The 72,089-nt window shown below is 36.2% G+C and overlaps 1 protein-coding gene across 9 annotated transcripts; it reads right to left on the minus strand.

The window, feature by feature from the left end:
- Window positions 1-33,062: 33,062 nt before the first annotated feature.
- LOC105033953 (U11/U12 small nuclear ribonucleoprotein 48 kDa protein) lies at window positions 33,063-59,053 on the minus strand. 9 transcript variants are annotated; one of them, XR_012134479.1, is made up of 7 exons: window positions 57,680-59,053; window positions 56,012-56,126; window positions 47,138-47,245; window positions 45,729-46,519; window positions 45,578-45,616; window positions 37,264-37,326; window positions 33,063-33,212 (listed from the first exon to the last, which is right to left on the minus strand). XR_012134479.1 is itself a non-coding variant. In XM_010908939.4 (5 exons), exons 1-4 carry the CDS (start codon window positions 58,987-58,989, stop codon window positions 45,749-45,751), a joined length of 2,304 nt encoding a protein of 767 aa, XP_010907241.1. In that variant the 5' UTR covers window positions 58,990-59,053; the 3' UTR covers window positions 33,063-33,212; window positions 45,729-45,748. The 9 variants fall into 9 exon arrangements, 2 of the variants coding, with proteins under 2 accessions (XP_010907241.1, XP_029117288.1); XR_012134478.1 differs by having other exon boundaries at window positions 45,566-45,616; XR_012134476.1 differs by having other exon boundaries at window positions 33,063-37,326.
- Between the last annotated feature and the right edge of the window lie 13,036 nt (window positions 59,054-72,089).

Below are 72,089 nucleotides of genomic sequence, written 5' to 3' on the forward strand. Positions count from 1 at the left end.
TAATGAAGTAGAGAAACAAACTGAAAAGAGTATTAAAACTCTTCATTTCGATCGAGGAGGAGAATACCTCTCTAGTGAGTTTCTGACATACTTAGAAGAGAATAGGATTCTCTCACAATGGATCCCTCCTAGAACACTATAGCATAATGGTGTATCGAAAAGGAGGAATCGAATCCTGTTAGACATGGTTCAGTCCATGATGGGCTTTGCCAGTCTGTTAATTTTTTTTGAAGATATGCACTCGAGTCGACTTATTATATTTTAAATAAAGTTTTGAGTAAGTCTGTGAGAAAAACATCACATGAGATATGGATGAGACGTAAGCCAACACTCTCTCACTGGAGGGTTTGGGGATGTCCAGCTTATGTCAAATGTTTGAAAACTGACAAGCTTGGACCTAGATCTGACAAATGTCTATTTGTAGGGTATCCAAAAGAGACCAAAGGATATTACTTCTATCTTGCTGATGAATAGAAGGTGTTCATTAGCAATAAGGTATCTTTTTAGAAAAAAAGTTCTTTGGTGAAGGAACTAATGCCTCAAAGATTGAACTTGATGAAGTTCGATCGGTAGAAAAACTGACACAATCTAGTAAATCTATAGAGTCGAACTTGATTAGATCAAATCTGAAATCTATTATAAAAATATCTTTAAGGAGATCTGATAGAGTACCGCATCAACCAGATAGATACTATGATTTCTTAATCCAGAATAAAGATCCAGTTGAACTCGATGAGAACAATGAGGATCCGATCACCTATATGGATACAATGCAAAGGTTTGACTCTGATAAGTGACTGGAAGCCATGAAATTCGAAATGGAGTTTACAAAAATCAATAATGTATGAACATTGGTTGACCCACCTGAAGGGATAAAATCCATAGGGTGTAAGTGGATCTTCAAAAAGAAGAGGGGTGCAGACGGAAAGGTGGAGATCTATAAAGTCCATCTGGTGACAATACTCAAGTCTATTTGGATTATGCTTGTGATAGCAGCACATCTAGACTCTGAAATATGGCAAATGGATGTGAAAACAGTCTTTCTACATGGAGAGCTAGAAGAAGAGGTGTATATGATACAACCTGAAAATTTCACATCCACAGATGAGTCTAAGGTGTGCAAGCTTCAAAGGTCCATCTATAGACTTAAGCAGGCATCTCAAAGTTGGAACATGCATTTTGATAAAGTGATCAGAACATGTGGCTTCATTAAGAATGAAGAGGAACCCTGTATATACAAATGGGTTAATAACTCTATGGTAGTATTTCTAGTTTTATATGTTGGTGACATTCTTTTAATCAGAAATGACATCCCTACATTACAGGGAGTAAAAGTTTGGTTGTCATTACAGTTCTCCATGAAAGACTTGGGAGAAGTATCTTTCATCCTTGGGATGAAGATCTATAGAGATAGATCTAAAAGGTTGCTTGGATTATCCCAGTCGACGTACATTGATACTGTGCTGAAAAGATTCAGTATGGAGAATTTCAAGAAAGGCTATCTTTCGATAGGCCAAAGAATTTCTTTCTTGAAGAGTGATTGTCCGACAACTCCTCAAGAGAGAGAGCGTATGAGTAAAATTTCATATGCTTCGGTAGTGAAATCTATTATGTACACTGTTGCCCAGCTATGCAACCCAAGAGGGGGGGTGAATTGGGTTTCTAAAAATTTTAAGCCCAACAGATAACTTATGAAGAACAAAACAATGGCTTTAAATCAATATTAATTAACTAAAGCAGTATTGCAAGGATATAATAAAGAAATAAAATAAAGCGATAAAGCACACCACAAACACAAGGATTTATAGTGGTTCGGTGCTAACCTTGCACCTACGTCCACTCCCCAAGATCCCACTTGGGAATTTTAATCCACTATCCTTTGTATTCAATCCGAATACAAAACGTCGGAAACTCCGACACTAGCTATCCCAAGCTAGAATACAAGACGTCGGAAACTCCGACCCTAGCTATCCCAAGCTAGAACACTTGTTTCCCGGGTACAAGCAAACCCAAAACACTCCGATTTCAGGTTCGGATCAACCTTTCCTTGTTTTGGAAATCCTCCAAAAACAAGAGCAAAAACTCACAAAGAGTAAGAATATTTAGAGCACAGATGAATACAATAACAGCTCCTTAAATGAGCAAATATAACAATAAAAGCTTTACTCAAATGAAGAACCCCTTTTTCAGATTTTCTCAAGATGAATGAACGGTTGAACGCTTGAGAAGAGGTTGATTGTTGATTGAAGATCTCTTGAAAGCTTTGAACGATCTCTAGATCAAGGTTGAAAACAATCGACTTGAAAGATTCTCTCTTTGAATGCTCTTGCTTTTCTTTTTCACAAACTCTCTTGAATATTGTGGATCCTCTCTCTTCTTCTTGAATATTTCGTTGATCTCAGATTTAGGATCCTCTCTTCTCTTTTGATCTCACGTTTGATCTCCCGATTTCCACACATTTTCTTTGCACTTTGATCTGCTATTTAATCTGCAATTTCCTTTCACCATTTTAAGCATTTTATGGCATTAGTAGCAAGAGAAAACAATTTAGGCAGATAAAGAGCCGTTAGAGGATTTTTAGGAAGCATAAATGGCAATTAAAATGGGAAAAAAAAATAGCCGTTGCTGACATTTCCCATCGCAGGGGTCGACTCATGAGTCGACTCATGCATCAGGAGTCGACTCATGAGTCGACTTCTGTTGCAAAGACCAGAAACTTGGATTTCTGGATTTTTTGGCCCAAATCAGCAGAGGTCGACTCATGAGTCGACTCATGCCTTGTGGGTCGACTCATGAGTCGACTCACAGGTCGTGCCAAGCCAAAAATCCAGCGTGCCATGGAAATTTTTTGCGTGCCATTCAGCTCATAGTGCCATGAGTTGACTCATGAGTCGACTCATGCACTTCAAACCTTCATAACTTCAAAAATATAAGTCCAAACACAATAAAATTTTTACCAATAGATTTCAAATCATTTGTTCTACCAAATGGTACTATCAAATCAGGATTTTAGTAAAATTACGATTTTGCCCTTGAAGAGCATAAGGACTTTTTCAATTGTTTGTATCCCTTCAATCTGCTTTGTAATCATCAAAATCAATCTAGGAGCAACAATCTCCCCCTTTTTGATGATGACAAAACATATGAACAAAAATATTTATGTTAATGCATTAATTTCAAAAGAATCCATTATGGGTATATATGCTTGAAAAGAGTATGATTCTTTTGGCATGTAATATAAATGAAAAAATAGTTTGTCCATTTTCTTAAAGATTTGAAAAGGGTATTAGATCATTTTGAGTTCAAGATATTTCAGAGCAAGAGAAGATAAATAACTTTTTCTATGTATCAGAGCAAAAATAATTTTTACAATGATATCAGAAAAGATTTTATAATGTATCAGAGCAAGAAAATTTTTAATGTATCAGAGAAAATTTCATACAGTATCCGAGCAAATGTTATAATATTTTAGAGAAACTTTCACACTTTATCGGATCAAATATTATCATGTATCAGATCAAGTTGAAAGAAATTGTAGGATGTATCAGAGTAAAACAAATTTCTTATTGATGTCTCAAGGTGAGTAAAATTTCAAAAGCAAGTTTGAATATCAGAGCATATATATAAAAAATACTTATTTGCATTGTACTCATGATTTTGCTTTTGATGGATTAAAGTTCTGTCTGATACCAAATTTCTCTGTCTGATACCAAATTTCGATACCAAAATTTCTCAAAGTTTTGTTTAATCTTTCAATCCTTGTTTTTGTCTAATTTCTCCAATATTTGTTTAATTTCTTCAATATTTGTTTTAATTTAATTTCTCCCCCTTTTTCTCATAATTTAGGGTTTTGCTTTTTGTCTAATTTCAATTTTTGTTTAATTTTAATTTCTCCCCCTTTTTGACATCATCAAACATAGTTAACTCTTTCTTTTCCTTTTCTGAAAATATTCTTTAATTTCTTCCTCTTTAGAGTTTTTCACAGATGTTTGCTCCCCCTTAATATAGCAATTATCAATAGCAAACAACAATAAGGAGAAGATAATATTTCAACAGATGTATCGGAGATTGAAATATAACCAAAATATAATCATTACAAAGAGGTAGAAAGATGATTCCATTAATATCATAATTGTTTCAAAACATAAAATTCAACCAGCTAAATGGCCCCAAGGTATAGATCTTAGAACAAGATACTAACTCCTAAGATCTAGATAAGTCAATGATCAGAGTCATCAGATATAGTATGAGAAGATGATGGATCAGAAGTGCGTCCTCTACCCCGTCTGCCTCTGCCACGAGCAGGAGAACGAGATGAACTGAGAGGCTGAGAACGCTGAGATACTAGGGCTGATATCATGAGTCTGATAGAATCAAGTACGTTCAGTGCTCTGGAAATAGATTGAAGTAGAGCAGTGAACTGGGTGGTAGCATGCTCACTCGATCCTCTGATCTCTTTCCTCAGTAGCTCATATCCACCTTCTAGTGCTCCTCTGAGCCTGCCAGCCTCTGCAGTGAGGTCTGTGACCTCAATGGTAGACTCCTGTGGCTGGGGATGGGCCAATGCAAGGACTTGCCCCTGCAAGTCAAGAACTCTGCCAGTAAGTCTCCGGACTGTATCCTCAAGCTGCTGTATCCTGACGGACTGATCTGAAATCATCTGAAATATAGTGGAGATGTGGGGAGTAATGGTCTGATCAGAAGAAGTAGCTCCAGGTGCAAAAGAAGTACTACTCCACTGGCTAGACAACAAAGAAGCCACACGCTGAGATATATGCTCGATCTGATCGTCAGCCAGTCTGAACTCTGAATGAGGTGCTCTGCTCTCTGGCTGATACACTGGTGTGGGCATCCTAGTAAACTCAGAAGGGCCAGCCTCAGTATCATGAATGAACTGGGTATCTGGTGAAGCTGCCCTGAAATCATGTACAGGAGAAGATGGACCTTCTTCTTCTACTCTGCCTTCAGTTCTGTCTTCAGCTCTTTCCTCAGCTCTCTCCTCAGCTCTTTCTTCAGAGCCCTTGATCCAACCACCAACAGTCTTTGTAATTCCCATTCGGTGTAGGCTGTGTTGGTTGAAAGTGTCCACATGTGAGAGCTTGGTAGGTGTCTCCCCCTCACAGCTAACTCCAAACCTCCTAAAAACTCTAGTAAGGGCCATACCATAAGGCAAGTGTGCCTTGGATCTGTTCAAAGTTTCTCTCATGGCCTCTATCATAAGTGTAGGGAGGTTTAGGGGGGTCTGAGTGATGATATGAAACATGACACATACATCTCTGCCAGATAGTAAGTCATGTCTACCACTCCTAGGAAAGAATAGTTTTGTCACAATCTGATGCAGGACCCTCATCTCAATGGACAGTAGCTTTGCTTCCAATTTGTTTAAACTTCCTGAAAAATCTTCTCCTAAGATAATTCTGATCCCTTCTTCTTTAATTGGGAGTTCCATATATGAGTATCCTTCACTAGGCAACTGAAGTATCTCTCCCAATATCCTAGAATCCAAACAGATGTCAATCTCCTTTACAGTTGAAGTCACAGACCCGTTTCCATAATTTAGGTTCTGGTAGAACTCTCTGACTAGATCAACATAGGTGACTTCCTTAAGAGAGCAATAAAGTTCCCATCCTTGATTTTTGATCTTGGTAGCAAAAGTAAAGCCTTCTTTCTCAAAGAACCGAAAATCTATATTTTTCCCGGTTTCTACTTTTCTATCAGAAAGAAGATTTACACTGGGGCTTATGGAGGGTTGAGAGGGACCTTGAGCAGGTACTGAAACTAGATTGGGAACAGTGGAAGACTGAGCATGCCTTTTCTTTCGGACAATTTCCTCAGGCTCTCGGATTGATTTCCTTCTTTGGGGAAGTTTCATCTTTGGAGCCATATCCAATAAGGTAGCAGACAAGAAGACTTGAATTCAGTGGAGGAGGGATCACAAAAGAGTAAAGAAGAATTTTGGTGGAGAAAAGAAGTGGATTTTGAATGAACGGTGAAGTTCTAGGGCACGTTCCACCCGCGCCTAACACTGCGAGAAAGCACAGAAAAATCCTTTTCAAGGAGGCGATTTTTGGTGGAGAGGAGGAGAGAGAATTGCCTCAGAATTGATCCTTGGATTTGGAGCAAAAAGAGTTGGAGAGGACGGCTTTCGGAAGGAAGACGACGAGAAGATGAGTCGTCTCATAAACAAGGTTTCCCGTTTTAAAAACAATGAACCCGATGGAAGATGGTGGGATTTACAAGTTTGCCATTGAGTCGACTCATGGGGGTCGACTCATGAAGTTCAGAAAATCAGGAAAAATGCAAATAATTTTCAGAAAAATTCAAAATTTTGGGAGAAAGAATTTTGCTCAATGATAAGTTTTTAGAGTGATAAAACTGAGCTTTTGGAACCAGGATAGTTGTTGGAAATTGAGCTCTAAGAATATTTGATAATAATTAAGAGAAGTTTAGGCAAATGGATCTAGAATTCCTAGATTTCTCCTAATTTCACAGAATCTATCCTCACTAAGGGTCTTTGTAAAGATATCGGCTAATTGATTTTCAGTGCAAACATATTCAAGAATTATATTTTTGTTTTGAACATGTTCTCTTATGAAATGATGTCTTATCTCAATATGTTTAGATCTTGAGTGTTGTATTGGATTTTTAGATAGATTTATAGCACTTGTATTATCACATTTTATTGGTGTTTCATTAAGTTTGATTCCAAAATCTTCGAGTTGTTGCTTAATCCACAAGATTTGAGCACAACAACTTCCGGCTGCAATGTATTCGGCCTCAGCCGTAGACAGTGCCACCGAATTTTGTTTCTTGCTAAACCATGAGATTAGGTTAACTCCAAGAAATTGGCAAGTTTCACTTATGCTTTTTCTATCTAATTTACATCCAGCAAAATTAGCATCAGAATATCCTAACAAATTAATTTGTGAGTCCTTAGAGTACCATAACCCTATAGTTTGTGTACTATTTAAGTATCTAAGGATTCTTTTAACAGCATTCAAATGAGATTCCTTAGGATTAGATTGATATCTTGCACATAAGCAAACACTAAACATGATATCAGGCCTACTTGCAGTTAAATATAATAATGAGCCAATCATACCTCTATAGTATTTTAAGTCTACGCTTTTACCTTCATCATCCTTGTCAAGCTTACATGAGGGACTCATTGGTGTGCCAATTGGTTTGCAGTTCTCCATTCCAAATCTTTTGAGTAGTTCCTTGGTGTACTTGCTTTGGGTGATGGAGATTCCCTCTTTTGATTGTTTGATTTGGAGTCCGAGGAAGAAGGTGAGTTCTCCCATCATGCTCATCTCGAACTCTCCCTGCATAAGCTTAGCAAAGTCTTGACAAAGGGATTCATTAGTAGACCCAAAAATTATGTCATCAACATAAATTTGTATAATTAGCATATCATTTTGGTTTCTTTTAATAAATAGAGTTGTATCCACATTGCCTCTTGAGAAACCATTATTTAGTAGAAATTTGCTTAGCCTTTCATACCATGCTCTAGGTGCTTGTTTTAGACCATATAAAGCTTTATTTAATCTAAAGACATGATTGGGAAAAGCATGATTTTCAAATTCAGGGGGTTGTTCTACATATACTTCTTCAGAAATATATCCATTTAAAAATGCACTTTTAACATCCATTTGAAATAGTTTGAATTTCATAAAGCAAGCATAAGCAAGTAGAAGTCTAATGGCTTCTAATCTAGCAACAGGTGCAAAGGTTTCATCAAAATCAATTCCTTCTTCTTGATTATATCCCTTAGCAACCAGTCTTGCTTTATTTCTAATTACATTTCCATGCTCATCTAATTTGTTTCTAAAGACCCATTTTGTGCCAATTATTGAATAATCTTTAGGTCTTTTCACTAAGGTCCAAACATTATTTCTTTCAAATTGACTGAGTTCTTCTTGCATAGCATTAATCCAGTTATGATCATTTTCAGCTTCTTCAAAAGTTTTAGGTTCAAGTTGAGATACAAAAGCACAATGATTAAGTACATCTCTAAGTGAAGAACGTGTTTTTACCCCATGCATAGGATCACCGATAATTAATTCCTTAGGGTGGTTGTGAACATACCTCCATTCCTTGGGTAAGTCATTTGTACCTTGAGGTTGTTCTTGAATTTCTTCACCTTTCTCATTTTGTTCATCTTCTTGATCCTTGTCTTCTGGAGTTGCTGAATCTTTTAGAGTGATCTCCTTCATACCTTCTATTAGTGGATCTGCATCATCAACACCCTCATTCTTCCTTGAAGGAAGATCGTTAGATTCATCAAAGACAACATGTATGGACTCCTCAACTACTAAGGTTTGCTTTACTAGTGGAGGAGTAACCTAGAAGGATTGCTTCATCTGATTTTGCATCAAATTTACCAAGTTTTTCTTTGCCATTATTTAATACAAAACATCGACAACCAAAAACATGAAAATAGGCAATATTTGGTTTTCTTCCTTTCCAAAGTTCATAGGGGGTTTTCTTTAAAAATTGTCTTATTAAAGCACGATTTAAAATGTAACATGCTGTGTTAATAGCTTCCGCCCAAAAATATTTTGGAAGGTTGCTTTCACAGAGCATGGTACGGGCCATTTCTTCTAAGGTTCTATTTTTCCTTTCAACTACCCCATTCTGTTGGGGTGTCCTAGGAGCAGAGAAGTTGTGGCCAATTCCATTTTCATCACAAAAATTTTCAAAGTCATGATTTTCAAATTCTGTTCCATGATCACTTCTAATATTTTGAATTGAAAACCCTTTTTCATTAGTGACTTTTCGATGAAATTTCGTGAAAATTTGAAAAGTTTCATTTTTGTGAGCTAAAAAGAAAATCCAAGTAAAACGAGAGTAATCATCAATTAATACAAATCCATATCGTTTTCCTCCTAGACTAGTGGTTTTAGTTGGTCCAAATAAATCCATATGTAAGAGCTCTAAAGGTCTAAAAGTTGAAATAGTGTTTTTGGATTTAAATGATACTCTAGTTTGTTTACCTAATTGGCATGCATCACAAATTCTATCCTTTTCAAAATTCAATTTTGGCAAACCGAGAACTAAATCCTTTTTGATTAATTTTGAAAGAGAATGCATGCTAATATGTGCAAGTCTACGATGCCACAGCCAACTAGTCTCATTTATTTTAGCATTTAAGGAAACTAGGCATTGCATGTCTAATTTAGTTAAATCATTCAAGTCTACCATATAAATATTGCCATGCCTATGTCCTATAAATTTAATGTCATCGTTAATAGGACTCGTCACAATGCATACAGATGATTCAAAACTTACTTTATACCCTTTATCACAGAATTGACTAATGCTAAGTAAGTTATGCTTTAAACCTTTAACAAGTAAAACATTCTCAATGTATTTGGAGGGAGTGATACCAATGTTACCTATCCCGATGATCTTTCCTTTGCCATTATCTCCAAAGGTGACCATCCCTCCATCCTTAGCATCAAGCGTGATGAATTATGATTCATCACCAGTCATGTGTCTCGAGCATCCGCTGTCAAGATACCATTTCCTGTTTCCTTCTTGGGATGCTAGACACACCTGCAAGCACAGATCAAGTTTCTGTCTTAGGTACCCAAGCTTTCTTGGGTCCTTTCAGGTTAGTCAGAATGGTTCCTTTTGGAACCCATATTTTCTTTGTGTTTGCATATTTGTTAATAAGACATGTGTATGATTTATGTCCTATTCTTCCACATTTAAAACAAGTAATATTTGTAGGCTTTTTGCTTGAATAATTTGCATAAATATCCTTCAAAAATTTTTGTTTCTTCAGGAGTTTATAACCAAGTCCAGCCTTATCATATATAGCTTTCTGATTATCAAGGATCATATTTAGCTTGTTTGAACTTAAGGTGAACTTATCTACTATAGATTTCAGCCTGTTAATTTCATCCTTAAAGTTTTGATTTTCTTGAATCAATGTGAATTTTTCAATTGAAAGAATTTCAGCTTGTTTCACTAAGGACTGATTTTTCAATTTCAGCTCTTTGTTTTTCTTCCCTAGTTTCTTTAATTCATCAATTGAATCATAGAAAGCTTCATGCAATTCTTCAAAAGTAAATTCACTAGTGGATTCAGAAGTTACCTCATTTTCATGTGCCATCAGGCACAGATTGGCTTGTTCGGTTGAGGTTTCCTCGTCGGAGCTTGAGTCATCACTCGCACTCCAGGTCGCCATCATTGCCTTCTTTTTAAATTTCTTTGGACCTTTCTTCAATTGAGGACATTCGGATCTGAAATGTCCTGGCTTCTTGCACTCGTAGCATATAGGGGTTTGATCTTTCTCCTTTTCTATGCTTTGATCCCCTTTTGTAAATTTCTTTCTTATCCCCTGTTTCCTTTTTCTTAGAAATTTCTTGAATTTTCGGGTGATGAGAGCCATCTCCTCATCCTGATCTTCATCTTCAGAGTCATCTGTTTCATAATCAGGTGAAGTTATGGATTTGAGGGCAATGGTTCTTTTCTTTTTGATTTCATCCTCTTGATGTTGCATCATGCTAAGTTCATGAGTCATCAAGGATCCAAGAAGCTCTTCTAGAGGTAGAGTGTTCAAGTCCTTTGCTTCTTGGATGGCAGTCACCTTGGCTTCCCAAGTTCTTGGCAGTGACCTGAGAATCTTCCTTACAAGTTCACTGTTAGTATAAGATTTGCCAAGACTCTTTAAACCATTGATTATATCAGTAAAACGAGTAAACATAGCAGTTATGGACTCATCATGCTCTATTTTGAACAATTCATATTTATGTACAAGCATGTTTATTTTAGACTCTTTTACTTGATTTGTTCCCTCATGGGTGACTTCTAACCTATTCCATATTTCTTTAGCAGATGCACAAGTAGAAATGCGATTAAATTCACTAGCATCTAGTGCACAATAAAGAACATTCATAGCTTTGGCATTTAATTGTGCCAATTTCTTGTCAACCTCATCCCATTCTTTCTCGGATTTGGTTGACTCCTCACCATCTATAATCTTGGTGGGTGTGTGAGGACCATTCACTATGATACTCCACATATCATAGTCGAGTGCTTGTATGAAAATCTTCATCCGAGCTTTCCAATAGGTGTAATTAGACCCATTGAAAAGTGGAGGTCGGTTTGTTGATTGCCCCTCAGCTAGAGAAGTTCCAACATGGGTTGCCATAGATCTTTGGCTCTTTGATTGTTAGATCAAAGAAGGGCTAGAGCACTGGCTCTGATACCACTTGTTGCCCAGCTATGCAACCCAAGAGGGGGGGTGAATTGGGTTTCTAAAAATTTTAAGCCCAACAGATAACTTATGAAGAACAAAACAATGGCTTTAAATCAATATTAATTAACTAAAGCAGTATTGCAAGGATATAATAAAGAAATAAGATAAAGCGATAAAGCACACCACAAACACAAAGATTTATAGTGGTTCGGTGCTAACCTTGCACCTACGTCCACTCCCCAAGATCCCACTTGGGAATTTTAATCCACTATCCTTTGTATTCAACCCGAATACAAAACGTCGGAAACTCCGACACTAGCTATCCCAAGCTAGAATACAAGACGTCGGAAACTCCGACCCTAGCTATCCCAAGCTAGAACACTTGTTTCCCGGGTACAAGCAAACCCAAAACACTCCGATTTCAGGTTCGGATCAACCTTTCCTTGTTTTGGAAATCCTCCAAAAACAAGAGCAAAAACTCACAAAGAGTAAGAATATTTAGAGCACAGATGAATACAATAACAGCTCCTTAAATGAGCAAATATAACAATAAAAGCTTTACTCAAATGAAGAACCCCTTTTTCAGATTTTCTCAAGATGAATGAACGGTTGAACGCTTGAGAAGAGGTTGATTGTTGATTGAAGATCTCTTGAAAGCTTTGAACGATCTCTAGATCAAGGTTGAAAACAATCGACTTGAAAGATTCTCTCTTTGAATGCTCTTGCTTTTCTTTTTCACAAACTCTCTTGAATATTGTGGATCCTCTCTCTTCTTCTTGAATATTTCGTTGATCTCAGATTTAGGATCCTCTCTTCTCTTTTGATCTCACGTTTGATCTCCCGATTTTCACACATTTTCTTTGCACTTTGATCTGCTATTTAATCTGCAATTTCCTTTCACCATTTTAAGCATTTTATGGCATTAGTAGCAAGAGAAAACAATTTAGGCAGATAAAGAGCCGTTAGAGGATTTTTAGGAAGCATAAATGACAATTAAAATGGGCAAAAAAATAGCCGTTGCTGACATTTCCCATCGCAGGGGTCGACTCATGAGTCGACTCATGCATCAGGAGTCGACTCATGAGTCGACTTCTGTTGCAAAGACCAGAAACTTGGATTTCTGGATTTTTTGGCCCAAATCAGCAGAGGTCGACTCATGAGTCGACTCATGCCTTGTGGGTCGACTCATGAGTCGACTCACAGGTCGTGCCAAGCCAAAAATCCAGCGTGCCATGGGAATTTTTTGCGTGCCATTCAGCTCATAGTGCCATGAGTTGACTCATGAGTCGACTCATGCACTTCAAACCTTCATAACTTCAAAAATATAAGTCCAAACACAATGAAATTTTCACCAATAGATTTCAAATCATTTGTTCTACCAAATGGTACTATCAAATCAGGATTTTAGTGAAATTACGATTTTGCCCTTGAAGAGCATAAGGACTTTTTCAATTGTTTGTATCCCTTCAATCTGCTTTGTAATCATCAAAATCAATCTAGGAGCAACATACACCATGACATATATGCGATCGGATGTGACATACTCATTAGGAGTAGTGAGCAGATACCAGTCCAATCTAGGTGAGAATCACTGGAAGGTCGTAAAGACCATCCTTAAGTATTTGAGAAATACTAAGGATCAATACTTATCTATGGAGAATCTGACCTAAAACTTGTGGGGTTTATAGACTCTAATTTTTAGTCAGATCATGATGACAGCAAAAGCATGTCGGGATATATTTATACCCTGAACGGTGGAGCAATCTGTTGAAAAAATTTTAAGCAGCACACTGTGGCCGACTCTACTTGTGAGGCAGAATATATTGCGACATCTGATGCTGCAAAGGAAGCTGTGTGGCTACAAAAGTTCATCAACGAGCTCAGAGTGGCACCCTCCCTTGATGGCCCCATCCTGTTGTACTGGGATAGTACTGGTGCCATTGCTCAAGCAAAGAAATCAAAGTCACATTAGCGAACCAAGCATATTTTGCACTGCTACCATTTGATCTGAAAGATCATAGATCGAGGTAATGTCGAGCTTCAGAAGATTGATAGAAAGGAGAACCTGACCGACCCATTTACTAAAGCCCTCGACATCAAAGAGTTCGAAGACTACAAATCAAAGATGGGTATACGATACTGCACCGATTGGCTTTAGTCCAAGTGAAAGTTTTTAAAAATTATGTCCCAAAGTCAATCGTCAGGCTGTTGATAGTTATGCTTATCATTGTAATTGTGTATGAATTATTAAATTAATAAATATTATTTAATTTTTTTTTATCACTGTGTATATCTCATTTTTGAACTCCTGTTATGTGATGAAGTCTTTAGGACTATTTGATTCGATATAGGAGGATATATCGTTTAGTCCTTAAATGAGTTTGCGACCAAATAATATGCTATTACTAGGATGATAGACATATAAGTATAGGTCATTGTGTGCCATATAGGTTGGTTATCCTCTTAATCAAGGAGCGTAGAGACGCTGGTATGACATACAGGTGAAATATAAGAGTACATTTCACTGAACGTGACCAACTCCGGAGCACTCTACTGTCAAGAGTTACTCTGAAGGGATATAGATATAAGTGCCCCTCCGATCTGAGATCACCATGGTGACTTGCAAGTAACTCACTATGCTTTAATGCTGGACTATTTGAATTTTTAATTCAATGATGAAAAATTTCTGGGCATAGTCAAGTACTTGTAAAGTCAGTATGTGAGTCAAGATGAAATTGACCCCTCCGAATAAGTAGGAGTTAATGTATCAGTGTGTTTCAATTTAGTAAAATCTTGGTCGGGATAATCTATGTGATGGATTTTAAAAATTGAAATACAATGTGAATGACCATATCAGGGTTGGCAATTAAACCCTAGGTCACCTTGAGCATTTGGGTCAAAAGGATGAATTATACGGTAACTATATTCAAATAGATTCTTGAGTGTTGCTTAGCATACATTCGGCCTATCCGGACGTCAGGTACCATTGCTAGATGGTTACTTCGATTGGTACAGGAATCAGTTCCTGTGCTATTGGCTTAGGTTCGAACCTATGGAGTCATACACATTAGAAGTTTTTCTCCAATCACATGGCTAATCTAAAGAGTTTCAGTCAATAGGGACTCTGGTGAAGAGTCCCACTTGATGGAGACTCTGCTGAAGAGTCCCATTAGACGGAGACTCTACTGAAGAGTTCCACTAGATTTGGATTCTATCATTAATGAAGGATTAATTAGTAATTAGATTACTAATTAGCTCAATTTGATTGAGCATTAAAGTCTGGATCAAGTCTGATTGAATTTGATTCAATCAGGTCAAGTCTGATTAGGTTATAAGATGACCTATTCGGTAAAAAAAAAATGATCCTGATTTGATCGGATCTATGGATCAATTAACTTATTGATTTGATCAAATTTAATTGAGATTATAAGAGCCTAATTAGATTAGGTTCACCATATTTTATTTGGATCTAATTGGATTGGGTTTGAAAAAAATTTAATTGGTTAAATCTTAGAGTCCCAAATGAGTATGACTCTATCCTTTACACCACCTAAATTATCTCACGCCTTTTCTCACTACACAAAATCAGTTTGTATGTGAGAAAACCAAAAAATAATCCTTCTTTTGTCGCTTTTGAAGGGGTCTATTGTGTATGAGATAAGGAGGTCTTTCCAACTGATTTTCATGCTTAATTTTCTCTAATAAGTCCCTCTTTAAGTCAGATAAGGATGAGAAAAAGTTGGAGTTGAATTAAAATTCAAAAAAATTTGAATTGCAACAAACTCCAGCCTTTATCCTATTTTATCAAGTTTGTGCGACAACCATAAAAAGACCATAATTTCATGGCCAAAAGAGGAGAGCTCTTTACCACAAGATATTAAAGAGAAAGAGGGTCAAAAATACTTCTTTGGGATATGAGGATTGGGTGGGTTTCCTTTCTCTTTAGCATGAACAAAAGAGGAGACCGTTCTCCTCTTAGGTGAGAGACCTAGAACTATTCAAAATTTTTGGGTTAGAAAAAAATCAAAAAGAAGAGAGTCTTCATCTGATTTTCTCTACCATCCAGCATCCTTCTCTGATCCATCTTCGACATTGAAAAGATTCAAGGTGATTGAAGAAGGATATCAAATAAGATCTGCCATCAGAAGCCGACTGCACGAGCTAGCACTCCCATGGAGAGCTGATCGATCTGAGGGGCTTCGTGTAGACCATCCGTAGAGGTTGGATGCTTGTGTGGCTACTCGATATCAATGAGAGCTTCATATCACACTTATCAGTAGTGGAGATCATCAACCCATGAAAAGGTGATGAGTTCTGAACTCTATCAACATAATCTAAAGGTTAGATCAAATTCAGGACATCAATGTGATTGATGCAGTTTTTTATTTTATTTCAGATTTTATATGTAAATTTTTTATGTCACATATCCTTAAAGATAGTTTAGATCTAATTTAAGGCATATTTAGAAGATTAAAATATTTAATCTTTTATTATTTTATGATAAAATTTTAAAAATATATGCTTTGAACTATCTATTTTTCTTTCAAGATTATCTTCTCGGGCCATTGATTTTCGAGTCTTATCTAATTTGTAAGTCCTATCTTCAAGAAAAAATAGCTAAGCAGTCCTTTATGAGATAAGGAGAAAGGGCCATTGAGATATTAGCTCTAGTACACACTGACATATATGGTCTATTCGATGTACAAGCTAGGGGTGGCTATATCTACTTCATAATTTTTATCGATGATTATTCATGGCATGATTTTGTATATTTGATGCATCGAAAGTCTAAAATCTTTAAAAAAATTGATTGAGTTCATACATGAAGTAGAAAAATAAATCAAAAAATCTATAAAGATTGTTCGATCAGATCTAAGAGGAGAATATCTTAGTGAAGAATTTCAGGCCTATCTCAAAGATAATAGTATAGTCTCATAGTGGACACCTCTAGAAATATCTCAGCTTAATGGAGTATCCGAAAAGAGAAATCGAATTCTATTAGATATGGTTTGATCTATGATGAGCTTCACAGATCTTTTTGTATTTCTTTGAGGATAAGCATTACTTTCTAAAATTCATATTTTGAATCGGGTTATCTCTAAATCCATTCCTACCACTCTATACGAGTTATGGCATAGTAAGAAGCCAGCTTTTGGATATCTCAAGATTTGGAGATATCCGATCTATGTCAAGCGACAGTGGACGAACAAGTTAGAGGCTAAGTCTTCTAGGACTCATTTTATTGAGTATCCTAAGAAAATCATAGGATACTACTTCTATCTTTCTGAGGATCACAATATGATTATGAACCATCATATCATCTTCTTAGAAAAAATATTTATCCAAAATGGAGACAGTGGAAGGAAGATTGAGCTCGAAAAGAAGGTCTCTGAAGAGCATCGAGTCTAAGAATCTGAACTCAATGGTGAGTTAGTAGATGTGGTACCTCCATCTCATAGATCAAATAGGATCTTTTATCTTTCTAAAAGATACTTAGGTATTCTTACAGAGGATTTAGAGGAAGCATTCCTTATGGGAGATAGGGACATTAGGAATGATCTCAAGACCTACGATGAGATAATATTAGATTTTGACTCTAAAAAATAGATGGAAGCGATGAAGTCAGAAATTGACTCCATGCAATCCAATCAGATTTGATTCTTAATAGATCCACCTGAAGGTATTGTATCTATTAGATGTAAATAAATTTATAAAAGAAAAATTGGATCAGATGGTAAGGTAGAGACCTATAAGATAAAGCTAGTTGTGAAAGATTACACTCAACACGAAGGTATTGACTATAATGAAATCTTTTCATCTGTGACCATGCTGAAGTTCATCCACACTCTGTTTGCGATAACAGCTTTTCATGATTATGAAATTTGACAGATAGATGTGAAAACTGCCTTTCTAAATGGATATCTTGAGGAAGATATCTATATAGAGCAGTCTTTGGGTTTTACATCCAGTGATAGTGATCATAAGGTCTGCAAGCTGCAAAGATCCATATATAGACTCAAGCAAGCATCTTGGAGTTGGAATACTCATTTTAATAATATAATTAAAATATTTAATTTCATCAAAAATGAAGAGGAGCCGTGTGTGTACAAAAAGGTCAGTGGGAGCGCTGTTACATTCCTCATATTGTACATGGATGATATCCTCCTAATTGAAAATAATATTTTCATGCTGACATCAGTCAAAGTATGGTTGTCAAAAGAATTCATCATGAAAGATCTAAGAGAAGATTCCTATATTCTTAGTAGATAGATCTAAGAGAATGATAGGACTCTCACAGTGAATGTACATAGAGGAGGTGCTAAAGAGATTCAGTATGAAAAACTCCAAGAGAGATCTCTTATCCTTAGACATGGCATTCATCTCTCTAAAAAAATATGCTTTAATACACCTGAGGAGATCCAATGAAGAGCAAGATGCTTTATGCTTTCACAATAGAGAGTCTCATGTATGCCATGTTATGTACATGATCTGATATAGCCCTTATCGTAAGTGTCATGAGCAGATATCAGGTGAATCCAAATGAAAAATACTAGATTGCTATGAAAAATATTCTTAAGTACTTAAGAAGGACTAAGAATTTATTCTTGATCTTTGGTGGAGGATCGGAGCTGAAAGTGGAGGGATACATCGATTCAGACTTCATACTGATGTCGATGATAGAAAGTCTACATCAGGGTATATTTTCTTGTGTAATGATGATGCGGTTAGCTAAAAGAGTTTCAAGCAGTCAATCATTGTAGATTCGATCATAGAAACCAAATACATCACTGCCTCTGAAGCTACTAAGGAAGTTTTTTTATTCAAGAAGTTCATTGCGAAATTGGATGTGATGCCATCAGATGTCATAGCACTGCACTACAACAATAATGGTGCTATAGCTCTTGCTAAGGAGTCCAGATCTCATCAGAAGTCTAAACATATAGAGCAACAGTTTTACATCATATGGAAATATCTCAAGAAGAAGTTCATTGAGGTACAGAGAATCGACTCCATGCAAACCCGCTGATCAAGCTTCTCAGTAGCAGAAGATAGAAGTTCACCTTGAGAAGATAGGTCTTAGATATATGGCCAATTAGCTTTAGATCAAGTGAGAGTTTGTTAGATGAGTGCCCTAGAAGCTAATTATTGGCTGATATATTTTATATTTTTAAGATTTAATTTTTATATTTATAATATTTTTATATTAATAAAGGACTTTCTTTTTCTAATCATATTCGTGTATCCATGATTTATCTTAAAAATTAATAAAGATTATTTTTGTATATTCTCAAGGTGTTGAAAATTTGAGACATACATTAATTAGTGGTTAGTTTTTAAATGCACCCGATCAAAAGATCGTCATGGAGGAAAGTGATCGATCCATTTAAGATCTATGTACGGTTTACCTTTCTCATAGGCAGATGAGTCTCAGGTCTGCAGTGTAGGAACACTAAAATGAGAGTGCAGGTGGTTGTTAGAGAATAACTTATACTGAGCGTGATCAACAGAAAAAACTACTTGGATGTCTACTCACTCATCAGTGGTTATCTCGATGCTGCTGTACTGTGAATAGTCCTTTGACCTATGGTATCATCAACTATTCACAGCGAGGCTATTGAGTTTAACTACATGTTCTCTTGATCCCTAGCCATTCGATTTCTTGCTGTGTATGTTGACTACAGTAGGTTCAGATTCGCTATTAGGAATAAGATGCATCTAGAAGGAATTATCGACCTTGATAGAAAAGGAGAAGTTCTATACGATTTACAAGACTAAGTTTAGAAAATTTTTGACTAAAGCAAGTGTGAATACTAGATAAGAGTTTTCACAGGATTCATAAGTAAACTCAAGTTAAGCCAATCTAGCATATAACTGACGATGGGATCTGATGAGTTTTTCATGACCTTTATCAAGTTAGAACTCATGATAAAAAGACTGAATCATACAATAATTGCACTTAGAGATTCACACTTTTATTCTATTGGATTGTCACTATATACTACTAGATATCACTGATAGATTGTGGGATTCATCAGACGTCATCTTGATGATCGATGATCCTCGAAAGATAGAGCTAGAATTATTTCAAGCCATCGAAAGAAGTTTCGATGATATTATAATGAAGATCATAATATATCTCATTACCAGATAGAATGGAACCTATGGGGTCACACATTAGGAGATTTAATCTTGAATTAACAAATTGAGCTTATGAAGTTCTAATTGGACTATGATTTAGTGAAATCCTATTGGGTTTAAGAGAACCATGCTAGTATATGGTTAAACATAATTTTTCTCTGGTCTTAGATTCCTTATTAGATAAGGATTGGATTAAATTCATAGTTTTGAACCTAATCTAAATTTATTTTAATTTGGATTTAGTGAGGCACCTATTTAAGGGTCCAAAAAGATTGAATTAAGTCAATGAGTTGGCAAACTAATCTCCTTATTTTTTCTCTTATTTTTTCTTTTATGGCGAGGATTAATTAGAAAGAAGAGTTGGTGCCCCAACTACTTGCCTTAAATATCAAGTGGCGCTCTCTCATCTTGCCTTATAAGATGAGGGTGCCACATCCATTTAAATTTTGAGGTAAGGGTCTTTTCAATTAGATCTGATTTTTTTGAAAAAAAAATTAAATTAAAAGATAAGAGACCTTATGAGATAAGATCTAACTTTTTTAGCCTGATTGGATAATGATTTGAAATAAAAAAAAAAAAGACCTATTTAAAGAGATGGTCTCCTAGGGTTTGATAAAAAAATTAGAATTTTTAAGATTCAAAACCTCCTCCTCTCCTTCTCCATGCCACCCCTTCTTCCTCTTTTTCCTACGCCCAAGTGTTGGGCATCCCATCCTCCCACACACTAAGATGAAGGATGTTTTCTTTTATATCAAGTAAAAGGGAAAAAGACTGCAGTTCAAGTGTTGACATCGCATTCAGAGATCAATGTATGATCAAAGGTTCAAAAGGCTAATATTCTACTTAGAGAAGAAGGATCTACAATGAGAAGAAAGGTTCAAGATTGATCTCGTTGGATACCTGTAGAGGTCAAATACATGTGCGGCTTAAGAATCTTCAGATCTAAGATCATCGATTGCGATGTATTTCAATCAATGCAAAGTATTGAGATCTGATCTTAATTTTTATTTTTTATTTTTTAAATTATATGCATATCTTAGATCCAAAGCTCAGATAGATATAGATTAGATCTATTGCATGCGGGGTTAAAGGGTTTAACCTAGATCATTTTTCACTGCTACTTTAAAAAGGTTTCGAAATCTATACATGCAACCCTACTCGATCTTCTAATAAAAAGATGATGGTGTTGTTACTTTTGGAGATAATGATAAAAAAAAATTGTTGGTCTTCGTAATATCAAGATCACTTCTATTACTTACATTAAAAATATATTACTTATAGATATTTTAACATATAATCTTCTGAGCATTAGTCAATTATGCGATAAAATTTTTAATATTTTCTTTAAATCATATCATTGCATTGCAACTAATTCAAATGAAGGTGAAATTAAGTTCATAGGAATGAGATATGAAAATATTTATTTCATAAATCTGGATGATCTTAGCTAGCAAGAATAATGTTGAATATCTAGTTGCTGTGAATGCTAAAATAAACGAAGCTAGTTAGATTTGCATAGTAGATTAGGACATGTAAGCATGGCTTCTATTGTTAGATTAATTAAAGAGATTTGATTAGAGGCTTATCCAAAATTAATTTTAAAAAGAATAAAATTTGTAATGCATGTCAATTAGACAAGCAAATTTGATTTTTATTCAAATCTAAAATCTGATTTCAACTACTAGGCCATTAGAACTTTTTCATATAAATTTGTTTGGACCTATCAAGATAACTAGTATTGGAGGTAAGCATTTTGGATTTATGATAATTAATAATTTTTCTAGATATATATGGGTTTTGTTTCTTGCTCACAAAGATAAAGCTTTTGAATTATTTTTTAAACTATTCAAAAAGATAACTACTAAAAAAGATTGTAATATTTTGAAAATCAGAAGTGATCATGGTACTAAATTTAAAAATTATGATTTTAAAAAATTTTACCCTGAAATGATATTGATCATAATTTTTTAGCTCCTAGGATATCTTAATAAAATAGGATAGTAGAAAGAAAAAATAGAACTTTATAAGAAATAGCATGAACTATACTTTGTGAAAGTAATTTACTAAAATATTTTTGGATAGAAGCTATAAACACAGCATGCGATGTATTTAATATAACCTTAATTAGACCTATTTTAAAGAAAATTCTATATAAACTTTATAAATGAAAGAAGCCAAATATCTCTTACTTTAAAATTTTTAGTTGCTGAAATTTTAGTTTGATAAATGGGAAAGAAAAGTAGAAAAATTTGATGCAAAATCTGATGAAGGTATTTTTCTAAGATATTCATTATCTAATAAAGCATATAGAGTAGTTAATAGAAGAATATTAGTTACAGAAGAATTCATTCATGTTGTTTTTAATGAAACTAATATTTTTAAATCAAATGAAGTAGATCTAAATGATGATACAGGTTCTCTTGAAAAGGATATAAAAGACATGTCTTTGAAAAGTCCTCCTTTACAAATGGAAGAAGATAAGGAAAAAAATGAAGAAAATGAAGCTGAAAAGATGGAAGAGCTTCCTTCATTGAATAAATAAGATACTCATCATTTGCCCAGAGAATGGAGGAATACTCATAGTCATCCAAAAGAGCTTATAATAGGTAATCCATCTCAAGATATTAAGACCAAAGCTTTATTTAGAAATGCATTAAATCATTTTGCATTTATATCTCATTTTGAACCTAAAATAATTTATAAAGCTAAACATGATTCAAATTGGATAAACTTGATCAATTTGAAAGAAATCATGTATGGAACTTAGTAGAAAAACCTAAAAATCACCATGTAATTAGAATTAAATAGGTTTTCAAAAATAAATTAGATGACAAAGGTAATAAATAAGGCAATAAATAAGAAATAAAGCTAGATTGATGGTACAAGATTCTAATCCAAAAGAAGAAATTGCTTTTCATGAAATTTTTGCACCAGTTGCTAGGCTTGAAGCTACTAGATTATTTTTAGCATTTGTATATTTCATGGATTTCAAGCTATTTCAAATAAATATAAAAAGTATATTTTTAAATAGTTATATTACAAAGAAAGTTTACATGGAACAATCTTTAAGTTTTGAAAATCATAAATTTTTAAATCATGTATTTAAATTAAGTCAGATATTATATAGATTAAAACAAGCACCAAAAGTTTGGTGTGAGAGGCTAAGTAAATTTTTACTTAAAATTAATTTTTTAAAAAAATATGGATACATCTCTCTTTATTTAAAAAAAAATCAAATGATCTTTTAATTATTCAAATTTATATAGATGATATAATATTTGGTACTACTAATGAATTTTTATGTGAAAAATTTGCTAAGTCAATATAGAGGGAGTTCAAAATGAACATGTTGGGTGAACTAACCTCCTTTCTTGGACTCCAAATCAAGCAAACAAATAAGAAAATCTTCATTAACTAAAGAAAATATGCAAAAAAAAGTTTAAAAATTTGGTATGAAGAATGTCAAAGGAATTAGCACCCTTATGAGCTCAAATTGCAAGCTTCATCAAAATTCAAAGGTTAAAGCTATAGATCCTAAGCTATATTGAGGTATAATTAGATCTCTTCTCTACTTAAGTACTAGTAGAGCAACTATTATGTTTAGTATTTGTATGTGTGCTTGTTATCAATAAAATCTTAAATGATCATATATAATAGCTATTAAAAAAATCTTTAAATATCCAATTGATACTCAAAATACTAGTCTATGGTATTCAAAATAATCTTCTCTAGACTTAATTAGATATATAGATGCTAATTTTGTTAGATATAAGTTAGATAGAAAAAGTATAAGTTGTACATATCAATTTTTAGATGTTACTTTGATCTCATAGTTCAGCAAAAAAATTAAATTCAGTGGCATTATCTACAGCTAAAGCTGAATACAATGTGGTTGGAAGTTGTTGTGCATAATTTGTATAGATCAAACAATAACTAGAAGACTATGGTATGACTCATAGTAAGATTCCAATAAAATGTGACAATACAAGTACCATAAATCTATCTAAAAATTTAATTCAGCATTCAAGATCTAAGCATATAAAAATTAGATATCATTTTATTAGAGATCATATTTAAAATAATGATGTTTCTCTTGAATTTATTTCTACTAATAATCAAATTAGTGATATTTTTATAAAATCTTTAAGTAAAGATCGATTTTGTTCAATAAAAAAAGAATTAGAAATTTATGATCCATATAGTTGAATTATCTTAAATGGTTCATTTGTAATGATTTACTTTTGATTGAATTTTATGAATAATTTAATTGCTTTGGTTACTTATGATGTACATTGAATGGATTTTGAAATAAACCATATTTGACATAATTGATTGCATCATTCCTTGAAAAATCAAAAATTCAAAAAAATCTTGAAACACCCCATGTGCCAGACTGAATCAACTCATTTTTAGTTGGAGTCAACCCTTATCTAAGCTGACTCACCAAAAATTTGAGTCGACTCGAAGGTCAGGACCTAGTCTTTTTAATCGATGCCTTAATCATTCATTTTCATGGTTTCTTTTTCATTTTTGTCATCCTATTTCCAAAAGCTCTGTACCCCACAAAAAATAGTCCATCCTTTGCCCATTTTTTAGAAGTTTGTGGTCAAGTTGACATTCGATGGCTTTAAAGAAGCAAGTGGCTTACCAAATCAAAAGATGCTGCCAACATCATTCATCAGGAAGCGAAACAACTAAAATTCAAGAGGAAAGAGGGATCAAGCACTGGATGGATCCAACAGTTAGGAGAGAAGCATCTGTATCTCAGCTTTCTAAATCTCAATGAGTTTCTCCAATCAGTGTGAGAAGACCATCTCCATCTCCTCCTCAACAGGCATCCCCCTGTCCTCTATCTCCTGATAAAATCATTCCATTATCTTCAAGATCTGTAACAACTAGAAGGAACATTAATTTTAGATTCTTAGAAGTAGAAGGATTTAAAATTGGATGAAGAATTGAGAGCCTAGGTTGGCAGTTTATGTTAGATGTATGTCCTAGAAGCCAATCTAACTGATACATTTATTCTTTTTAGGACATAGTATTGTACTTGATCTTATTATTTATTAATAAAATTAAATAATTTATTTTCATTAATATTGTGTATGTGTCTATAAATCATCCAAAAAATTAATAAGATGATGATACATATTCTCAAGAGTTGAGAATTTGAGATATGTATCATTGGTGATTAATTTTTAAATTGCTCCTAATCGATAAATCATCATGAAGATGATAATTGATCTAGTAAGATTGGTACACAGATCACTTTTCTTTGGATAGACAAATCTCATGTCTATATTGTGAGGACACCAGAGCGAGCATATAGATGGTTGTTAAAGAATAAAAATATCGAATATGACTAATACAAGAAGTCACTTGGATATCTACTCACTCATCAGTGACTTTCTTAAGACCGTAGTGGTGTGACTGATTCTTTGACCTGTGATGCTTCGGTTATTCACAATGAGATTGCTATACTTTGACTATACATACACTTGGTTCTTAGCCATATAGATTCTTGTAGTATATATTGACTGCAGTAGGTTGGTTGTAAGAATATCATGCATACGTAGATGGAATCTATTGATCTTGGTAGATAAAGAACAATCCTATATAATTTATAAGACTAAGTTCTGAAGACCATGACCATGGCAGTATAAATAATGAAAAAAATTTTCATAAGATTTCACAGTATAAACTCAAGTTCAATAAATCTCACATATGACAGATGATGAGATTTGATGAGTTTTCTATAACCTTTATCTTATCATGACTCACGATAAAAGAACTGTATCATACTGTAACTACACCTAGAGGTTCATTCCTTCTATTCTGCTAGATTGTCATTACATGCTGCTAGGCGTCACTAGTAGATTGTGAGATCAACAAAAATTATTTTGATAGTCAATAATTCTTATTGGGTGTGTTGAAACTATTTCAATCTATTAAAATAAATTTCAATAATAGCCACACTTCGAGTTAGAGAGAGAAAGTCTTCTTTAGTGAGATCATAATATATCTCACTATCAAACAGAATACAACCTATGGGGTCATACACATAAGAGGTTCTGATTAATCGGATAGATGAATTATGATTTCGAATCATTCTAGGATCCGATTATCAATATAATTGATGATTAGATAAATTTGTAACAGTTATAAGAAAGGACTTGCTAACAGTTAGTGAGTTAAAGAAAAACTTATCGATAATTATTGCTATATCATTTGATTTGATCAAATAATTAGAGTTGAATCCTAGTCAAATTAAATTAGGATTTAATTTGATTAGATTTGATTGAGTTTAAGTCAAATTGGATTTCATAGGTCTAAAAGAATTTAAACTCAATAAGTATTTGACTTATTATGAACTCAAATTAGATTGGATTTGGCTCAACCCTTGGACCAAGTATTTGACTTAGTCCAAAGCTATCACTCATCCCTAGCCATATCACCAGCCCCATCCCCTCTCCCTCTCCCTTGGCCACTCCCTTGGTCACTTCTCTACCAAACGCCAAGCATTCTCTATTATATTCATCTTGCAAGTGAACCCATTCACCTTCGCGGTTGCCTCTCCTCCCCTTCCCCTCTGAAGAACCTCATTGTAAAACTGAAAAAAAAAAAAAAAAAAAAAAAAAGGTGAAACAGAGGGAGAAAAAGAGAACGTGTGAGCCAAATATATTTCTTATTACTAAAATCTGAAAAATAAAAAAAATCTATTTCTAGATTTTTTTTTAAAAAAAATAACAATAATGCCAAATGCAACGTTAGCTGGTGCAATATCCTCTAATTTGGCAAAAAGCTCAATGAATATAAATATGGATATGTAGATTACTGGATGCTAAGATTTCATATGCATATATAGATATACCCACATATGAAGTGGATGGCATCAAATGGTCTTTGTTCAAAGAGCCATTCTTGGAGACTTGATAATGGTGGGAAAAAAAAGATATTTTAATATTATTATTTTAAAATACTATAATAGTACTATATCATAATATTATTATGGTATAATAATGCCATCTATTGTAATGTGATTATTCCAATAGAATAATAATGATGATAATTATTATATTTTGTTGTATTGTATTGTTTTATATCTTATTGTATTATATATTATATTGTTGTGTTTGTATTATGTTGTATTGTTTTGTGTTGTGCCATGCCGTGTCGTATTATATTGTATTGTTGTGTATTGTGTCATGTTGCATTGTATTGCATTGGATTGCATTATGTTATATCATACCATCAAAATGTAATTGAATTAATTTTCAATATCATATTGGATTGTGTGAATGGAATTACATTGTATAATACCACAAAAACCGTTATTATAAAGTATTATTAACTTATAAAAAAATTTTAAATTAATTTTTTAGAAAAATGTTGTCAAAACTTTAGAGCAGGTCTTAAAAAAAAAAAAGGCCCCCCAACAAATCTTCAGCAGATAATTTTCCAAAAGCTAAAAACATTGATTTTTCCTGGTACATCTTTTTCGGCCTGTGGAGAAGCTAGAAATCAATTTCAGAATTTTAACCAAACACATTGAAGTCATCTAAAAGAGCTTCTAGCCATCCAAAAGCAATGCCCAACAAAGCCTTAATCTTATCCTAATTTGACTTTAAAAAAAATTTCATTGTACATCACAGACGATGTAAAAAATTCGATGTGAAATACATCACTTTATGTGATTGATTCATATAACCATCACTTTTCAATGTATATTTAATATTTGTATTCTATTTTTTTAAAAAAAAATTTATAGGATGAAAATATTTCTACTCTTTGAAAAAAATTATAACATCCTCTGACATATTATGACTTCCTGCATACAAAATATCATAATATGACTTAAAAAATTATGACATCCTGCATCAAATTATAACTTCTTGCATGCAAAATATCATAATACGGATCGAAGATGTCATAATATGGATAAGAATATCACAATATAAAAAGAGTATTTTTGTCTAACCACTTTCCAACATGCATTTATTGCTTGCAGTTTCACTTTTTCGTTTAAAATTTTGAATTACAAAAATATCTTTATTCTTTGAAAAAAATTATGACATCCTGCGACATATAATAATGTCTTGCATCAAAATTATGATTTTCTATATGCAGGATGTCATAATATGGACATAATATTTTATAATTTTTTAAAAAAATTGAGATATTTTTATCATTCAAAATTTTCAAATGAAAAAAATAAAATTATAAATATTAAATATATATTAAAAGATGATGACTATATAGATCAATCACATAAAATAATAAGCTTCATGTCAGATGTTCTACACTGCCCGTGGTGCACAAAAAATTTCTAACTAAAAAGGATGGACTAAGTAGGACAACACGAGAACTTGACCCATCTCTATTCTATAAATAGATAGAGGGGCATCCAAGCTAATAAAGAAAGATAAATAACCTTTCTTTTAAATTATTTCTTCTTTTCTTGCAGGTTCACGTGGCAGCAGAGAGCTTGGAGAAATTCTCTCCAGGTTTCCCTAGCAAGCAAAGTGGATTCGAGCAGGAATCAATACATTGTACAATGATTTCGAATTCGTCATCTATCAGTAGTGCAACTATGAAAATGCATCCATCTGTTTGCAAGATTCACCTGTCTAAGACAAATTTTCAACCTTCGCATAATTTATTAAGATAAAAAATTTTACATATATCATATTGATTCCAAGGATGGTAGATTTCTTTCTACCTATTTTTTCTGTATACATGCTTTCAGCACAAAGTTGGGATAAGTGAGCCCTATGATGAGTAGATGAGAAGGCGAAAAATAGTAGTACCACGCATAATCAGTTTATCCAAGCCCTGCAAACCCAGAATCTAATAAAACCTGAAATAGGGCAATTGTTGTAGATGTCTAAGGAAATAAAGAGGGAATGGACTCAAAACTCCTGGGTGGATGAATTATGATTTCGAATCGTTATAAATTCGATTGTCAATATAATTGATATTGGATAAATTTGTAACAGTTATAAAAAAAAGACTTGCTAATAATTAGTGAGTTAAAGAAAAATTTATCTGTAATTATTGCTATATCATTTTATTTGATCAAATAATAGGATTGAATCCTAATCAAATTAAATTAGGATTTAATTTGATTGGACTTGATTGAGTTTAAGTCAAATTGGATTTCATAGGTCTAAAGAATTTAAACTCAATAAGTATTTAACTTATTATGAACTCAAACTAGATTGGATTTGGCTCAACCCTTGGACCAAGTATTTGACTTAGTCCAAAGCTATCACTCATCCCTAGCCATATCACCAGCCCCATCCCTTCTCCCTCTCCCTTTGCCACTCCCTTGGTCACTTCTCTACCAAACGCCAAGCATTCTCTATTATATTCACCTTGCAAGTGAACCCATTCACCTTCACGGTTGCCTCTCCTCCTCTTCCCCTCTGAGGAACCTCATTGTAAAACAAAAAAAAAAAAAAAAGGTGAAACAAAGGGAGAACAAGAGAACTCGTGTGAGCCAAATATATTTCTTGTTACTAGAAATCTGAAAAATAAAAAAAATCTATTTTTAGATTTTTTTTAAAAATTTTTTTTTTTTTTTTTTAGATTTTTTTAAAAATTCTATTTCTAGATTTTTTTATAAAAAATAACAATGATGCCAAATGCAACGTTAGCTGGTGCAATATCCTCTAATTTGGCAAAAAGCTCAATGATATAAATATGGATATGTAGATTACTGGATGCTAAGATTTCATATGCATATATAGATATACCCACATATGAAGTGGATGGCATCAAATGGTCTTTTGTTCAAAGAGCCATTCTTGGAGACTTGATAATGGTGGAAAAAAATGATATTTTAATATTATTATTTTAATATACTATAATAGTACTATATCATAATATTATTATGGTATAATAATGCCATTTATTGTAATGTGATTATTCCAATAGAATAATAATGATGATAATTATTATATTTTGTTGTATTGTATTGTTTTATATCTATTGTATTATATATTATATTGTTGTGTTTGTATTATGTTGTATTGTTTTGTATTGTGCCATGCCGTATCGTATTATATTGTATTGTTGTGTATTGTGTCATGTTGCATTGTATTGCATTGTGTTATATCATACCATCAAAATGTAATTGAATTAATTTTCAATATCATATTGGATTGTGTGAATGGAATTACATTGCATAATACCACAAAAACCATTATTATAAAGTATTATTAACTTATAAAAAAATTTTAAATTATTTTTTAGAAAAATTTGTCAAAACTTTAAAGCAGGTCTTAAAAAAAAAAAAAAAAAAAGCCCCCCAACAAATCTTTGGCAGATAATTTTTCAAAAGCTAAAAACATTGATTCTTCCTAGTATATCTTTTTCGGCTTGTGGAGAAGCTAGAAATCAATTTCAAAATTTTGACCAAATACTTTGAAGTCATCTAAAAGAGCTTCTGGCCATCCAAAAGCAATGCCCAGCAAAGCCTTAATCTTATCCTAATTTGAATTAAAAAAAAAAATTTATACATCGATGTAAAAAATTCAATATGAAATATATCACTTTATGTGATTGATTCACTTTTCAACGCATATTTAATGTTTGCATTCTATTTTTTTTAATTATATGATGAAAATATTTTTATTTTTTAAAAAAATTATAACATCCTGTGATATATTATGACTTTCTACATGCAAAATATCATAATATAACTTAAAAAATTATGACATCCTGCATCAAATTATAACTTCTTACGTATAAAATATCATAATACGGATCGAAGATGTCATAATGTAGATAAAAATATTACAATATAAAAAAAATATTTTTGTCTGACCACTTTCTAACACGCATCTATTGCTTGCAGTTTCACTTTTTCATTTGAAAATTTTGAATGACAAAAATACCCTTATTCTTTGAAAAAATTATGACATCCAGTGATATATAATAACGTCCTGCATCAAAATTATGATTTTCTATATGCAGGATGTTATAATATGAATATAATATTTTATAATTCTTTTAAAAAAATAAAAATTTTTATTATTCAAAATTTTAAATGAAAAAAATAAAATATAAATATTAAATATATATTAAAAAATAATGACTACATAGATCAATCACATAAAATAATAAACTTCATATCGGATTTTCTATGCTACCCATGGTGCACAAAAAATTTCTGACTAAAAAAAAAAAAAAAAAAAAAAGACTAAGTAGGACAACACAAGAACTTGACCCATCTCTATTCTATAAATAGACAGGGGCATCCAAGCTAACGAAGAAAGATAAATAACCTTTCTTTTAAATTATTTTTTCTTTTCTTGCAGGTTCATGTGGCAGCAGAGGGCTTGGAGAAATTCTCTCCAGGTTTTCCTAGCAAGCAAAGTGGATTCGAGCAGGAATCAGTACATTGTACCATGATTTCGAATTCGTCATCTATCACGAGTGCAACTATGAAAATGCATCCATCTGATTTGCAAGATTCACCTGTATAAGACAAATTTTCAACCTTCGCATAATTTATTAAGATAAAAAATTTTACATATATCATATTGATTCCAAGGATGGTAGATTTCTTTCTACCGCATTTTTTCTGTATACATGCTTTCAGCACAAAGTTAGGATAAGTGAGCCCTATGATGAGTAGATGGGAAGGCGAAAAACGGTAGTACCACGCATAATCAGTTTATCCAAGCCCTGCAAACCCAGAATCTAATAAGACCTGAAATAGGGCAATTGTTGCAGATGTCAAAGGAAATAAAGAGGGAATGGACTCAAAACTCCTGGGTGGAGTCCAGCAGCTTGAAGAAACCAATCTCTACAAAATTTCAGCGAACTATAGTAGCATTCAAGGAGTTCTCAGTGAGCATAAGCTAACAGTAATCTGTTTTGGAGTCTGCAGTAGCAGAAAGAAAATTAAAAGATAAAGGCAATAACTGTGCTTTATGCCAGCAGATCAAGCCCCCCTATTCATTAAGAGTCATCCAATGAATTTACAAGAAATCTACAGTTTGGAGGATCCTTATGTTATTCTTTGAATTCACAAAAGCTATGCATCCCAACTGTTATAGAAAGAAAATAAAGCCTAATTACATTAGAAGTAAGATTTATGATTTTCACATAAACCCGAGCTATATCCATGAGAAGAGCAAGAAATCAACAGAAATAAGACCTAAACCTGTGTTACATCCATGAGAGGAGCAAGAGACCCACCATGCAAGATAATTGCATGAATGAATATGCCTTAATATAACAAAAGACAATCTCCTAACATGCCCTACTAAATTCCAGTATGACTGACATGCACCATGTGCACTGGTCACCCTGCAAGACTCTCGACCGACAGCACATCCCCTTCCGTAAGAGAGAGCACTCCCACTCTCCAGGTTTCCTCTCTTAACTGTTTGCGGTCACCCACAGTCATCTTCTAGTGGTGCATGTTTCGCAATACAGAGGACAATGCATGCTCAGATAGCCATCATGTCGCTTATCTCAAAAACCAAGGGCCCTCACTCATCTTAGAAATGGAGAGCATTGTGTTGGGATGCCAAACATGTGAGATAAAGAGATGAGCAAGAGCCCTCTATCCAAGATGAGCGACAACTAACAAAGCATGCACCCACAAAGGATCCCGCATCATCATGCAAGGCCTGAACTCAAAACTCCGGAAGGGACCCCAACTCTGTCACTTGTGGGGGCAATCAAAGGTGTCAACCAACGATTATCAATGAACGCAGTATTGATTACCAAAGATTATGTCAATCCCAATGAAAATCTGAAATCTATTTAATATAAACTTCCCTAGAAGTTCATTCACTTGGACGTTATCGTGTCATTTGCAATGTTGAATGATGCAAGAACATTCCGCATACACACACACACACACAGACAGAGCATACATACATATACACAAACACACATGGGGAGAATATATGTACATACCCACAGATACAAATAATAATAATAATAATAATAATAATCAGATTTACACTTCTGAAAACTCTCGCCCACTGTCATTGCAGCTCCACAATCCCAGCCAACACTAAGATTTTGATTATGCTTCAATCAAACAAGATATAAATAGAACTATAAATCTATGATAATTTACTATATACAGAGGGCTATTATGACAATAGTCATTTTAAGTTTGAAAATTATTAACTTTAAACTAGTTGACTCACTAAAATCGTGTGCTGAACTTGCATTTAGATGCAAGTTTGAAATTCGGTCTCATTCCCAAGCCCAGACTTCCTAGCAGAACCTAGATGTATTGGAGAAAACCATATCATAGAGCAAGAGAAGCTTAGTAGCCTTTCAGACAGATACAATGCTTGCTTGTCCAACAAGACCGCCTGCTTCCACAAAAATCACAAAACAATCAGCAAATTTGTGGCAATCTGAATATAAAATTATTCCACATATTGTGAACACCAGAAAAAACAAGCTTCTCAAACTGATTAGAAATGGATACTTCATAGATCAAAAGTTTTTGACCATGACAAACCCAACCAGACACATTACACCCTCTACTTTCAGGTAATGCTTGTTCACACATGCAATCAGAAGGCTAACCAATAGGGTGAACATTATTGTTTTGCCGGGATCTTTCAAACAGCCTATCTTAATGATGCTGGATGTAGAAATTCCCATTTATCATATTAAAATTTCTGCTCAAGAATATGTTGAAACATACCTAAAATGTAACAAATCAAAGCACGAAGCATCAAACTAGAAGGGAGAGATTGACAAATTATAAACAGTATTAGAATCTTCACAAACTAATAACAGTATTAGATGAGAAAGGTTGGGAAACAGTTTAAATTCCAAAACTTCATCAGAGATTTGATGCTCCAGAGATCTCTAGGAATGGTGCCTACAAGATAAAACAAAACACAGTTAAACAAATAAAAACCTGATATATTTTAAAAAAGTGAAATTAAGTAATTCAACAATGATGCCAAGCTAAACAATAGAAACCAACAAAAAGATGCAGGAAAGGTACCAATAGCTATCTGAGAAACACTACAATATCTAAAATCTTACAAAAATAAAGTCAACAGATGAAGCATACATGTGGCAGAAGAAAAACTTGTTTCTATTTCTTACCATCACTTACTGAATTATTGCAACTTTTGAGCAAACAAGAACTTCAAGCACTGTGATCTGTCATTCAGATGACACTATAGTGCAATCTTACATAGCCACAGAATTCATTGGCTGACATAAAAATTGTTGGTAGAAATGAAAAAATTGAAGATTTCAGAATAGCACTTGCTAGAATAGACCAACATAGGGTTACCCAAGAAAGAAGCTAATAATAATGTAGTTGGAGCAAGAAAGAACTCAATTTTTTTAAGGCAAAAGGAAGGGAAAAAGAAAACAGCAGAACCTGTCATCCCTTTATACCAATATATTTGGATCATAATAATATAATCCATACAAGAAACAATATAATATTGTCGAATCATTATATATCATATGAAACAATTTACTAAAAGCAGGTTGAAGCCTGCAAAACTGTGTTTATGCAGCAGAAACCTTCTCCAGGTGTAGGCACAATTTAAAATTATGGTATATGTTGCCCCAATACTTGTGCAACCATAAGTGTGAAACACAAGTACAGACTGTCAGATTCTCCAAACCCAAGAATCAGAATTTTGATATCAGAGCTGAATATATCTCAACATAATGGACACTATATATCAAGCATAACAATAGGTATTGATCATTGGTATGGGAGTCAGGTTCTCTGCACTTCTAGATTTAGGGTTTGACACCCACCAAAATATATCTAGATATAATGTATAGCAATATGATCTAGTTATTAGAAATACAACAAAAAAAAAAAAAGATATATATTCAGTAACCTCTGGGAGTAGATCAAATGCAAGAAAAATGTAGTTTGTTAATTGCATGGAGGGAGAGAGGGAGAGAGGGAGAAACCAACTTGAAAAGATTGTATGGTGATCCCAGAAGAAAGCTTAACCACACAACATAGGCTAGTAACGTTAGATGTACATGTACACCAAGTGCAGGATACTATGATGGTGAAATTTAAAAGGAGAAAACATTACATCTTTCAGGCATAAATTATTTAAGGAGGAAAAATTGGAACTTGAGAACTAAACCAAATAGAATTTGGGAACAAATGATTGATAGTATTAAGAGAGCTTAAAATGTTCTGAGAGAGCTGAAAGACAAAACATATACATATAAACAAATTGTAAGTGGAATAATAAGATAAAAAAAGGAGTTTGAAACTCTGATAATAAGGTCAAAAAGGCAAAGGCATAAGAGGATTTGCTTTGAAAGTTGATGCAGAACACATGATATCAAGGATTTTAAATGATACAAGATGACTAAGAAACATGCAAAAAGACTAGTAACACAAAACATATATTGCATATGATAATTTATAAAATAGGTTGTGGTGTTATAGATGCAGGTCTATGCAGCTGTATATGCTACTAAAGAAGACGAAGCTGTTATTTTCAAATATTGTTTCTACTAAAGAAATATTTATCGAGTAACTACAATTTGTGAGGCATTGAGAGTCTGGTCATATAAAACCCAAACATAAAAGTGGAGGTAGCTTAGAAAAGGATGTGAAAGTGTAAGGCATTAGAGACAAATGAAATACCTATTGACGTTCGAAAAATCATGAGATAGTGAGCTAACCTAGCTTACTAACTTATCTAAGAAGTTTTAAACAACCAAGAATGAATTCACTGATTGAAAAAAATATATATTTTGTATAAAAAGGAGCTAAAAAAAATTCTAGTTATCAATGAAGTAATGGAAATGTGTAACTGAACAAAGATTAAGATAAATAACAACCATTACAAAGAATTAATTTGGATATATACCTAAAAGATCAACAATTGGGGTTATCTTGTAACTCATGCAACTGATAGAAAAATATAGAAAAAGGCAAAAAGCTATGTACAATTTTTACTAGTGAAATTATAGGGGACCGAAAAAGGTAATTTGATAGGTTCATGCAAGACAAGGTCAGCCAAACCATCTCGAACCAAGCAGCTCAGACCGTACCAAACTGAACTTGTCATAAACTGGGATAGTTCGGCTCTTAATAAACCCCCAAGCACCCCACCACCTGGCGGTCTTGATCTTCACTCATCTCTCTCTCACATGAAAAATCTCTCCCTCTCTCTATCTGCCGTCACTGCATTCTCCGCTCCGATGACGGCTCATCCAACAAAGGAGGAAGAAATGGGACGAAAGAGAAAGTGGAATGGCGATGATGATTGTCATAGTGACACCATCCTCCAACTTCTCTACCACCAAATCCACACTCCCCAAGCCATGATCTCGACCATCAAGCATCATCCAAGACCGATGATGCTAGGGATGCACAAGATTTGTGCGGTGCCAACATCGGCCTTATCATCACACTACGATGTCCAAATCTACTCTGGGTCACTTATTTGCCATCAAATGGGACTGATATGGACCTTGCCGCAATTCTTAGTCCTGCTCCCATTGTCTCCAGTGACCATCAAGGGCAAGATCACCACCTATCTAGGAAAGTAAGGTTCACAAGACCTCTTTCTCACATCCGGATGATCAATCCTCTCCCTCCCTCTGTCTCCTTCTTCTCCCCCTTCTCCCTCTCCCTCCTCTCTCTCTTACTCTCCTCGTTCTCCCCCTCCCTATTTTATACGCCTCAAAATGACACAACTACAAACCCATATCACACTTAGACCAATTGCTGGCCAGTACAAGCCCTAATACTTGTTCGGCAAACCTTGATGCAGGACATACGTAAAGCAATACATTCAAATCATTGAAGGCGTACATTCCACCTCCTCGTTCTCCCCCTCCCTATTTTATACGCCTCAAAATGACACAACTACAAACCCTTATCACACTTAACCAATTGCTGGCCAGTACAAGCCCTAATACTTGTTCGGCAAACCTTGATGCAGGACATACGTAAAGCAATACATTCAAATCATTGAAGGCGTCAAATCATTGAAGGCGTACATTCCAGAGCATTAAATAAGCTTTAGTAGTTGTCATGATATTACAAGCATATTTTTAGTCACAATAGGCTTATACTAAGATCAATCCATGCCCATCTCTATTATACAAATTATGAATGAACTTATGAATTATGTTCAAGATGTACTATGGTATATGTTAATTCTGAAGTTTCCAATGGCCTTAAGGAAAAGCAAAGCGCCAAGGTCTTTTGGAGCCTAGGTGTGAAGTGCAAAGCATGGCACATGCTTTAATGATAAGAACAAAATGATCTTGTATATACACATACAAAAATCTGTGTCTGCACATATAAATGTGTGTACTTATATATGTGAATTACATGCGAATGCACACTCATATACATAACATACACACATTACTACCTTCATTCTAATGGAAATTCTTTTAGAGGTGCTCAGGCAGCTATGCATCACCAGCAGATAATTTGACAAACAGGAACAGATAGAAGCTATCAGCATTCTTAGAGAGTAGGCATCAACTGATGTTTGGAACAATATAACAAAAGCTTGATTAAGCAAAAAAAGAATTAAAAGCCAATATTGAGTTTGGGAAATTATTTAAGTGAGAAGCAATATCGCTCTCTTGAAATGAAAAGTAAATTGATTATTACAAATTTGAAATCGATTACTGCTTTCAGCATGATTCTTAATTAAAGAAATAAATGTAGCTTAAAATTTGAGAATTTGTGAGCAAATCATTTTAATAGGATTATACTATTCTGAAAACATTTTCATAACCTAGCACAAAAGTTGAGCATCTCTGCAACCTTTTGCAAGATAGTAGCATATAAAGTGAATAATGAAAGCATTTTTAGGTTGTGTTATATTTGTTTGTGTATTTTAATTTTTAAAGGAAAACAAACAAAAAACTGAGGCAGCTCCAGTTAGAATTAATAGGACTACCTTAATAGATCATTTCAAGCACCCCAAACGTTAGGATAGAATGATCAGAACTTGCTGAGGTTGCTGAAGCAAGAGTTAATTAACCAACGGCAAGACTGATAATAACTTGATGGATCAGAATGTGGGAAAATAAGAAGATCCAAACACCTCATAAATTAGAAGGTTGAATAGGACAGATGATAAATAGGAAGATGAAAATCAGAAAAAGGTACAATAGAGGAAGCTAATATTCACAGTAACAAAAAATTGAGGAAGAATTAACACAGATAATATCCTCTTGTAATAGATACCACATAAGGCGACAGTAATGAAAAAAGGTTCCAAATAGTGCAGGCTGGTAAAGAAAAACAAAAAAAAATATGACAAAAAGCTGAATAATAGAGTGTGTAACCTTTCATCATTGATAGATTCATAGCCAAAAGCAAAGACAGGAAACAAGGCTTGTTGGTTATAGTTATAACAATTATTATAACTACGAACAACAGACCAAAGTTGAACCATGATATTGGGGAAAATCGACTGGCCTCTATTTGCCGACCAATCTCCGGAACAGTCCGACCGACACCCGACTCTACCCACCAAATGAACAGACAACCCTGAAAGCGACTACCGACTATATGTCGGCTGAGCAGGCCGACACTACTTTCAACCGACCAACCGAACCTCCTTTACCGACTCAGTGTCGGTAAGCAGTCGATGTTCGGACTCTATAGACAACAGACTCCTTCGGCCATCGGTATTTCAGAGTTACTAACCGACGGCCGACCCACAACGCATAGTTGGCCGACTCATTCAAATATATCATAACCATCACGGACGGTTACTCCACTGATATCACGACGTAATCCATGGAGACTAATAACCCACTACGAGATACTGCCCTGTGATTCTACGTCGCCAAATTCTGACCATATCCGACGATTACGACAATCTACTCTATAAAAAGAGGATAAGGCAACAGCTTTGGTAAGCAATTTTTTACGCTAAGCTCTATTTCCGTTCTCATCCATACTACTGTTGCCCAGTCTCCCTCTCTGACTTAGGCATCGGAGGATCTCCGCCGGAGACAACTCCAGTCAGTGTGAACTTTGTTTTGCAGGTGCTCGTCCCCGACGACAGACGACGAGGGAATTGGCCGCAACAGATTAACGCACCAGGTAGGAGAAAGCGCAAGAAAGAAACTCGCAATGACGAAAATCAGAGCTCAACGATCAACGGCAACTGGATCGGCGAAACACTCTTTCTGTCGGGAAGAGGCTCCTTCCCTGCCTCCGGTAGCAGAGCCCAGTTCTCTATGCCCCGTGGTTACCACAAACACCCAAATTGCTGCAATCGTGCAGCAAATGAACGTACTCGCGGAAGCAGTCAAAAGCCTCCAACAATAGCAAACCCAGCCACCACAACAGCCAGCGGAGCAACCGATGGCACATTCAATGCCATCCAGACCAGCCGCCGTCATCCGCAGCGATCTCTGCCGCCTCCGTCAGAGCGGCCATCTCGACTCCCTCAGCGAGATGAGCAACAGCACTCGCGGCACTCTCGACGCGCTACCTACCATTCACGGCACCCTTCTCCTTCCCAATTAGATCAAGCAAGGAAAAACGACTGCGAACACCATCTGCCTCTCCTCTAATTCATCGGGAGGATCAACTCCTGGAATCTCCCACCATCAGTGGCTTGAAGACTACGAACGCAAGTTCGAGAAAATCGACCGCCGACTCGCCCAACTCCAGACGGACGGTCAGAAATCTTCAAATGGCTTTGATTTCCATACCGCCCAGCCTCTCCCGATTTATCTTGGACGAACCGGTCTTGACTCGGTTCAAGATGCCACATGTGGAGCCCTATGATGGTTCCACCGACCCAATCGATCATCTTGAGTGCTACAAGACTCTGATGACGATCCAGGGAGCAACTGACGCCCTCCTATGCATCGGCTTTCCACTACGCTTCGGAAAGCTGCTCGGGCCTGGTACTCCGGACTTCAATTGAAAAATATTTACTCCTTCGGACAGCTGGAACATTCCTTTGTGGCCCACTTCAGCACCAGTCGGAGGCCGTCACGAACCTCAGACAGTCCCTTCTCGATCAAACAAGGAGAGACCGAAACACTCCAAGACTTCGTGGCCCGATTCAATACGACCACACTTGAGGTCAGAGACCTCAACGAAGACATGGCCATATCGGCCATCAAAAGAAATCTGAGGGGGTCCCGATTCACGTACTCACTAGATAAGACCCTCGAATGTATGCTGAACTCTTAGAGCGTGCGTACAAATACATACGCGCGGATGAAGGAGCTTCTAACCGACGCTAGACAGAAAGTAAAGGTCAGAACAAAAAGCAGAAGAAGAGAGGCTCCAGTCAAATCAAGTAGGCCCCCGATCGATAAGCGAGCCTCACCCCGACGACGGAGTCCGAGGCCGAATTACGACAAGTATAACTCCTACACTCCTCTCTCTGCTCCCCGTACGCAGATCTTCATGAAGATCGAAGGAGCAGAATACCTACGGCACCCTCCATCGATGAAAACAAAGAACTGCGATCGAAGTATTGCCGGTTCCACTGTGACCACGGCCACGACACCGAACAATGCATCCAGCTTAGGGACAAAATAGAAGCTCTAATACGATGTGGCTACCTCGAAAAATATAAGAGAGATCCACCGACTCAACCTCCAGCCGACTGAGGAAGCTGTAAATAATCAGTCGACCGCAGGAGTCATTAACATGATCACCAGACGGCTGGACCAGAGGGCAACTTCTGAAGAAGAGTCGGTGAAACGATAATAACTCAATGTAATAACTTTTTCAGAAGAGGATGTTCGTTATCCTAACCAAATACGTGAGACACCGCTCAACTAGTAGATCCTACGAAATCTACATAACAGTCAGATTAATGAGCTACATTCAGAGATCGCTCTATAAACAACACGACGTATAAGCCCGATCAAGGTCCGAGCAATAGATATTCGGCTCGCCATCGATTATCCTAACTAAGTACGTCGGATGCTACACGACTAGCAGATTCTACAAAATCTACGAAAGTCGGGTCTATAATCTACATTCGAAGAATGCTTCACAAAACAGACATTACAAATTCGACGACACAGAAAAGTATTTCAGAAAAGAACTTTCATTATCTAAAAGAAAGATGACAAAAATTGGACAGAAGTCCGATTACACATCCTTACAAAAAGAAAAGTCAGAAGCACCGACTAATCTTCATTCCACCAAAGAATTGATAGGTCCATCTTGGATCGATATCTCTGATAAACTTCGCCTTCTAGCTTGGGAGCTACGAATTGGGTCAAACCACGAAGATGGTTGGCTGATCATGCAGCCTAGCCAACCACATCAACAGCCTGATCCACTTCTACATGAAGAATGCGATTAATGACCGCACCCTCCTTGCTAAAGCCCGACCAGCAACCAGAGCTAGAGGGCTTCAGAGTGTGATCGATGACCATACACTCCTCATCGAAGCCCGAGCGACAATCGCATACTCCTCGAAAGAGCTAAGACGGACTTCAGATTTTCTTCCACCGACAAAAATGACTTTGATCATGCAACTGGGGCGGGGACGCGGAATACACAGAAACGGATCGTCGACCCCACCATCGACATTAGGAGTAAAAAGCTAACATCGGCCCGAAGCACAATGCCACTTCCAAAACTAACTAACGATCGGATCCCACAATGGAAAAACCTCCGAATCTGACAGAATCGTCGACCGGAACCCCCGACCGACCACCTCCTGTGACAACCTCACTCATCGAAAATACTCAAGGAATCTGGACTAAGGAAAGCAACAAGGGACGATTTTCGCTCACAAGCTGCTCTCTAACAGAGCCCTCTTTCCAGAAAAGACAAAATGAGGATAAGTACCTGGCTGACAGAGCCTCTTTACATAAAGGAATGCCCGACGGTCTGAATGAAAGAGGCCAGGCCGAAGCCATGCCAGATGACGATGCATGGCAACATCTGAGCCCATCATCGACCCGACGGTTCGACGCACTTGCACCAGATTGAACCACGTCATCTCCATCCGCGTGAACAACTCCGACCCAATGACGCCCCGACACGTGGTGGGAATCTACAAGCCAGAGTTGAATCGCACGACGTCGATTCACCTTCCCGATATAACAACTGACGCCGGCTCATCTTCCACAAACGACGCCTGACACCAGATCTCTCTGCTGATACGGCAGTTCAAGGACACAAAGGAGATGATCGGCCGTATTCAGGAGAATATGACGATAAAATCGAGACTCGACATGACGGATAACAACTTTCGTCCAAAGCGACCGACCACGTGGCTACGCACGTGATGACTCGCCATTCGGACTCAGAAGTGGCGGGGCAACTGTTGGGAAAAATCGACGGGCCTCTATTTGCCGACCAATCTCCGAAATAGTCCGACCGACACCCGACTCTACCCATCAAATGAACAAACGATCCTGAAAGCGACTACCAACTATATGTCGGCTGAGCAGGTCGACACTACTTTTAATCGACCGACCGAATCTCCTTTACCGACTCAGTATCGGTAAGCAGCTGATGTTCGAACTCTACAGACAACAGACTACTTCGACCGTCGGTATTTCAGAGTTACTAACCGACGGCCAACCCCCGACGCATAGTCGGCCGACTAATTCAAATATATCATAACCGTCACGGACGGTTACTCCACTGATATCGCAGCGTAATCCATGAGGACTAATAATCCACTACGAGATTACTGTCCTGTGATTCTACGCCACCAAATGCTGGACCATATCCAACGGTTACGACCATCTACTCTATAAAAAGGAGGTAAGACAACAGCTTCGGTAAGCCATTTTTAACGCTGAGCTCTGTCTCCGTTCTCATCCATACTACTGTTGCACAGTCTCCCTCTCTGACTTAAGCATCGGAGGGTCTCCGTCGGAGACAACTCCGATCAGTGTGGACTTCGTTTTGCAGGTGCTCGTCCCACCGTGCAGTAAGAGGTTTGCCTCGACATACCACAAAAAAATTCCTCCAGTGTGGTCAATTCAGCGAAGTCCACAGAAGGGGCCGAGGCTTAGCGTCGTCGTAGAGGTCTATGCCGCAGGTGAAAGGACCATGATTATGTACATGCTAAAGCTTGCTATTTCTATGATTGTTATTATTGGAATTTAAATATTGCATGTACTTCAGAATTTTTAAACAAAATACGAACTATGTATATTAATGTATCTGTCTCCATAAAGCATGCAGGTTATGTTGTTGCCTGATAACCACATACTGCAGCTACCCTTTAAACACTTCACAAGTATATGAAAAATGTTTCTTTCTGAAGAATTTGAATAGAAGAGCTTCCCGAAAAGGGATTATAACAAAAGGTGATAGATGCACCTCAAAATACAATAGTTACTTGGGATAGACTTGAACATGTGACAAACTTCATACTTACTGCCTTCAAATAAGAAGGAACATGAATGTTACTGTCAGCACTGCCTTTGATAATCTACATTCTTTGCCCAAATTTTAAGTTTATGTTCATCATTCACAGAAAAACACCAAAATATGCACATAATCTGGCAATACTAAACTGCACTGAACTGAGCATATAGTAATGAAACCCATTATAAGGACTCACACATGCAACAAGAACAAAGTAGCCCACCTTTTAGGCGCACAGTCTGCCTAAAGTCAACCTGAGACAAAGTGATTGATTGCTAGGCTCAAGTGCATGTTCATCCATCTTCACATGGATATTCAAAAGATATACAAAGGTATAATGAGGAAAATGTAATCTCTTTCTGTAATAATATCCTTTAGAATAAGTTTTATCGTGATGAGTACATAAATTCTCAACTTTTAAGGTGCATGTGCATTGTAGATGATCATTCATTTTATGCATATTTTGTTCTTTTTAATAACAAATTTGTGAGTATGCATGCATCTTCTATATAAACTTTTCCAAATTGCAATCACACAGATGACAAATTTCACGAAAACACAATTTGAAAGTTGGAATCTGGAAGTATGAACTCCACTTATATGCCTAGATGCACATGGATTAGTATTGTAATACATTAGTATATACAATATTGTACTAGTAAGAACTTAAGTTAATCTATTTCATATATGACCTCCAAAATATATTTTATATTATCTCAAGTCAAAGGTGTCATATGCATCATGCATCAGAGTGAATACATATAACCTTCAAGAATTTATTTATATTGTCTCAAGTCAACAGTGGCTTATGTATCATACACCACAATATACATTTTAAGTTTGTTTGCCTAGTTCACAGCTGAAATTTCATGCAAATTCTTGGCTTTTAATTTCATACACCTCTATTTATTTGGGGAATCTGCACACCATGGAAGCTACCATGTTTAGTGTATCTGATGATTCCTTCACTTTCTTTGCATGATTTGAAAATATTCAAGCCTGTGATTTTAAATTGCAACCTGAACTGTGCTCATGAAGAGATTGATATATTTAATCCTGCGGCAATGAATTCATTGGTTCATCAACCTTGATTCAAACTTCGAAAGTGGTTCTATCTTCTATTCTGTTAATTTTTTCATGATGATCTATAAAGTGCTCATTTTGCAGGTATATACCTAATCTAACCTGTTGACTTATAGACCATGATTGCAGTAAGATGTCCCTCCTAAAAGTTTCATGGCACATCAACTCATGAGCACTGATAGTGTTCTTAAACCTTATTTTGTCCATGGTAGTTGTCTTTATGCATTTTTCTCATGCAATTTTGCCACTTAATTGCTAATAGGTAGGCAACAACAATTGCTTCGTGCCTTCATCTCATGCAATTTTGTCATTCAAGATAATTTGTTGGTTGATATAGAGTTGAATCTCATTCCAAATAATTTTTTGCTAATTGCAGATTTGATCATGTTCTGCTAGAGGGGTGGAAAATGTATTTTTGATCACACGTTCTGCTGGAGCGGTGGATATTTTGTCATTCTCCATAAGCTCATGTTTTCAATTTTCAGGTTGTAATCATGTCATCATTTTGGAGCTGTAAAGTGGGCTTGTGGATCATATGAAGATAACTCATGCAACTGTGGAATGTGTTTTTAATTTGTCCTTGGATACTAGAGATTTTGTATATTGATCAACGTTAACAGGCTCTTGTGAACCTCTCTAGCTCTATATCCAGATCTAGAATGTGTTGGTTACATTTATATCCATTTCTGGACAAGTTTCTTTATACGCAGGTTATGAATTAGTCCTATTCTTGATGAGTTATAATGGGTTTTGCTTTATATAAAGTATTGTTGATGGAATTATATAATCTATGTCATGGAAAGTTATTGATATAATTGCAGATAGATTTGTTTTCTATAACCATAATTTAAAAGATTTGATTCTGTTAGGTATTAGTTTTTCTTAATATGCAGGTAGTACTGTTTGTTTACATCCAAAATTATGAATGGTGTTGTATCTAAGTTTATGATTATACCTGATATGGTTGATGTCAACTATTTCTGCTTATAATTCAGTCCAGACATGCAGGTGTTACCCAAGAGAACCAACATTCCAGGAATAAAACAGAGTCGGGGTCGGAGACTTGATTGAACGTCATTTACACTTAATACATCACCTTAGGGCTCATCAAGTATGCATGATTCCAAGGGTGGACGCTAAGATTTAATGCGGAATATAATTATATAAAAATGATTGGTCCATATCTTTGATTATTGAAGGGAAAAAAAAAATCATATATGAAGGAAACTTATGGAGGATAGGACCCAAAACTAAGAACTATACTAGAGTACAGCCAATTCATTCATAATAGAAAGGGATTTTAACATGTATACTCTTTATAAAAATTTGAATTGCATATATATACCCTCACAAATTTATTTGAGTGTATGCATCCATATTATTTTTTTATTATGCATTTATGCCCTTGAAAGTTTACTATTTGCTTGTATAACCTCATAAAGTATTATTTCTGCATGTCTACTCATTAAGGATATTTCAGTCATATCAATTTTAAACAGCCCGTTTCTTCAAGTGTTAGATGGCATAGGTAGACATGCAAAGAAAAAATTTATAAGAGTATACACACAAAAAAAGTAATTTATAATGGTATATATGCAAATAGCAACTTTACAAAGATATTCACATTATTTCATATATTGAGGAAGGCATACATCCAAAAATCCCTTAGACCAATTCTAGCATAATACTTCCCGAGATAATAAGCACAATCCAGCGGTATCAGAACTAAGAGTATGTGGACATCACAAAGTTGATATCCGCATGTAAAAGAATGTGCTTTCATATGAGGATACAGAGAAGGATACTGTTGTAGAAAATAGTCCTGATGCCTGAATAACTTAATACTGCATAGATATGACAAGCAAAAACTTCAAAATAAATATAAGAACAAACAAGGTTTATAGAACAAGGAAAAAAACCATGGAATTGAAAGCTTTAAAGGGCATAAATACTTACATCACACAGAAGGAATAACTTTACTTCTTATGATGACCTTGGTTATGCCTTCTTGTAGGACGGTCATATTTGCCTTTATCCCGATACTGATCATGATTTCTTGGACTGGAAAATTTGTCTGATCTGAGATAATTGCTGCCTACAGAGACATCACCATAGGTGGCACCATACTCATCATATGAGCTAGAAGGATCATACCTGTCCCCAAATGCATCTTGGGTCACTGATTCTGCCCTATGACTCTCAGAAGTCCTAGCCCTTTCTTTACTTTTATTTTCTGATATATAGTCATATTCTTTCTTGGAATGTTTAGAAGTTAATGTTGATCGACTGAAACGTTCTTTTGATGTCGAAGAATAACTAGTATCATTCCAGTCTACCATACCACATCGTTCCCTATGGGATTCATTTCGATCATGCAACTGAGCATAATTCCTGTGGCTTGAGGGGCTTCTAGATCCATATTTGTTTTCTCTTTTATGCTTGCTTCCTTCATGATCCTCCCAATGTCCATAGTGTTCATATTTTGGTTTCTGGTGAATTTTTTGCAGATCATGGCCCCTGTTTGATTTATCACTTATAGAAACATCCCAATGTAATGACTTCTCTTTTCTTGTTTCAGATAGACTGCACCCACTGCCTTGTAATCCATGAATATATCCAGTCACATCACTCTGAGAATTGCATTTGAGTGTGGAAACTGCAGTTCCTGGGGAAACTTTTACATTGCATTCAATCCCTCCTGCATGTTTGATTTCCTCCATGTACTCCTCAATTATGTCCCTCAATACCTTAAAAAACATTAGAACCATATAAGCATTAAAAATCTAGCTGTCTGAAAAGACAAACTGCAAACTGCAGCAGATAAGCACAGGCTTACATTGTCGATGGGCTAGATGACATGCATGTGTATGTGTGCACAGCACATGTGAGATACAGGAAGAGAAGGTGAATCCTATCTATAGGCTTGCATTCAAATCTTAACAGTGGAAAAGTTTGATGACAGACATTAAATGGATAGCCAAACTATTAAATGCCTAAAAACCATATATAAAATTTTGAGCAGGCTTCCTAAATTTGCATCAGATGAGCACAAATCGAATGGCATCTCTAGTGCTAGAGTGTTAGAATTACGGTGAACCATATAAATTAAGAACTTATACTATTGAATATTATCTAAAAATTTTGAATAATATATACCAAAATTTAACAATATGGTTCACTATAAACCAACTAAACCATTTCACTTAACCATTTAAAAATTTTCATTTTGTGATAACTAGATGCACAGCTGTGTGGCTTCTTAATTTCAGGCAGCACTACATTCAGTATGGTTCAAATTCTGCCAAATGTAGCCCAAATAAGTCCAAAATTTATTTGGAGTTTGCAACAAATCTGATAACTGGCACCTCTTTTGGAGCTCGCTTCACTTTCTTGCCACGGTATGACATTCTTCTCCGCTTATAATCCCTTTCCTCAGCTAATAGCTCTTCTCTTGTCTTGGCTTTGCCCTCATCCTGGAAAACATTGGTGTAAAAATGAAAGAGAAGAAGGTTATGAAGTGAATTATTACTACATTGTCAGAGATGAATTCTACGCACTAGCCACAAAGTTAAAGTGTAACCACATAAAGAGCAAAATATATGACAAGTATCATATGTATAGAAAGAATAATGCCCCTACAAAAGAGTTAAACTAACCAAGCACATATAGCCAAGCATGAACTTTGGCATCACCATAACAAAAGGCAAGCAAATTGTCTGTGGATTCCAGATTCACTCTCCAATCAAGCCGTATTACTATTTACGCTTCACCACTGTGTTCTTATATTATCTTGCTGAGGAGAAATGTCACCATAACAAAAGGCAAGCAAATTGTCCGTGGATTCCAGATTCATTCTCCAATCATAACTGTATGAATATTTACACTTTACCACTGTATTCTTATATCATCTTGCTGAGGAGTAAGTTATAAAATTTCTTCCGCATACATACACAAGTCAAACTGCAGAGTAGGGCATGAAGTCACTTAAAATTCTAAAACTGAAGCTTTTCCTTAGCATAATCTTTCCTATAATGATATACAAATAGGCATATGCACATATGAAGAATATATGTCATATTCATATTGCTATATTCATATAATCTATATTCATTATAACACATGGCATATTCATATATGTTAAGTTCTTGAAATCACGTGCATGCATATATGTATGCATATGTGCACGTCCATAAAATTACAAACAGATGTTATATTCATATTGTTATATTCATATAATTTATATTCATCATAACACATGTCACATTCATATATGTTATGTTCTTGGAATCACGTGCTTGCATATATAATGTCATACCCATACAATTACACCAATACATATATGTTATACATGTATGAGTATAGAATCACAATGCACATGCGCATGGTACACAGAGATGCACAAAAATGGAGAACATAGAATAATACACAAATGTGTTGCAAAATGAATAAATGAAGAAATGCACATAACAAGGTTTTAAATCCTGGTATCATGACCTGTATCAGTCCAAGGCCAAATAGGGATGGTACTAGGATTTGTAGAACCATCCTCAACTGTCCTATTCAAAGCATACCAAGCCATGCCAGTGGCGGACCTAGACGGTTCCAACAATCGAAATGAAAAACCGACGGAGGAGGAAAGAGACGACGAGAAGAGAGAGGGAGAGAGAGGAGAGGGAAGGAGGGGGAAAAGGGGCCTCTTTAGGCCGAAAGAGGGAGAGAGAGGGGAGGGAAGGAGAGGAAAAGGGGCCTCTTTAGGCCACCAAATGTGCCGCTATTGAGCTCAGTAGAAAGTTGGAGGAGAGTGGAGAGAGGGAAGGAGAGGTAGAGAGGCTGGGGGCTGCTAGAAGCCTCCCAAAGGCCGGCGAGGCTATAGCACCACTGTCAAGCCCGATGGAAAGCCGGCTGAGGGGGTCCTCCCTCCTGACTTAAAAAAAAAAAAAACAAAAAAAAAAACAATGAAGTCAGCAACTTCACCCAATAAAACCAAAAAAAAAAGAAAATAGGCACTGAAGCCCCTATTTCGATTGAAAGGAGGGTAGAGCCCCTCCAACTTGATACAGGGCTCGACAATAGTGTTGCAACCTCACCAGCCCTCCAGAGGCCTCCAACAGCCTTTTCTCCCTCTCTCTCCTCCGGCTTCCGTGAAGCTCAGCACCGGCGTGGCCGCCTTTGGAGGTCCCCTCTCTCTCTCTCTCATTCTCTGTGTCAATTCGGGCCTAGTACGAAAAGGCACAGGGACGTACTAAACCACACCATCAGCTGACCAATCCGAGCTCCGATAGCGACACAGCGGACCTTTGACAACATTGCTTGGGACAGTATCATCCTGACGATTCCCTAGGATGCCAATTTTTTATTTTTTATTTTTAATTTTTATATTTTTGTTGTTTGAATATTTAGAAGTTTTTTTCACAACTTGTATGTTTTATTTAAAGATTAGGATAGGTTTTTTCAGCCCATAATTGGGTTAATGCCATCCATACAGATAGTCTAATACCAACATTAGTGCTTTGAAAAAATAAAAAACTAACAATAAATATAAATGAAACACCACTTCTCAATCATATCATCAAAATTTTATTTTTGAAAAATCAAACTTAATCTAAAATATTTTCTACATATAATCAATTATTTAAATAAAAATCTGTTAGATTTTAACACCTCGAATTCGACCCACAACAGCCCAAGATAAAGAAGCCCACAGCAGAGAAGCCAAGCACGCGAGAAGCCTTCTTGCAGATGTGCGGCCCGCTAGCACATTGCGGGCCAGGCCCACCTGCAGCGCACGGCATAAGACACGGATGTGGGAACCACCGTGCGGTCCAAGGCACACCCGTGCGCGAGGCGTGTGGTGCATGCGAGGCGTGCGTTGCACGTGCGGTCCAGGGTGTGCACCGCACACCTCGTCCAAGGCATGCCCGCGTGCAAGGCGTGCGGTGCCCGCGCAGGGCGTGCACCGCGCGCGACGCGCAGTCCACCACTAGCCCGCAGGAGGAGTCACGGTCCAAGCACGAGGCATGGACCACTGCGGTCCAAGGGGGATTTATCGCAGTCTACACATGCGATCGCACGATTCGACGATCAAGGGGCACGATGTGGAGCTGTTTTGCACGATCTAACAGCCAGGAAGACATGCGGGCCCGATCCAACGGTCTGGAGGGTTCTGAGTCTTAATAGAAATTGATTTTAGAATTTTTTTTAAGGGTCTGACGGCTGTGGAACACAGGGATCGTCCTGAGAACGGCCCGTGGAGCAAAAAGAGCGGCAGAGAGAATTTTTTTAGGATTTTGAGAGCTTTGTAAGGATTTAGTGCTTCTTGTTAAGATTGATGTATGAAAGTTGAGAGTATGTAATCTTTTCTTATATTTGTTCTTTCTTTCATAGTGAGCTTGCATGCCCCATGGAAGTAACTCTTGGACTGATCTATATATCTAATTATATCCTTTTTATATCTCTTCTTCCTTTCTGTTGCAGTATCGAAATCGTCACCTAGATTAGCAATCTTGAACGGAGAATCCGCATTCCGCACTTATGAAGGATCCTCTCCAACAAGTAATATCAAAGCATGTGGTTGTCCAGATTGTGGTAATGTTGATCGAGATTAAAGAAGATAGAGAAGACAAGCTCAATCAAAATGGAGATCAATCGATATAATGGAAAAGCATTTCTCCCTATGACAAGCGAGGGTAAAGATGTGCTCATCCAATAAGGATTGATTGATGCTCTCTTATACGAGAAAAAGCTAACTACCATGGAGGAAAAGAGTTCGAAGAAGCTCTAGATACAGGTGGTGAGTACGATCCGCTTATACTTGACGGATGATGTGATGATCCATATGCTTAGCAAAACTTCTCTGATGACGATGTGAACGAAGCTCGAAGAGATGTACATGACGAAGTCACTCACCAATGCTCTCTTCCTCTGGAAGCAGTTCTACCAGCTGCAGATAAACGAAGGATAAAGCGTGCAAAAGTATCTCAGCAACTTTCAGAAGATCCTCACTGATCTTCTTAGTGTTGGTGATAAGATTGAGGAGAAGATCAGAACGTTGATCTTGCTTTCATCATTTTATCTTCCTTTGAGTTCTTCGTGACTGCTCTTTTTATGGAGAAGAACACTATCAAGATGGATAATGTTACTTCTGCACTTCTTCAGAACGAGATTCTCAGACAGAAGAATCGAGCTTCGAATTTAGATAGCGACTCGATTATAGTGGTGACTGGAGATGGTGGTGGCAAAGGATGAAGGGACAGAAGATCGCAAGATATATGATCCAAATCCAAGTCGAAGGACTACAACAAGATCAGGTGTTACAGGTGTAATGAGTAGAGGCATCAAGTCAGAGATTGCTCTCAACTCAGAGATCAGACGAGGACTACTGCGATGACGATCCAAGATAGTGATACAAAAAAAATGATAATGTTCTTTTAATGTCTGATGAGATATCTACTTCTTTCCCATAATGAATTTTAGATTCTGCATGTTCACATCATGTTTGTTGTAGAGAGAAGCTGTTTGACTCTCTAGAGAGCATTAAGGGCACTATTCATCTATCGGATGGATCGAACTATGCGATCAAGGGCATTGGGACTGTCAGCTTACAGACTCATGATGGAGCAGTGAAAAAATTAGACGAGATCCAATACATATCCAATTTTAGAAATAATCTAATTTCACTGAGCAGATTGGATTCAAGCAGCTACAGATAAAGAACTGATGATGAAATCCTAAGGTTCTACACGACAGTATGATTGGGATGAAAGAGAAGAGGTACAGAGGACATTACCTCTTGACTGGGAGCGCAACGCTATATGGAGCTTCCAAAGCCAATGGAAGCTCAGAACAAGGTGGAGCTCTGAGTGCAGGTGGATTGGATACAAGACAAGAGATTCGGAAAGATGACAGACGCTATCGCAAGATAAAATTTCTATTACCACAGGAGACTACTCCGAGCAAATCTCAAATCAAAAAGATCACAGTATATGACAGAGATAAGATCGAGCAGTCAGATTCGACTCCCATGTTTGTCCATCCAATAAGTAGTCAAATATTTGCCCCAAGGCATGAGGGCGAGATCATCCAGAAGCTCTTAAAGTTATGTAAAAGCCGAATGTCGAATCGAAATAGAGATTGCTAGATTTTGATGCCTCAAATTCGACCCACAGCAGCTCAAGACGGAGAAGCCCACAGCAGAGAAGTCCAATGTGCGAGAAGCCCGTAGGTGTGCAGCCCGCTGGCGCGTGCAGCCCCCAGCATGCAGGCCCGCCCGCAGCGCACGACCTAGGACACGGACAAGTGGCCCACCGCACAGTCCAGGGTGCGCTCGCATGCCCGCAAGAGTCACGATCCATGTGCGAGGCGTGGACCGCCGTAGTCCAAAAAGATTTATCACGATCTACGCATGCAATCATGTGATCCGACGATCGAGAGGTGCGATCTGGAGCTATTTTGGTGATCCAAGGCTAGAAAGGTGTGCGAGCCCGATCCAATAGTTTGGGGGGTCCTAAGTCCTAACAAAAATTGATTTTATAATTTTTTAAGATCTAATGGCTGTGAAACATAGGAAACGTCTCGAGAACCGCCCATGGAGCAGAAAGAGCAGTAGAGAAAGTCTCTTTGGGGTTTTGAGAGCTTTGTAAGGGTTTAGTACTTTTTGTTGAGAGAGAGACTAATGTATGAGAGTTGAGAGGGTATAATCTCCTCTTATATTTGTTCTTTCTTTCATAATAAAACTTGCATGCCCCGTAAAGATAAACCTTAGACTGATCCACATATTTGATTGTATCCTTTTTATTTCTCTTCTTTCTTCCTATTACAGTATCAATATCATCACTTGGATTAGCGATCTTAAGCGGAGGATCCGTATTCCACTCGTAAAGGATCCTCTCCAACAAAATCATGAAGTAATAGAATTAATTTAGATAATTAGCAAAATGCATGCTATCTCAAAAAAATAGATCTAAATTATCTAAACTAGTTCCAATTTTTTACGATTTAACTTTTAGTATGTTTAAATAATTTTTAAAAAGAAAAATTATTGAAATTTTGAAAATTAAAGTTGGTTAAGGATTTTTATAGATGCCCTCCATGGGTACCACACATGGTTTGTTGTATTAAACTATACCATCCAATCCTAAGAGTATCATACGATACCAATAGGTGTGGAGACTTGATATGTCCGCCATATAGTGCCATTACCAAGATATGTACCATGCTGACATTCGATATGGGGTGCACAAGTTGACTATCGATACAAGGTCTGGTACCTAGACTTCTTACTTTGGTAAGGCATTCCAACCAGCGCTTTTTTTTAACTCAAACCAATTTTGGGCATAAACACACCTAAAATTGACCGATAACCTGCAACAATATGGTAGCATGTGTGCATTTATACACATTTTAAATAACCATTTTATTTAATAAAAATACAATATACATCTAAAAACAAAAATATATGGCATTGAAGGTCGATACTCGATATACAAGATATCAAAACTGTATAACAAATGGGGAAGTTTGACATTGATTTATTTTATTTTTGATTTTCAGCCAAAAAAATGGTGAAACAAAAGTGAGGGAGATGATAACTGAATCATTACTTAGATTTGGGTTTAGAGGATGCAAAATCCAAGCCCCTGCTTACCCTTCATTTCCTCCTTGAGTCCTTGCGATATGTGGCTATAGGATGCTCCTGATCCACAACCCAGTTTTGTACCAAATGGTACAGATAATACCAAACAAGGTACCCAGTTTAATAGGTTCCATGGTCATCAACCTCTCCCAAGACACAATTCCTCATCCATCCAATTAAAAACAATAGGGACAAACCAAGAAGAACCAGGTCGTAAAACCACATGTCTGTATAAATTACAAAACTGTTCATGTATGTATACAGTTATATAAATGTCCGAAGCTATATTAGCTGCTTGACCATCATATGGGTTAAAAATCCATTGCTCATCTTCAACATAAGTTCAAATATAATCTCAGTAATACTGAGTTTCCAGTTTGAGAGGGGGGTGCGGTGTGCACTTCTATGTTTGAATTCTTTCTTGAGAATGGATAGCCTCTTCATACTATCTACCTAGATTGTTTACAAAAAATGAAGGAATGAAAAAAAGAAAGAAAAATGTATCATCACACTACATCTCAATCCTAGATAATGGTAATGACCCAACGACCAACAACCCTAGATTCTGGTTGAAAAATAATCATGATTGTTATTTTTTACAATAAAAAAGACAGCATAAATTTAGAAACACAGTTACGATAAATTTAGATATGTACCAATAAAGGTGCAAAATAAAGCAGACTTAAGATAGAATTTTCAAAAAAGGGGGAAATAAACTTAGTGGATTAATGGAACATCCATAGGCATAATAAAAAATGGGATATATGTAGTAGGATTAGCCTAATGAATCATCATCCTTCCTTTATCCCTCATCTATGTTAATATGGCCTTAATGCAAGCTATCCTTGCTCCTTTATCACAATTCTAGTAGTGTTATTCTCCATATCATACAACATCTACCTCAACATCTCAAAAGCATAGCAATAATTCTTAGAAAGTCAAAATCTTACACTCTATAGATGGAACTATGTTCTCATAAACACAGTTCATATAATCACTCATCATTTAATACAAGTTTAAGCCTTTCTCCTCATAATATAGTTCCATCTTAACATTTCATTGAACATTCGTATTGTTCTCATAAAAGCATTATTTATAGATGCAACTCGTAACCTTCGTGTTTAATATTTTTCAACTACATCCTTCCATGTTGACAAGGGGCCACTACTTTGTACAACGGAAAAGGTTGGGGGCTGACCAGTGCAATGGCACAAGTTCAAGTCTTTGGGCAGCCACTTTGCACAAAAAAAAGAGGTTTCGTCTATGTCCCCAGCCTGCCCCTCCCAAAACCCCAGATTGCCAGGACTATAATTGGGTAGTGGCCTATCCTTCCATGCAAGTAACAGCACACAAGCATATCCTTCATTTCTTCGACCCAATTTACAATGGCTTACGAAAACCTTTGACTTCTAAGTGACAAAATTCTATAAACTGGGAAAAATTCATGACCGTTAGGTGGCATTTGGCGACCCAAATGGGATCGCCTACGTGATTTTCAATCACTAGTGATCCTTATCTGAAGATAATCTGATCTCTAATGGTCTAACATCACCACATTTGATATACTATGTTTCAATGATTAAAAAACCCCAAGTATCCACAAGTAAACTATCTTGTATCCCCTGAGATTCCAAGATCACTGATCATATAAGGCCAAAACTACCCCTAATATATTCCATGAGATATATTATTAATCAAATAAAATATATTATAATAAATTATTAATATAATAATTATTAATATATTCCATAAAAATATATTTATTAATCCTAAAATTATTAATCCTATAAAATATATTAATTGTTATTATGAGATTGATATTTTCAATTAGACTCGTAATACATTATTATTTTAATATCAATATTTATTTTGATTAGAAAAATAAGGCAAATAGAAGTAATATATTACATAATTTCATAACATAAATGTAAAGTACAACAATATATTTCTATTATAATTTAAAATAATTGAATAATACTATGGTTATGACATGATTGATAATATATTATAATTTAATATATGTAATATAAAATATAATATATATGATAATGTAAGTATATTGATATGCCAATTTTTCCTACTAGACTGAGGGGTTATTTTTATCCCCAGATTTCAGTCCAAGTTAATTGCTCTTGGATGATCTTGGATATCCAATCTCAAGGATAAGTTTTTTATCATTGGGTTGGATGGTGATTTGAGGAGTGGAATGAAGTGGGATATACCATAGGATCACCAAGGAGGAATCAACACGGCAATCTCATCACCTCCACTCACATCCATCTTGATCATGTAATGATCATTCCATACCAAATGCCCCCTTAGTGACAAGTTACTAAAACAAAAACCTAGTGATCGCTTGGTGTTCATGCTCTAGCAAAAACAAGAAGCATCCAAAAAAAAAAAAAAAGTAGGTAAAACTTATAGGTCATGCATGCTATGTTTGCAGTATATGCAAATATAATGCTCATAGTCACCGATTATTATACAAAATGCAGCATCTTGGCATATGCTCTATTTGAAGATAAACATTTTCTTCCATAATTTGATCATAGTGCAAAAGAAATTAGATTTCTGAAGCAATTGCTAATCAACTTCATCAAATGCTTACCTGGTTTTGCACTCGATACCCAGAAAGCATATCATATTCTAATAGAGGTCTATAGTTAGGACGTTTTCCTCGTTCCTCACTACCCCTGGCTGATGCATATGAATGTTCCATTATTCTGGAAAAAGTGAAAAAATCTCTATGAGATGGAGTACAAAATCAATATTCCTTTAGCTACGATGTCAATTTTGCAAAGGTGTTTTTTTTTCTTTTTTGCAGAATTACAATAGTGGTATGTCTCAAATCACATCAATAAATATCTAAAGAACAATATAATATGCTAAAAACATCCAAAATGTGAAACAGGTAGATATATGTATAATGCATGTATGCAATCCACATGTGCATTATATTCCAGTTGAAGCATCAGTACTTGTTAAGAATAAAAATGATTTTTTTTCGTTCCTAGCATTAGAAGCTACTGTTTTCGCTTTCTAAGATCCCCATTTGACAAAGGATGAATTAAACTTAAAAAGTGTCAAAAAAAACTATATATATATATATATATATATACAGTACCACATGATACCAACCGGTATGGAAAGCCTTGGTTCTGTACCAGAACATACATTAATTACAGCTAGAAAATGATGAGGTCAAATGCCACAAACCAAATAAGACTAAGTAAAATTTGAAACAGATTGCAATATATGTTTCTGAACCTAAAGGTTAATAGGCAAACCACTTTTTGAATTCACATGCATCAATAAGTGTTACTGAGAATACTGCTTTGGTTCACATGTACGAACTGCTCCAATTTTTCATAATGTACATCTTCTAACTCTATATATATTCATCAAGTGGGTATTGTAGACAAGGCAGCTTGTCTCAGCTCAAAAATTTAACAAGAAATCTGACAGCTTTTAAGCTTGGAAAGCATGAAATTTTGAAAAGCATTCAGTCTCCATCAGCCATTATGCTTCATGGCACACTTGATTGCTTAATGTAATTAACAAATTTTCTCAATTTAGCTCAAGGTGTCACTATTGCAGCAGCAGTCTATGCCATCTCTCTTTTATTTTGAAGTACAAGTCAGGTAAAATCCAAGCTGAAGTATGGTTGCTTAATTCTACAGCTTAGAATTGCATAGTGATATTATAAAAAATTGTGAATTAGTTTTTTTAATTATTTAGAAGGATTGAAACATTGACAACCAAATGCATATTTAATCTGGGAATTTTGAATTTTCTATTCACTTGCAGAAATGATCAATTAGGACTAAGGGATCAGCTAATCATGAAATAAAATGAAAAATGTGTTCGCTAAACCATGTTGACAAATGCTTTGGCGACTTCTCGTTATTCATCTTCTCCTTCTCCATCTCCTTCTTCTTCTTTCTCTATTAGTCTGATATGGTGAACATGCAAGCATCCTAGAGTCCTCATGCATAACATCCAAGTTCAGTGACTCCTTTGTCAGTTAGATATTTTTGTTTCAATTGTATGGTCAGAGATCTGTATCTTCTTCTAGCTCTTAGTACTGATGATAACTGGCACATAATGCTGATTCATAGAACATTGAAATGAGAAGTTATGGAACAGCAAACAAATAGATGATTTCAAAAACAAAAACAACTATTTTTCAGCAAACAAAGTATGGTAACTTCAGAAACAACATAATAGAATGCAAATAATGAAAAATAAGTGACAACTACAAGAGGAGAGAACATACAGCTGAGACTTGGAGAGTGGTTGGGCAAATCGAAGAGAATTGATCTTTCCCTCGAGCAAGGACCTTTCATGCAATGCAGCTACTGCAGCTGCAACCTGAGATACAAAGATAGAATTTGACTCACCATATTTACACCCCTTACTACAAACACCAAATCCAATATCATTCCTGCAGCCATCTTCTTCATCTCTCTTTTCTCCTAATCTAATTAACAATAAGCTTGACCCAGCTTGTATCAGCATTTCCTTAAGCATCCCAATCGTGAAAAACTTGCCATTGGTATCCCCATACAAAACCGAAAGTTGGGATGCCAACCAAGTCAAGCTTCCAAATAATCTTGGGCACTTGAAACTAGGAGATTTAACATCTAAAAGACTGTCCTTGCTCAACAGCAACTTAAGACAAGAAAGAGCTTCTCTTCCAATCGCTTTCAAACATAGCTTTAAAAGCAGATATATGTGATCCCTCATTGCGGCATCAATCAAAATCCCAAATTGTGGAGAATTTGAGATTACCCATCTCTTCAAAACGTCCTCTTTCACCTGATTCAAGCTCGATGCGACCCAAAGGACAACATAAGAGTATGACAGTGGGTAGTCCCGCCAGGACTCCACCTCACATCTCAAAGCCCAGAACTCCGATGGAAGGATTCGAACGCCCCCTTCCACCAAAACCCCACATTTTTCATCACAATCAGAGGCGAAGTTGGCGCACTCGATGGATAAGAAGCCAGGGAGTGTGAAGGTCCTGCTGGAGGCATCGGGCTCCGGTGTGGTCACGACGCCAGGGCAGTCCTTGTAGAAGAAGTTGGAACCGATGTCTCCGAGCTCGCCGTCGAGAGAGAAGCAGAGGTCGGCGTCCGCCTCGCGGAGGGGGCGGACGAAGTGGTTCTCCTTCTGCAGCTGGGCGTCGGATTTGAAGGAGGAGGTGTAGCGGAGGGCGTCAAGGAAGGCAAGGTCGAGAAGGGGAGCGCCAGGGGCGGAGGAGCAGAGAAGGGAGTGGCGGAAAAGGGATTCCGGAGGCATCCGGTGTCGGGGATGGTAGGGGCAGCGGCAGAAGGACGCGGCGGAGGAGGAGGAGGAGGAGGTGGCGGTGGAGGAGGAGGAAAGAAAGTCGGAGACGGATCTAAGGGTGGTCTCGGCAAGGGCGGCAAGGTCTTTGAGGAGGGAAATGGTGGTGGGGAGATCGGCGCCAGAGGGGTCGGTGATGGGGATCGGGCTAGGGTTAGGGTTTGGATGAGGGTTTTGCGTGTAGGAGGGGACGGGACGAACGAGGGGAAGGAAGGGACTGGAGGAGAACTGAGGATCCATGGACGCACAGAGAGAGAGAGAGAGAGAGAGAGAGAGAGAGCCGGGGGTTGGTGGGCACGTTGGAGTCGAGCACTGAAAACTGGAGACCTGGGTTGGAGCTGCTTAAGACCATCGAGTCAGACCCATGGATTGTCGAATCTGCATACAAGGTTGGAACTGGAGCGGGCCGGTCAGATTTTCTTGATGCCAAGGCCCGGCCTGGATAATAAAGTTTAGGCTTCAAACCGGCTTGGCCCACAAATTTTCCCATGAGTGGGTCCGAATCTTGCTAGAGCCTAACCTGAGCCGCGCCTCAATCCCAGACCTGATCGTGCCTGACACCGATGAAAAGCTCGGCCCAAACCTAATCTCAAACCTTAATACATGTTTTATTAAAAAAATATAATTATATATATACTCTCTTAAATATTCAAATTTATATCAATATTTTTTTAATATTAATATTTATATATTTTTTTTATAAAATATTTTTTTTATATTATATATTTTTTTTCTTTTCTTTTTTGTATATATATATCCATATCATCTAACACCATTAAATTTAATTAAAATATCTGAAATACCCTTAAGGGGTGATAGGAAAAAAACTAGAAACACATTTATATGTATAAATAGATAGCAATTTTGTGGACGTATCATGTAAATTTAGATGTTTAAAAGAGTATTCATGCAAAAAAATTCTCAAAAAAATATATATCTTGTTTACAAAAAAAATTGTTCTGATCCTTTTTATCTCCATGATTAAATTATCATCGCATATTAAATAAAAATTGAGCATTAAATAGAGAATAGTTATCGGAATATCAATAAAATTATTTTTTTTAAAAAAAATAATTTTCACTCATCTTCATTTTCACTTCAACTAATCTACTCATAATTTGAGATCTATGCAGAAATTCATCCATGAAGGCATAAGAAATCTTCATATCGAGCCACTAAGACAATTTCATATACAAGAGATGGATCATATTGATAACTTATTTTTAGCTTTTTTATATATGTGTTTTAAGTACTATTTAGAATTTTTTTGCATAAATATGCATCACTCCTTGAAAAAATGCATTGAGTTTCAATTTGAAGTGGAGGATATTTTGATCGACCTTAGTAGTGTCAGAGGTGGGATCAGCTCAACATGCCTGGCCTTGTCACATCGAACATAGATTATTTGAAGGTATGATCATGGCAATCCAAGAATATTGGCGGCAGTTACATCTATAGCTATTATCGATTAAAGCACTCAAAATCATCGAGATATAGGGGTAAATATTATGACCCATTGAAACACGAACTAGCCATTGACGTGCAATTACTGTGTATCTTGCTTATCATGGAAATGGCTATCGATCTCCCTCTATAAAGAAGAGAGAGCAATGGATTGTTAAGTCTCTGGACACTCAATCCATAGCTCTTGCTTTCTCTCTTGTCTCTCTTTCTCTCTTCCTCTATTCTCTAGATTCTTACTGATTTGAATGTCGGATGATCTCTGCTAGAAAAACTCCAGTAAAATGACTCATTACAGGTGCTATAATTAATCGACTAGTGACATTTTTTCAGATCTTAGTCTTACTTTGGTACCATTAACCTCAGTTTGACTCCAAAGTTCAGCAACCATACAATCATAAACTTTTAGGATAGCAGAGACTCCTTTGTCAACTATATACTAGTTAATTTTAAAAAACTGATGAGTTTTTGATTCATATTTTAGCATGAGATATAAAATATCTAGTATCATAAAAAGAGCAAAATGGAATAAGCTATGAGAATCCTGAAAATTTTATGCTGAGCTATTTGAATTTAAGTAAAAAATTGCTATGTTTATCATTATATGATGGTAACCTTTATAATGATGATAATACTTTTAAATAGTATTTTTCATATTTTTCTGATAATGATAGATAGAAATATCAGGCTTACTGATCGTGATCCAAAAGAAGCAAAATGAGTTGATGAAAGAAATACAATTAGCATGGAGGGAAAACTAGCACCTCTTATGGTTACTTTAAAGTTTCATTAGGGATTGCGATCAAGTTATAATTCTTTTTTGTATGTGTTTATGCTTTTAAAATCATCAAGATATGCAGTGCGTATATAGTTCAAAATAATTGGATTACTACTTAGGAGCTAATCAATATGTAAGCAAGGCTAGAAGTATATTTTGAGTTATGCATACGAGAGAGAAAAGGTAGAGAAGATAATTGAGAAGATTTAGATACGATTTTATTGTAGCCATTTTAGATTTCAATTTTTCTTTTAATATATATAGATAGTTGTGCATACATAGGTATGAAATAATATCTAATTAGAAAGCATGGAATTGATTGTTTTTAGAGAGTATTTCTTAATTCTTTAAATTTCTTGCCCTCTATCTCTATTCTTTGTTGCTAGAATAGTTGCATTTTACAGTTATGAGCATTTCTATAAAAGATGATAAAGATCTAACTGTAAGTTTAATCATGTATAATATGGGAATGCTTAATGCATTGAGCCAATCCTTATGACTCGAACCACATAAATTAGTTTAGCATTTTTTATTTTCTAAGCTAAGGATTGTGTTGAGAGTTTTTTTTTTGTTGTATTTGAACTTACTCAACCTGAACCAAACCTAATCTAAACATCGCTATCCCTAGTTGTAAGGTTCTGCAACACCTACTGTATATGAATAAAATTTTTTAGAAGTCTACAAAGAAATTCCTCATCATCACTATCTAAAATATTCTATATAAGAAAGCTTATTAGAGTCAGTGGAGTCTAGAAGGGTCTGTGGGGGTGAGAATCTTGCCAACAGCCCACAACCACCAATAAAGCTAATATACAAGCCCAAAAATAATCCATCTCCTCCCCTTAGATTTTAGTAATTTTATGGTGGTGATGTCACCTTTAGACGGTCATGGATAGATGTGGCAAGAAGTGGATTAGCTAGAAGTGGACTAAGATGATAGTAGAAGATGCAACTCTTTACAATAGTGAATTTCAACTAACTATGAGAATAGTTCAATAAAGCCATCATGTTTGATGATGAGAAGCTTCAATTATTATGATAATCTTGAAAATTATGTTTTGTTGGCAAGTTTCTTGGATATTAGTGGTTATTGAGGCTATCATTCATAATTTAAAAGCAAACACTACAACAAAAGAGACTATCAGTTGTAAAAATTTTGATGTTAAAAGAACTTTCATCAACAAAAGTATACATTTGATGGTGAAAATTAGTATTCCTTATGCTACTAAATTTAGTAATTTCTTTTATGACAAAAATTATTTTTATCATAAAATTACATTACTAAATATCTGGCGCCAATTCCCACTAAATATTAGATTAGATTTGAGATGAGGCACACTATTACTTGCTCTCGATTTGAACTCGCTTCAGATACTTTATCAAGGACACACGCCCATCCTGAAGTTTAAATTGATCGAATCGGATATCTGATAGATCAACTTCAATTGCCATCTTTAGGCTTACATAATTTAAGCCATATTTAATTTTTAATTTAAATAGGATTTAACTTTTCTAAAATAGACATATCTAGTAGAAATAAACTCAAAAAATATAAAATCCTACAAGAGGTAATCTCAACTTCTACATCAACTTTGTCATCTATCTCTCTATTTGATTTTTTTTGGATTAGGAGATATTCTCTATTAATATCTTATCCAAAAAAAATTATTCGATTGGTCCATTTCAAACTTCAAATAAAGAAATTTGGGTCCAATTGCCAGGGGCATTGCCCTTTTTACAGGGGGCATCATGGAGTAGATCTCAAAAAATTGCTTAATTTTTTTTAAAAAAAGATTATTAAAATTGAATATTATATGACTAAATTATGATATCTAAAAATTTGACAATCGAGTTGAGTCAAGTAGCTAAAGGCTCGAGCTTAACTCAATTCAAAGTACTCAAGCTCAAAACTTGATTTAAGATCAATTAAGCCTTAATATACAAGCTTGACTATATTTAATCAAAAAAATAAGTCCTCGAAATCAACACAACTTGATTTGACTTAAACATTAATTGAGCCATACTTGAGTTAGAGTTTGGATTTTGATCATAATTAAAAAACATAGTTAGAATAGAATATAAAAGCATAAAGTATTAAAAATAAATATTTATCTAAGCTTAAGAGCCTTTGAGCCTATATTAAAATTAATAATTAAATTTGAACTAGAGTTGAGCTCAACCAAACGAATCCTAAAATTGGTGCTATACCTTTACACCACGAATGCCAAATCCCACAATATTTTTTTTTTGGTTCTTAGAATCTAAAACATGGGATGTTTGTTAATTTATTTCATATATTCCTTATCTAGATCTCCCTCTCTTTAGGACTCTCTAAAATGCTTGATTTTCTTTCAAGAGTTGTTTTATAGGAAGAAACAATGAGCTCCACATATCCACCTAGCTTCTTAATAAAGTTTTCGTGCTAGAATCCAAAATGCACATATTTTTTTCTTATGAAAATCCTATACTCCCATCCCAAAAGGAGCTTCCTTCTATGACTCTCACGCATGTGATACTTTTCAAAATGAAAAACCCATGCTCCCACTTCAAAATACATTTTAGTTTTTACTTTTCAAGTAGATTCAACGCTCTACGGTACTTGGAGAATATTTTTTATTTTTTATAAATATATTTCCATATGTAGATATCCCTGTTTCTAGGACTCTCAAAACTCCCCAGGCACATGATGTTCTCCATGCTTCCTGTTCTCTTTCAAAAATCTCATGCTCTTAACCACCAAAAATCCTATTCTTCCTAAATAAAGTCTCATGCCGTATCTAGAATCTAAAATTGCACATTTTTTCCTCATGAAAACCATACAATCCAACTGCCAGAGGCCTTTCCTCCCATGACTCCCACTCTTCTAATTCTTTTCAAATGAAAATCTCCACGTTTCTACTTCAAAATATGATCTTTTTTCATGTAGATTTGATGCCCTGTAATATCTAGATAATATTTTTTTAATTTTCTATAAATATATTTCGATATAGATGTCTCTCTCTAGGACTCCCAAAATGCCCAAAATACAGGACTTTCTCTATGCTTCCTATTTTTTTTCAAAAATTCCATGCTTCCAACCATCTTCCGCACCAAAAATCCTGCCTCCTATCGCTCTTCCTCATAAAAATCCACCATTAGACCTTCAAGATCTCTTCTAGGCATTTGATATTTTTTCTAATTGCTTCCAGCATCTACCATCAAGCCTTCAAGAACTAGACATCTACCTCTTAACCTTCGTCCCTAAAAAAGATGTGAGAAAATGTTAATAAACTTACCTAGACAAGCATGACATAAACTACACTTACATTTTAAGAAGCATAATACTTTAAAAAAAGCACTTCAGAATTACCCTACCCCCCAAGATTTCTTAAGAAAATTAGAAAGATCTCTGTATGATATGGAATGACAACAAATTAAAGATAAGATTTTTCATACTAAACTTTTTTGAAAAAATTATAGGAACACCTCTTCAACTTTAGTCTAATTTTATTTACACTTTTGGACTTTCAAAGATGTTAAACTGATCCTTCTAGTTATCGATATATTTTAATATAATCTATCTATTCATTTTATTAACAAATCATGTTAGTTTTTTTTTCTCTCAATAGATGAAAATACTGCTCACTCATGGGTGGGCTAAGAGAAGAAAAAGGATGAGAAGAAATAGATAAAAAAGAATAGGAGAGGAGGAGGGCAACCAACAATGAATAGATTGGAGGAGGAGGAGAAAAAAAGAAGAGGATGGTGAGAAAGGGGAGGGGAAGGATGGATTACTGGCAAAAAGGTAGAAGAGGCCATCATGGAGGAGGATGACTTATGGATAATTTGGATGAAGAGAATGAAAAGGAGAAATGGATGAAGAAGAAGGAAAAGAGGTAGAGGGATGGATGAAGGGATTGGTGGATTTGAAGGAGGAAGAGGATGAGAAGGAGAAAGAGGATGAGAAGGAGAGGAGAGGAGAGGGGCCACCCACAAGGAATGAATTAAAGGAGGACAGGGGGAGAAGAGGATGGAGCAGAAGAAGAGAAGGTAACAAGCAACAGAGGTGGAAGGGGCCATCATGGAGAGAGATTATTTATGGACAGCTTGGAGGAGGAGGATAAGGAGGAGAAGTGGATAAGGAGGAAGGTGAGAAAATGGAGGAATGGATGGAGGTGGAAAAAGCCACTATGAAGGAGAAAAAAATGAGTGAGGAGGAAAAAAAAGATATCATCAATGGAGGAGGGAGAAGATGAGGATAAGGATATTTTCATCATTTTATAAAATTTTACTAATATAGATAGATAGCTGGATCATATTAGAATATATTAGATCACTAGAATAGTCAGTTTGATATTTTTTAAATTATAGGACGTGTAAATAAAATTAAGCTAAAATTGAGAAGATATTTTTATAATTTTTTAAAATTTTTTAATATTGATTTTATTATTTTGATACTAAGACATATTGATAAATAAATTTAAAAATATTGATGTATCTTAAATTTATCGTAAACGCACGGTGTACAATGTAACACGTCCGACGAGTATGAATCGATCCCATAAGGAATTGGATTTTAAACTGTATTCAAATACTTGCTCATGCGAGCTTTAAAGAAAAAGAAGAGATATTGTTTGTTGAATTATCAACTACTAAAACAGTAAACTAATCAAATATAAAAGATAAATTATCTAAAAGGTCTAAAACTCTTGAATCCACTAGACCAATGAATTAGAAAATTTTCATATGGTTTCTCTTGTAATGTTCCTTGATTAAGGTGTAAAATATGAACAAGCATGGATCATGAAGAGATTTAACTCAACCATGATCCATCAAGTATTTTATTTTCATCCTAATTAAGAGACTCTTCCTTTCTTCTCTTATCTTGTGTTGTCCAGGTATAGGCTATGAAAGGATTCTGATCCAACTATAACCCATCAAGATTTTCATAAAAAAAAAAAGAAATAATTTAAAAAATTATAAGCCTTCTACCAATCATCCACTCTTGTATTGAATCAAGTATGGACTATGAAGGGATTCTGACCTAATGATAGCCCATCAAGTCTCTTGGCAAGAGAGATGATGGAAGAAGGACTCCAAAAATTAAAAGCTTGAAAAGAGAGATTCAATGGAGAAGATTTCTATTCATGATCTAGCTTTATCATAAATTTCAGATGGATTGCTTAGCCAGACATAGTTGATTTGAAGCTCAAAAAAAATTAAAATAAAATCTAATTCTACTTGCTGAAATTTAACTTACAAAAATTTAAAATTATAAAATTAAAAGATGCAAAAATTTAAACTACCATATTGTAGAAATTTAAAAAAATAATTAATTTATTACTAAATAAAAATTTTGATTATAAAGATTTTAACTCTTAAGCCATTAACGAGGCTAGGAGTTGAAATAGAAAATAAAATAAAATTTCTTACAGAATATAGCTTCTCTCCCTCTCTTGGCTTGGGACCAACCTCCCTTTGGCTGACTCTCCTTCTCGTGTATTGGAAGGGTAGAAGAAAGTGGATACAAGGTGGCTAAAAAGATTTAAATGATGGGTATGTCTGCCTGTCACACAGACCCCCTACAAGAATAATGGAGTGGATAGAGATATCTCTTCAAAAGGATGTATGTAGGCCTTTTTATAGGTGATTAGAAGAAGAAAATTTTTCTTGTCTTCAGATGTGGGACTAATAAAAATAATAATGGATGGTTGAGATTTAGTGTTAAGAAGGCTTGATAAAGGGATGATGATGTCTAGATTTTTTTCTAAAAAAAAAGGTTTCTTTTACAACCGTTTGATCCCGTCCACTTCCTCATTTTGTCGCGCCCAGTGATTGTGCATCTTCACGTGTGCACTTCATCCGTAATTCATTCACTGCTTTTCTTCTCCTCCATTACGTCTCAGCCTGCTTTGAAGCGAAGCCCTGCTCCATAGCTCCCAGTTGATTTGAATTTCAAGCACCTTCGTGAAGCCACCAATAACTCCCCATGAGCTGCGTGAAGAATTGTATTATTGTGGCTTATCAACTTCTTATGGACCAAGTGGTTCATGGTGGACCATCACAATATATGATGCTGTGAACCCATAAGAGACCCCACGTTAAAGTGCTCTCAAAACATACCATTGATTGTGGACCATTGTGAGCCGCATGAGGACCAAATGGGTCATGGTGGACTAATAGTTAATAGGTTGATTCAGTGAATTTTTAGTTTTAATTTTTAATCTATTTTAACTCTATTTTTTATCCCATTTGATCCTTTTAAGCCTGTAGATTGGACTTTTCATATTGGTGCAACTCTTTTCTATAAAATATACGAAGAAGTATCAATTTTAAAGAATAAAGATAATTTAATTCATAAGTTAATATTTCTATGGATAAATTTATACACCTATCACACCCCCCAACTTATTTATTGCTAGTCCCTTAACAATGCAATATATAATATTTTTTTTGATAATATTTTATTAAGATTCTTCTTTACAAAAATAGACTTAGGATTGAAAATCAAAGAGTTTAGCAAGTATTACTAACTAAATATTGAGTTTTAGAAGTAAATTTCATAGTTAGCACAATTAGATATTTTCTTAGAATACATCGAAAGATCTACGGTACTTGTGTTTGTGATAACCAACTTAGCATTTGAATGCTGGATTGTAAAGGACAAATGTATCTTCTCTTATCACTTTATTTTGGTTAATTTTCTATACACTCTCAAATAAAGTTCACGAACTAAGGTAGCTTTCACACTGCCTTCTTTTTTTCTTTATTTTTTTTTAATGCTAAGCATACTGGCCTTTTCTTTACCGTTTGACGCGAACTTCCACGTTTGACTTAGGCATCGAGATCTAGTTACTAAGTTTAGGACAATCTACATATATTCTATATTTTGTATTTTTATTTTAGATAGATAGCTCTTTTCTCAAATTCAAATTTTTGATTGGAGTGTATGTCAATCATCAATTTTAAGTGATAATTGAGTCCTCAGTTGGTCTCTCAATCAGCACCTATTTTGCCTTGTCAGTATGCATGTGCAATTAGAAGTGCTAATAGTATTTAGGTGATCTAAGTAAGTTACTAAAAGTTTGTCTAACTAATCTACTCCTTAACTCGCTACAGTCATTAGCAAATACTTTCTAACTCTTATTATTGTTTTCCTAGTCTATTTTGCTCAAGAGTCTCTTTCTTGACACATGTTTAAAAAAATATTATTATTATTTTAAAAATTATTATTATTATTATTATTTCAAAAATATATTTAGAAGATCTTTTTCTACCCCTCCTACTTAAAGAAAATGCAATACAATAAAAAAGAAAGATGTCACCTGGTGAATATGTGTTCTTTGTTGAAGATGATCTGGTGTGATGTTGACTTGAAAGTCTGAAGTCTGAAAATAGATATCTCTGTTTATTCAATAGAAAAAATATTAGTTTAAAGAAATTGAGTTGCCTCCCAGAAGCGTTAAGTTTAATGTCTTTAGCCAGACAAAATATTACAAGCAAATTAATCGACATAAGTTGGTTCATAAAGAACTATGGCTTCGTCAGTAGATTCTTTGAGTAGTTCCAAGAATAGTTTTACTTTTTGACCATTAACTTTAAACACAACACCATTATTTGGATTTTCAATTTCTACAGCTCCACGTGGGAAGACTTCTTTAACTAAGAAAGGTCTTGTCCATCTAGATCTAAGCTTTTCAGAAAATATGTGTAATCTAGAATTGTACAAAAAAACTTTTTATCCAGGAGTGAAAGATTTTCTTATAATTGCTTGATCATTGAATACTTTGGTTTGTTCCTTGTACACCCTAGCATTCTCATAAGCTTCATTTTTAAGTTTTTCTAATTCATTAATTTGAAGCTTTCTATGATTTTTGGCTATGTCCAAGTCCATATTTAAATTTTTAATGGCCCACATTGCTTTGTACTCTAACTCAACAGGCAAGTGACAAAATTTTCCAAATACAATCCTATAGAGAGACATTTTGAGGTTGGTCTTGAAAGTGGTTCGGTATGCCCATAGTGCGTCAACTAATTTCAAAAACTAATCCTTTTTATTGACATTAACAGTTTTCTTCAAGATTTATTTGATCTGTCTGTTGGATATTTCTACTTGTCCACTAGCCTGAGGGTGATAAGGTGTGGCCAACTTGTGGGTGACATTATATTTTTTCATTAATATGGCAAAAGATCGGTTGTAAAAATGTGTCCCCCGATCACTAATGATTGCTCTAGGAGTGTCGAAGTGGAAGAGAATATTTTTTTTTAAAATTTTTTAACCATTTTATTATCAATAGATCTATAGGGAATAACTTCTATCCACTTTGAGACATAGTCGATAGCTACTAAAATATATTCATTTTCAAATGAGTTTGAAAATGGACCTATGAAATCGATCCCCCACACATCAAAAATTTCAACTATCAAGATTGGATTGAGAGGCATCATATTTTTCTTGATGATTTACCTCATTTGTTAACATCAAACATAACTTTTACAATACTCGTGTACATTCTTAAATAAATTAGACCAATAGAATCTACATTGGAGGACTTTAGTAGCTATTTTCTTGGATGCAAAGTGACCACCACATGCTTGATCATGACAGAAAGATAAAATACTTCTAACCTCATTGTTCGAGACACACCTTCTAATGATTTGATCATGACACTGCTTAAAGAGATATGGATCATCCCAAATAAAATATTTCACTTGGATAAAGAATTTGTGTCTGTCCTGAATGGTCCAGTGAGAAGAGACTTTACCAATGGCTAAATAGTTGACAATATCAGTATACCAAGGTTCAGTGGACAAGGACATAAGCTGCTCATCAAAAAAAGTTCATTGTTGGGTGGTTCACCAGATAGTGCGGCTATGATTCAGAACAAGTGATCTGCTACTGCATTTTCTGTTCTTTTTTTGTTCCTGATTTTTAGGTCAAATTCTTGAAGGAGTAAAATCCATCGTATCAAGTGTGTCTTGGCATCTTTCTTTGCTAAGAGGTGTCTAATGGCTGAGTGGTCAGTGTAGACAATGGTGTGTGACCCAACCAAATAGGATCTAAATTTTTTTAGGACAAAGACAACAGTAAAGAACTCCTTTTCAGTGGTAGTATAATTAAGCTGCGCGCATCATTTAAGATTTTGCTTGCATAGTAAATAACTCTAGACAACTTATTAATTCTTTAACCTAAAACTGCACCCACAGCATGATTGGATGTGTTGGTGCAGAAATCCGCTCGCGCCGGAGAAGCTGGAGTCGGGGAAGCCGCGGTCGCCGCCGGAACCTGCAAGGGAAGTCTAAACCGGAGGTGGGGTTGCTCCGGCAAGACCCTCCGACGCTCAAGTCAGTTCTCTGCCTCAACAAGAATGGAGTGCTCGAACGGAGAATTTAGCAGAGTTTTGAGATAAGGAAAAGGAGCTTAGAGAATAACGTATCTGGATCCCCCTTTTATAGACGGAGGAGGCAACGGATTGATGGCGATGTTTGTAACCGCCTGGTAGTGGGCCGCCCATGGTCAGGGGAATTGATTGCGGAAGATAGTGGAGCGGACACGTGGCCATTACCTCGGCCCGCCACGTGGAATCTGTTATGAGGGGTGGAGCAGCGTCCGTTGTCAGCAGATAGGAGAATCGCATGGTATCCATCGCAGGAGGTGGAGCAGGTTCGTGGCCGTCACTGTGGCCTGCCAGGGGATAGCGGAGCTGTGCAGAGTCCGCCATAGGAAGTGGAGCAGGGCGGCTATGGTTACTGCGGCCTGTCAGGGAATGATGGTACTGCGCGGAGTCTGCCACAGGAAGTGGAGCAGGGTCGTTGCCATTTTGAGGGCCTGTCAGGGGGCGCAGATCTGTCGATTGAAGCTCGGCAACGGCCGGAGTCCGATTTCTGTTGGGATCCGGTAAGGTCCTCCTGGCGGTAGGGGTCGTGAGCGGAGCCCGACTCCCGGGGGAGACCGAGCGGAACTGTTCTGACATTGGCGGCGGAGCCCGACTCCCGTAGGAGTCCGGGCGGAGCTACGCTGATGTCGTCGGTGGAGCCCGGCTCCCGTAAGAGTCCGGGCGGAGCTGCGCTGATGTCGTCGGTGGAGCCCGGCTCCCGTAGGAGTCCGGGCGGAGCTGCGCTGATGTCGTCGGAGGAGCCCGGCTCCCGTAGGAGTCCGGGCGGAGCTGCACTGATGTCGTCGGAGGAGCCCGGCTCCCGTAGGAGTCCGGGCAGAGCTGCACTTGCTGTCGGCGGTGGAGCCCAGCTTCCGTAGGAGTCCGGACGGAGCTGTGCTGCAATCAGAGTTAAGGGTGAAGTCCGGCTCTGGTAGGAATCCAGATGGAGCTTACCAGCAATTGATACGGAGAGCGGAGCCCGGCTCCCGTGGGAGTCCGGGCGGAGCTATTCGGATGTTGGTGGCGGAGCCCAGCTCCCGTAGGAGTCCGGGCGGAGCTGCGCTGATGTCGTCGGTGGAGCCCGACTCCCGTAGGAGTCCGGGCGGAGCTGTGCTGCAATCAAAGTTAAGGGTGAAGTCCGGCTCTGGTAGGAGTTCGAATGGAGCTTACCAGCAGTTGATACGGAGAGCGGAGCCCGGCTCCCGTGGGAGTCCGGGCGGAGCTGTTCGGATGTTGGTGGCGGAGCCCGGCTCCCGTAGGAGTCCGGGCGGAGCTGCGCTGATGTCGTCGGTGGAGCCCGGCTCCCGTAGGAGTCCGGGCGGAGCTGTGCTGCAATCAAAGTTAAGGGTGAAGTCCGACTCTGGTAGGAGTCCGGATGGAGCTTACCAGCAGTTGATACGGAGAGTGGAGCCCGGCTCCCGTGGGAGTCCGGGCGGAGCTGTTCGGATGTTGGTGGCGGAGCCCGGCTCCCGTAGGAGTCCGGGCGGAGCTGCGCTGATGTCGTCGGTGGAGCCCGGCTCCCGTAGGAGTTCGGGCGGAGCTGTGCTGCAATCAAAGTTAAGGGTGAAGTCCGACTCTGGTAGGAGTCCGGATGGAGCTTACCAGCAGTTGATACGGAGATCGGAGCCCGGCTCCCGTGGGAGTCCGGGCGGAGCTGTTCGGATGTTGGCGGTGGAGCCCGGCTCTCGTAGGAGTCCGGGCGGAGCTGCGCTGATGTCGTCGGTGGAGCCCGGCTCCCGTAGGAG

Source organism: Elaeis guineensis, chromosome 9, assembly GCF_000442705.2.
Source record: "Elaeis guineensis isolate ETL-2024a chromosome 9, EG11, whole genome shotgun sequence".
In the NCBI taxonomy this organism is placed as follows: Eukaryota; Viridiplantae; Streptophyta; class Magnoliopsida; order Arecales; family Arecaceae; genus Elaeis; species Elaeis guineensis.

Excerpts from the sequence above, each read along its gene's own strand:
- LOC105033953 (XM_010908939.4), bottom strand. The coding sequence starts at position 58,989 with ATGGATCCTCAGTTCTCCTCCAGTCCCTTCCTTCCCCTCGTTCGTCCC. Across the intron at positions 56,127-57,679 it reads CCACTCTCCAAGTCTCAGCT|AATAATGGAACATTCATATG; the intron begins GTATGTTCTCTC and ends CACTTTTTCCAG. Across the intron at positions 46,520-47,137 it reads TGAAGCGAGCTCCAAAAGAG|GTATTGAGGGACATAATTGA; the intron begins GTGCCAGTTATC and ends ATGTTTTTTAAG.